General features: G+C 43.1%; 1 long non-coding RNA gene across 1 annotated transcript; it reads right to left on the minus strand.

Moving 5' to 3' along the window:
* Positions 1 to 15,975: 15,975 nt before the first annotated feature.
* Positions 15,976 to 46,985, minus strand: LOC121143739. Its single transcript, XR_005881057.1, has 3 exons — positions 46,701 to 46,985; positions 40,981 to 41,122; positions 15,976 to 17,335 (listed from the first exon to the last, which is right to left on the minus strand). It is a non-coding gene; the product is annotated as an uncharacterized LOC121143739 (long non-coding RNA).
* Between the last annotated feature and the right edge of the window lie 25,104 nt (positions 46,986 to 72,089).

The following is a 72,089-nucleotide window of genomic DNA, read 5'->3' on the forward strand; positions in this document are numbered from 1 at the left end:
CTTGCTTGACCTTGTCCTAGTCACTAGGAAGCCAGATACCCTTCATGTGGCAAGGAACCAATCTCAGAAGTTAGCTGGCAGGCTCTGGATGTGCTTTAAGATACCAATGTAATACTGAGCATAGCAACTGCCCTGGGAGGGCCTATAGGCCTTTGCAACCAACTAATCAACACAGGACACGTCGCCCAAGCCTGGAAGCGCACCAATCCTGAGACTGTTGCGGACCCCAGATTCTCCCCTTGCTCTACCCTAATAAATTCCCTGCCCTGCAATCATCTGAGTCCTTCTTGCTACACCCGCTGTGTCAGAGGGATGAAGGAACCAAGTTAATACAGTTAACACATTAATTAATTAAAGACTGTTTGCTTTTGCATCGGATCAGGTCTCTTGGTGATTTTGGGGTTCTAAATTTGGGCACAATACTCCAATGAAATATGATCACCCTGTCTTCACCTCCATCACATACACAATCATTCCTAGTCCTCACTATTTTATTTCTAAGTAATGTTTCCTTTCTTCCTTTCTCTTCCACCTATGGAAAGAGAGTGTTCTTGGGTGCCCTGCTGGAATAGTTGCAGGTCAGGGTCTGGGGAGTGCCTGCTGAAATATCCAGGTTACAGTATTTTCCAAATATGAAATGTACCTGGGATACATGGATATCAATAGAAACAGGGGAAGTTTGTTTGTAAAGGGGGGGAACCCCAAATGCCCTGCAGATAAAGGGAGACTAGTGAGCTGATAAGGACAGTCATTCAAAGTCCAGTGCCACATGAGTTCTGATGTTTGTAGGTTATTGCATAGCACCCACATCTCCTGTGTTCTACTTACCAGACTCTTTTACATGTAGGTCATGAGGGGTTTCCAGTCTCCCTCTGCCCGCTGGCTTCTTTCACACATTAATCCTGTTGCCGCGCTCCCCCCCCCCCCACCAGGCCAGTTCCATGCATTTCACTGTAGATGACACGGTCTCTTTACCTGCTACCTCTCCTTTGCTGTCTGTTGGTAGATGTCTACTCTGGTTCCACATCTTGGCTCTTCTTAACAGTGCATCAATAAACACAGACGTGTAGGACTGCAGGGCTGTCTGTGGCTTGACTTAGATTCTTTCTGGACTGCTACAGCTAGATCATATGGGGATTTTATTTTTAGTCTTAGAGGAATCTCCATAATGATTTCATAGTAACTATACTAATTTACATTCCTACTAGCAGAAAAGCTCATCAGCATTTGCTAGTTTGACAAACGTGTGTGTCTGTGTGTGTGTTAGTGCATGTGCACCAGTGTATGCACAGGTGTTATGACAGAACCAAGAGGCTGACATCAGGTGTCATTCCTCAATTCTTCACCTTGTTTGCTGAGGCAGAGTTTCTCCTGCCTCAATGAGTAGACTAAGCCTGCTGAACAGTGAGCCCCAGAGATGTGTCACCTGTCCTTACCTTCTCAGCCCTGTGATTACACACACATGCAACCATGCCTATACAGTTTTTTCTTTTTAAATAAATTCCGGTTCTCACATTGACAGCACAAGTACTTTCCAGCCTGAGTCATCTCCCCACCACGGTCTTTTTTTTTTTTTTTAATAGCAGAGGCTACTTGGTGGCATCTGCAGATACCTGCTAGAAATGCCTCTCAGACACCTCTTCCCAGTTTCTGTGACTCATGAGCAAGGGCTCACCACCAGCTTCCTCTGGAGCATTTACAGCCATTCAGCAGAGTCAGGGCAGGGGGGGTGGCTTATGTACAAAGCATGTGGTCATTTCTGTTACCTCACTTAAATATCTGCATACCAATTTTTACTTTATTAATTCATGCAATCTGTTGTGGCAAGAAAGAGTAAGCATGGGCACTAAAGCATTTCTTTTCCCATAACCTCATTAACACTGGGTTTAGGATTCACTCTCTCTATCATGAAGCAGGACAGATAAAATTCCTCCAGTGTGAGAAGTGATGATTAACAGGCCCTCCAGAGCTTGCTGCTGGGCATGGTCAGTCATGCTGGTATTCTTGTCTGGCCAGGGCAAAGAAGGGCACATTCAGACTTTGTGTTGTTCCTCTTCTCCCATTACCACTATCTCCTCTTTAGAGAAGAACGTAGCCAAAAGATCTCTTAAGGTGACAGGGGAAAAACAAATCAAAAGGAACCAAACAGCCACTCCTATTACCCTACATTAGACTTTTAAATATGCTATTGATATCAGAGGGATCTTATCACAATTTTCTCCTGGAATTTGGCAAGGAAGTCATTAATCATTTGATGTTAAATTTATACAGATTGTTGAATAAATGAGAAGTGCTAAGACCACACGCAGCGAACCAAAGGCAAAGAGAGCAGAGGGCTGGAAGCAGGAAGAAAAGGGGTCATTTCCTCAGCAGGCCACTGGAAGCATGAAGCCAGTAGTCATGTTTATTTCCAGCCTCACTCCCTGGATCCCTGCCTACCTAAATGGCAAGTAATTTTAAGAGTTTGGAAAATCTTGCCAGGCACAAAGATAGAAATGTACTGTAGCATCCAGCAGCTTCGAACAGTTGCAAGCTTGGGGTGGAAAGGAGCATTGCATAACTTCAGGAGTATACATCAGCTCTGCTGTCATTGGATGGGCAGTCAGTCAGCCTTGTTATCTCAGCACCCGTGAATATAAACCTGGCAGGGAACAGCACCAAGCGAGAGGGTGGCTCTCACCCATGAGTACAAACCTGGCGGGTAACAGCACCAAGCGAAAGGGTGGCTCTTCTTTCATGGAACCCATGGATGGGACTTCATTCATCTGTGTCCCTGTGGCGGCCTGGTGGCATGGGTTTCCTCCTGCTTTAACACAGTTTTACTCAGTTTTAAAGAGCCAGGCCTCTGCTTTTTTCTGCATAGGAGAGGGAACTAGAACGTGGCACCATTTCAGATAGAACAAAACAGATCAAGCAGGAAACAAAAGGAGAAGTCTATCAAAATATAAAAAAAGCATTCCTTCACATATACTATTCTTCAATCTTAGGATGTGTGCTAGCGGAGTGCTTGCCCAGTCTCCTGCCTTCCTTGTTACGTCGTTAGTATCACCCTCCCTGGATATATGCTTCACGCCTGTCATTCCAGCATTTTGCAGACCAGAAGCTCAAGATCATCGTCAGAAACATGAGGGGTTTGAGGCAAAAGTACCATTTTAACACATCTCCAATTTATTTTTATTTGTTTGTTTTTGGAGACAGTGTCATGCTACATAGTCCAGGCTGACCTCCTCTCTATCCTCCTACCTCTGTCTCCCAAGTACAGGGATAGCAGACATGTCCCATTCTACCAGCTATGAGTCTGTCTTTTAACATTCGGCCACTTTGTTTATCTAAAATGGTTCAATACCAATACCCTTGGCAGCCACCCTGGGCCTGCTTTCCCTTACGATTCTACTGCTCAAGTCCTCAATCAGTCAGTCATCCACCAGATTGTCTATTGAGTAACCATGTTCTAAGGTGAGAACACTCTAACAGTTCTGTAGGGAATATAGAAGTGAATCAGTTATGACAAGTTCTATGTTTCCTTCCAAGCAGGAACTCTTGATAAACTTCTTCTCTCAAACAGGAGCCACCAGGAGTATTTTCTTGAGCAACACCAGACTCTTATAGTAATCTTAGCCAGCATGAAAATTGAACTTGCCCAGAATCCATCTCCGTATTTATGGATCCTCCCCTACTAAACACCTTCCCAGACCCACAGGCATGCTCTTTGCTTTGATGGCAAAGCCTCCTTGCCTGTCATCTGGCCTGGGGACCCACCCACCAATCATTTCATACAGCTTCCACCATTATATTGCCTTTGTGAAGAATTCACAGAAGCCATCCACAACCCGGCAATTTCAAGTCCAGATTCCCCCAGGCACTCAGGTAGGATGGCCCTATGGAGGCACTGTGCTGAACGCACTAAGTGAAACAGCTAAAGCAATTCAGTGTGTGGAGTTCCCCGGCAGGTCTGATGGGTTAAGGAGAGTCACATCTGAGCTGGTCTTACTTACTATTTAGGGCAGCATTAATTTTTGTGAGTGGCAGCCCACCTTTGTGCATATAAATTGGGTAATTACACTAGTAAATTGGAATTCCTGCATTCAGAATCGGCACCTGTAAATAACAGGAGGACGGGGAAGGAGGCCAATTGAAACATTGCCCCCTGGTATCTGAAAGCAGCACGTTCCAGAGAGCTTGAAGGCAGAGCTCTGAAGAGACCATTGGCAATGGCCTGGGGAAAGAGGACCCAGCCATTGTGCTCAAGCATTGCCTTCTATTTAGAGACAACGAGGTGGTCCATGAAAGTTGACACATGAAGATTATGCATTTTGCCATTTCATCATAAGTCCCAGTCCAGAAACCATTGTCACAAAATTGCCATACTTGTGCTGGTCATAATTTGCTAGGCATTGCCAATCTGTAGCTCCTGTTTGTTTCCTTGGGGTCAAAGGAGAAATGCCATGCAGCAAACCATGCCCTCTGTCTTTCTGGACAGTATGGGGATGACTAATGTGCTTTACGGGGGATTAACTTTTCCCTGTTGGCTGTAATGTGGAAAATGTAGTCTGCTGCTATATGGCTGGAGTTAATCACCAAACATCCCAAGGCCTCAATTCTACACTAGGGAGCTAAAAGGAGCATGTGGTAATGTTCACATGATCCAGGCCACTTACCCACATATCCCATCACATCTTAGCAACTCAGTGTAGTATATATTTCCTACATGGTGAGTCTCCAATGTTCTACAGAGGCCAATGTGTCCTTGGAGAGGTGCTACTGGGAAGGGATGAGACCTTTAGAGGTCAGGTTCAGTGGGGAAAAGGTCAGTTGGTTGGAAGGAGATCCTTCAAGAGGACCCTAGCTCTTCCTCTCTTTGGCATCCTGGCCATGGCATGCCTTGTTTCTCACCATGAAAGGCTGCCTCACCACAGACCTAAAATCATTAGGGCCAAGCTGATCCACACACGTGAGCTGAAGCTGCTCCACTTTGAGTCAAAACCAATCCTTCCTGTTTTGTGTGGACATGGGTGAATGTGTTCATGTGGGTGTTAAAAACACGTATGTGTTCATGTACGTTCATGTAGAGGCCACAGGCTGACTTGGTTATCTTCCTGGATCTCTCTAACTTCTTTTTTTAAAACAGGGACTCTTGTGGAATAATCTAGAGCTGGCAGTTTCAGCTAGGCTGGATGGCCAGCAAAACACAGGGATCCTTCTGCCCCTGCCTCCTCTGTGCTGGTGCCTGGCTTTTTCTGTGGGTCCTGGGGCTCAAAACTCTTCATGCTTAAGCTGCCAGGTTATACACCTCAAGGCCCACCCCCAGTGACCCTCTTCCTCCAGTGAGACTCTACCTTCTAGAGGTTCCACAGCCTTTGTAAAGATCACCGACCATTGAGACCATGTGTTCAAGCTTGTGAGGCTGAAAAAGATATTTCATATCCAAACCACAGCAAGCAGATCGTAGAATCCAGAGGGTGCAGAGATTAGCTCGGGACCCCCTAGATCTGGCCCAAGATCTTCTCTCCCTGGTCCATTGGGGTGTTCAGAGCCACTGTCTCATGCTCCCAGCATCAGGATCTTCACTGTTCCTTTCCCAAAATTCAATGAGCTGGGAAACAAAATAAATCTCTCCTCTGGTCTGTTGCTTTTTGCAGCTAAGAAGGAAGAATCCTGGTTACCACAAGGCCTGGGAGAGAGAGGCTACCTCCTGACAATAAGATGCTCTCTTGGTGTCTTAGGATCCAGTTGTTCATGAGATTTTACTGGTCCTTGCAGCTCACCAAATAAGCTGGCCAGTGAACCACTAAGATCTGCCCGTCTCTGCCTCCGCAGTGGTAGTATTACAGGCATGGATCACCACACCCAGTCTTTCTACAAAGCTTCTGGGACTTCATCTCAAGCACTGTCGCAACAAAGCTGTCTCCTTGTCCACAAACGACTTGGGTTGTACAAGCTCCAACTTCCCTAGGTAGCCAAAATAAATAGCAAAAAAAGCACGGGAAGTAAAAGTCAAAGACTGATGGAATTTAAGACTGTCTTTGGAAAACAAATTTTAATCTTTGGTTGGGGGGATCTGTGTGCTCTCTGCATAGTTTTCTAATGAGAATAAGAAACACCAACCTTCTTGACCAAAGAGTTTCATTTTTATTAAGACTTTTCCTATAAAAGTGAGCTCATTATTGCCTTAAAGATTATTAGGATCAATATTGGTTAATGTTGATGCTAGGATTCTGAGTCAGATCAAACAGAGTGCCTCTTTATAGGAATCCTGGGAGATAAATGAAAGATATTCCAAAGAGACTGCTAAACAACATCTGAAAATAAGCCTAAAATGATGGAAATACCATCTTTCTTTGTGAGTATGGGTGTTGTTTTCCAGAAAGGTTTTGGGATACTGATCTTATCTCAGAATATATGTATATTAAAGTTTATGCTTAGAAATGATTGTGGCATTTACTTACTGCCTCCATGCTAAATTGAATCTTACTTGGACGATATCCCACTGGCATAGTGGCCTCTTATTAACCATTAACATGGCCCCAGGGTTCTCTGCCCTTACAGCATCCTTTGTTCTTCTGGGCACTGGCATGCTGCCACTTCTTTTCACTCCAAATCCTGTATCCCCGTGGCTGTCTGGTGATGATGGGCTTGTGCCCCTCCTCAGAGCTCCACACAATGTCCTATAGCAAGTTATTTATAATCTACTTTCAAATGACCTTAAAGGTGGCAGATGAGGTGGGATCCCGAGGGGCTACATGTGATTTCCACTAGTTCTCTATGAGCATTCAGACAACTTAGAAAGCTGTGTGTGCACCGAGTGTGGGTCTGTGTGACAACACACAGGAGCCCAGGTCCCTGCAGACCTCAGCATCACACAGAGGCCATGCGCTTTGAGTAGGGGGCAGTGGCCTCAGGGAACGCTTTGTGTTAGGGGTTTATTTTCCTTTCTGGTGGGATTCTGGATCTTGAAGGAGGCTCTATTCCCATGTGATGATTTTTAGTATGGCCATGAGATTGAGATTAAACAGGTAGTTAGTCTCTCAATCCATGTTTCTTTGTACACCATTCACATATGAAATAAGATCATTTTTAAGACAAAACTAATTCTCCTAGTACCTGAGAGGAAACAGGTTGTCCTTCATATTTGGCCTTGGGCAATTTACTTACCTTTGTTTCCCAGATAACAGATATCAGAAGGCAGGGCTCCTTCTCCTGCTTTAATTTCATTTCCTGTTTACTTGGCTCGCAGTTCCAGGTGACAGTTATCATTGAAGGAGGTCAAGGGCACAGGACCTTGAAGCAGCTAGCCATACAGCATCCACAGTCAAGGGCAGAGAGCAGTTCATTAGTTCATGCATGTTAGTGCTCAGTTCACTTTCTCCACAGTCCAGGGTTTCCTGCCCAGAGAATGGTGCCACCCATGGTGGATGGGTCTTTCAACCTCAATTATCATAATCAATGTAATCACCCATAGACATGACCACAGGCCAACCTGATCTAGACAATTTCTCACTGAAATTCTCTTGCAAGGTGTTTCTAGAGTATGCCAAATTGACAAAACTCACCATAACACATTCCCTGCTTTAGTAGACCTTTATGTAGATGACTAGATGGTATTTTTGGAGTTGGCCTATGAACTGGACTTAGAAATGGAAGAATTACTGGTATTATCATGATTTGATGTCTGCCAGTTCCCCAGTGAGATGGGCATTCTCAGGCCAGTGTGTAAATACCAAGGGACCCACTTCATTAAAGCTAATCCAGTGTGGAGTCTGCTATAAATAGATACCCAGATGTCACAAGCAGGCTGGACTCATGAAAGACACCATTCCCATCCTGATTTTCTTCTATTTTCTAATTTAAATTAGAAACAAGCTTGCTTCACATGTCAATCTCAGCTCCCTCTCCCTCCCCTCCTCTCCCGCCCCTCTCACCAGGCCCACCACTCCCCCACCCAATCCCAGGGAGGGTGAGGCCCTCCATGAGGGATTTCCAGTGTCTGTCATTTCATTCAGGGCAGGGCCTAGGCACTCTCCCAAGAGTCCAGGCTGAGAGAGTGTCTCTCATTGTGGGATGGGCACCCAAAGTTCATTTGTATGCCAGGGATAAATACTGATCTACTACCCAAGGCCTCATAAATTGCCTAGGCCTCTTCACTGACACCCACATTCAGGGAGTCTGGACCAGTCCCATGTTGGCCTCCTAGCCATCATTCTGCGGTCCAAGAGCTCCCCTGTGTTCAGGTCAGCTGTTTCCATGGGTTAAACCAACCCAGTCTTGACCCCTTTGCTCATCAGTCCTCCCTCGCTATCACTGGATTCTAGGAGTTCAGTTCAGTGTTTAGCTGTCCCACCCTGATTTTTACTTAATAGAACTTCCTTGAAATTTGTCATAAAATGCAAGCCTCTTACAAACTTTATTAATCATAATGGTTCTGTCTTGCTCATACTTGATAGTAGAACGAGGCATGAAGGCTACATCGAGTCATGTGATCTTCTATTAAAGAAGCTACGAAAGATAAAGCAGGTACTTGTGCAGCATCCAGCAGCCCCACAAACCTTATACAAGTCCTCAAGCCCTAACCCTAACCCCTTCAGGGCAATAATCTATCCAACTATCCCTGCTGCTCTCCCCAAGAAGCTCCTGCTACTCCAAGAAAAGACAGTGAAGGCAGATCACACCCTTCTCTCTCAACAGAGCACTCCACCTCCCCCACAGGCACACATTCTGTTGGAGGCAATTATTGGCGAGCTCACTTTCTCCAGCAAATTGTCTCAATTTGGCTGTTTCATCTTTGCTGCCGAAGTCAAGCCCTGACTATTGACTCTGATATGTCTTTCACAGAATCTCATTTTCATCCCTGTCACTGGAGCCCAAATGCCAACATACTGATTATTCTTGCTGTGACAAATACAGTATATCTTCGGCAATCTCAGGTCCAAGTCTCTTGAGAAAGCAGCTCCCTCCTACTCCAAGCCTTTCTATAATATCAAATTTCCAGACTGCCACCATCCCCTTCTAAGCCCTCATAACCTGGCTGGATATCTCTGCTGTCAGTTCTGAAAGGGCATCTTTCCCCAAGTCCAGCTTCACCTGTCTCCTGTCTGTCTGTCTGTATTTCTCTCTGCAGCTCCAGGTCAACAGGACAAATCCTTCAGCTGCTATAATCTGCCACCAAGCTTAATTTTAGCACTCTGAAATGGACACTAAGGCCTGCTAATCAGATCAAAGCATTCATCCCAACCCTCTGGCCAGACATAAGATGAATCTTTGGGGTGTAGCAAAACACAGCAAACATTTCTTATGAGTCAACCAAGGAGGATATGAGCATGTTGAATCACAAAACATGTTCACACACTCAGGCACAATGGCTCAGGACAGATCATTTCATGTGGAAGAGAGCCCATTCCCTGACTGCCACAGGTGGCTCTGGAAGGACAGACTTCTGCAGAGACACATTCTCAGGCCTGGGCATGGGTCACACAAAAAAGCTGTGTGTGGTGGCACACGTGTGAAATCCTAGTGCTGGGGAGGTCTTGACAGGTCTACCCCTGAGCAATAAGAAACCATGTGTCAAAACCCAAAGCAGTCTTTAGTTCTACACACACACACACACACACACACACACACACACACACACACACACACACATTCCTGAAGTGCATTCCAAGCCAGCTGTGGTCTTAAAGGGTTATGCATATGCAGAGCTGCCCAAATTCCTTACAGTGCCTCATGGGGCCATCCAAAGGCACACTGTCACAAAGATGGCCTTGATTGTGCTAACAGATTTGGGTTCAGTTTGCTGATAAGCTGAAAAAGTCCATCATCTCCAAAGCCAAGAATTCCTGCTCAGTCCATGTGTCTAGGACTTAAGAATTTCTTTCTCAGGCTGATAATTGCTGAACAATCAGATAAGTTTTCAACTCACTTCTTTCAGTTTTAAATATGCCCACTAAACTCCGTAGGGGGGAAATGGTTCCTCTTGTAATCCTCTTGCTAGCCTACTTTACCATGAAACATTGTTGAGGAGTGCCCTTGCCAGCAGTGCAAGGAGGGATGGATGTGTATACAGTCGGTCCTGTCTGTTCACTTGGCCAATCTCCGGCATCCCAGGAATTTAAATGTTAGGGATGTTGACAGGAGGGCTGACATTTCCCATGTGAAGTCTGGAAGGAACTCAGCCCTGCACAGCAGACAGGCTGATATTGAAATAAAGTTCACCGGGCGCTGATTAAGAGCCGTGGTCAATGGCCAGTGTATCAGGTGACAGAAGGTCTGCTGGGGACAGCTAGGGCATCAGAAGAGTTAGCCTTTGCCTATGGTGAAAACACAAAGAAAACGAGGCAGATCTTTCTAGCTCACTCTGTCCATACTACATTTTTTATTTAGTATCTCCCCAATATTAGTTTAGTTTGGAAATATTATATGGCTACATTAATTAAAATCTGATGAAAACAGTAATAATAATGAAATGCAGCAGATCTTAAAATTCAGAAAGACAAAGAATTTTGAGTTTCCAGCTCTTTCTGGTACCTGGCACATAGTAGGTAGTCATTACATATTTGTCTAATAGACAAAAGAACAAATTAGTTGAAGAAATCGACCCTCTAACCTTAGGTTAAGAATTAAGAGCAGGGTCTGTAGGTGCAGGTTTAAAGTCCCAGCTACCTGGGAAGCTGAGGCAAGAGGGTTAAAAATTCAAGGCCTATACGGATACAGCATGAGTTCAAGGGCAACTTCATGAGACTGTTTCAAAATAAAAATAGGGCCTGGGGAGATGGTTTAGTGGGTAACATGCCTTCTGCACCAGCATGAGGGCCTGAGGGCCTAAGTTCTTTGTCTAGCACTGACACTGAAAAAATAAGCAAGCAGGCCATAGTGTTATGGATTTGCAGTCCCAGTTCTGGAGAGGCACAGAGGATCCCCTGCCTCTGTCTCCCCAGTGCTGGGTTTGTAAGTACACGCAAGCACACTTGGCATTTTCTTGTAGGTTGTGGGTCAAACACAGACAGCACAGGCCTTCAGACTTGCTCTGCAGACTGAATCACTACCCTAGCCCCTCAGTATGGTTTTAAGTCTTCATGGGATAGCTGTGCCATCGTTCCCAAAAACGTAGCAATGAACTTCAACCCTCAACCTATTCTCTTGGAAACCCCCAAATCACCTTTTTAAAGCACTCTCTTAATTTTCCTAATGGGGGAAAGGACACATGTGTATGGAAGGATCTACTTCCTTCCTAAAATGGCAAGCTTTCCCGTTTTAGTAGGACACAACGTTTTACCTGTTATCTGCTCTTGCAGCCTAACAAAGAAACCTATGGTAGAGCAAATCTTTCCCCAGAATACCTCAGGGCACTTCTGTCAGTTGCTCTCCACTCACCATTTCTTTATAATGCAAACCCAGGTGAGTTTTAAGTAAATATTTGGTGTCATTAAAGTATTGATGTGGAAGGAGAGAATTTTTAACATGGTCTGGGATCCTTTAGCTAAAGGATTAGAAATGAAACTATTGATATGAACATCTGTCTTTTGGAGTTTTGCTGATGGGCTATATGCTTAATCCATATTTACATGTGTACATGTATGCTAATGAATCATTGTTTGTACATATATATGCACATTAGTTATAATTAAAACTTTCTCTTTGTCTCTCTTTCTCTCTGTGTCTCTTTCTCTGTCCTTCTCGATTTGTGGTGATGTAGGGATCAGCCAGGGCCTTATGCATACTAGACAAGTGCTCTGACGCTGAGCTATAACCCCAGCCCTGTAATTAAAGCTTTCGTAAGTTCAGATGTTATCACAAACTATGTGAAATATCCACGCAGAAGAGCCTGCTCTGATGCCAACTGCTATTCTGCAATTCAGTTCTGGGATTAGCTATGTCTAGTAAAATTCAGACTGACCCACTGAAGGTCACACTACTCAGGATGCCCTCATTTCAGACACCAGCATACCAGTCAATTTATCCAAGCTAGGGGTTCCCATGATCCCTCAGGCTTGATAACTCACTAGAACAAACCGCAGTGTAGGGAAGCAGCACAAGTGTGACTGACTGTAGCTTTACTCTAAAGGACACAGGGAAGAACAAGCCATGGGCAGGGAGGCACAAGATACATTCTAGAGGGTCTTGGGTGTGGGGCTTCTGGGTCTTCCCACTGTAGAACTGCTCACTTGTGCCAAGATTGGGATTCAAACTGCTCCCCTCAGGGAAGTGTGTTGAGAGCTTTGTCTTTAGCTTGTGGGACTCCGTGTGGAGGCAGAGCCTTCAAGAAGTTGGCACAGCTGAAGGATGTGGGTTATGGTGCTTTTGAAGGTTTAGCCCACCCCTGGACCTAGGTCTGACTCCCTGTTATAGATCTACCAGAGGGCTAATGAGCTGTGCCACTAGCTCCCACCTCACACTTTCCCATCCTTGATAGGCTGGCATCCCCAAGGCCAAGGTCAATAGTTCTTTCTCACTTAAGTTGTCCCTTTCACACGTCTTGCTCTGGTATATGAACACCCTTCCACCGGTCCATTGATGTGTTCACCAGTCAGGAAACCTTACCAAGTTTCTACAAGTAGAGTTTTTACTAGGGCTTCTTTACATGACCATGAAATCTCATTACTAAATACCAACACATAAAATTATAATACAATCAATACCCAGAATCCCAAGCCCTGCTTCTGTCTCTTAAAAGGTCCAGGCCCCAAGTCCCAGAGTTCACCTGGTAACTAGCCTGGATCCTGGGCCATCTTCTGAGGGCAAGCATAGGCAGGATGTAGAGGAATTAGAACAACCAAGACACTCCCTATCACTTGGAAAATCCCAGGATCTTAGAAACTCCTACCAAGAACCCTGAACAGAAACCAGACACATTCTTTATCACTGAACAGAGGCCATGACACAAGATTGAATACAATTTCAGAGGAATTCAGCCACAGCCATCCTGGCTTGGTCTAGATGCTTGGCTTCTCTTTTGTCTTAAGTTAGGGTTGATTTTAGAGTCAACTTTTAAATGAACTAAACGATCTACTTCTCTCACAAGCTTCCCTTCTGAACCATTGACTCCCTCAGTTGTGTCTATAAAACTTGTATTACCTTATGAAAAACTCTCAAGAAACTGTAGGAAGAAGAAATCTGTTTCTTAACACAGTGTTAATAATCCTAACTCAGCATCACCGATAATGGGACATACTCCACATACTGCCTTGTATGATGATGCCATGAACAGGCACAATATCTTCTGAGGTTTTGCTGAAAAAGTTGAGTGACCATCAGACAGAAACACAATGACATACTGTGTGGGATGTCATACAAAGCAACAAGTCTAGGATTTTTAAAAATAGTAAAATCACTGGAAAAAATAAAACCCAAACAAAACAGATAAAAAAAAGCAGAGACAAACTGAGGGTTCGTCTTAGTGGAAGGAAAGCAGAGACCTGACTTGTGAATAGGATTCATCACCCAGGTTGGACTTTTGTAACAGCTGGACCTTTCAGCAGATAGAAGGGAGGGAGGAATGCTTTATTTTGGGTCACGGACTCAGAAGCATCAGAGCATCATGGTGGGGGAGGCAAGTAGAGTAGAGGAGTAGAGCAACTCACGTGCTGAGGCCAGGGTGTAGGAGTGCTGGTGACTGTCACCATTTTCCTCATTCAGAACTCTAGTCTATGGGAAAGTCCTGCCCACATTCAGGGTGGATCTTCCTCTCTGTGTGTAAGCATCTTTACAGACACACCAAGGAGTGTAAGCAAGCTTGCAGACACACCAAGGAGTGTAAGCATGCTTACAGACACACCAAGGAGTATACTTTCCTAATCTCCTAGTGATTCTCAATTTAATCAAGATGAACCCTTGTAACTTATACACAAAGGAAAAAGCCTTTGAAAGGAAAAGATTATATTAATTTTATTTAATTATGAATTGATAGTGCCATTTATATGACTAAGAGCTCATGGGTTCTAGGATTACAGCCATGTGCTACAACACTCAGCTTAGAAAGCATACTCTTGTATATTTAGGATCAGCATGATATATATGTATTTCACTCCCAAAAGATCCCCTGGCAAGAGACAGAAGTAGTTGGGGAAATGGCCAACTCAATTGGGTAGAAGAAAGTTGGTAAGTGATAGTCTTGAAAAAAAGGCATGCAATTTTGGAACCTATTCCCCATTCAGGAATGCTTTGCCCAGGCTTGATGCAGGGGAGGACCTTGGTCCTGCAACAACATAATATGACATGCTTTGTCGACTCCCATGGGAGGCCCGCCCTTATGTGAGTAGAGGAGGAGTGATGGGGGGAGCAATAGACAGAGGGTGGGGGAGGGAATGTGAAGAGAGGAGTGAAGGAAAACTGTGGTTGGAATGTAAAATAAAAGAAAAAATTTAATAAAAAGAAAAATAGAAAAAAGACATACAAAATGGCTCAGTGAAGAAAGGTGCTTCCTGTTCAAGCCTGGTGTTTCAATGGAGTTGAACCCCCAGAACCCACACAGAGGGGATAGGAGGGAAGGGACTCCACAAAGTTGTCCTCTGACCTACCAGCATGCTGAACCTCCCTGCCCCTACATCACACACATGCACAATAGTAATAACAATGAATTAACTTTTAAGTTCTTCAAGTCATGCTTGCAATTTTTGACACATTTTGAATTATATCTGTAGAGAATAAAAGGCTAGCTAAGAAGTTATGTATGAAATATGTAACTGAGCACTTACCTAACATTCCCAAAGCAACATGCGTGTGTGCACACGCACACACACTCACACACACACACACAGTCACTCACAAATATGTATAATTTGCAAAAAACATAACCTATCTAAAATAAATACAAAAATTTATGATCAAGACTCTCTGCCCCGTGTGCTATTTTTGCATATCTTGATAAAAAGATACCATCATTTGTTGTCTGTGGATTTTTTGAAACCTTGTTTTCACCTTGAGTTTTATTTCTCCCATTTCCCATGAGTGGGAAATTTTTTTGTGTCTGTCTGTCTATCTCTTGAACAAGGTTTCAAATAGCCCCAACTGACTGACCTTGAATTGTCTGTGTAGGAGAGGACAAACCTGAAGTAGGATTACAGGCTTGTGCCACCCCACCTTGTTTATGCAGCTCTGGGAACTGAACCCTTGAAGTTTTGTGCATGCTAGGCTAGCACCATGCCAACCAAACCACGTATCCTCAGTCTTGTTTTGCTCTTGGCAGTAGAGATTCCCATGCCAATTTGTGCTGTATGAAACACAATATTCAGTGAAGCCTGTTTCCTATGTTGGGAGCTACTGGTTTCGTACCACAAAGGCCTTCTCAAATTTTATTGTTACACGTGATACAGATGAAGACTTCAAAGTGATCAGGAGTAGTAGACTGAGCTGAGCTGAGGTCCTGCTGAGTTAGGGATGAGAGGAAGCTGCAAAGGACGAAGTCATTCCAAGGCATCAGTTCTCCACCCACCGCAGGGGTACCCACCTGGGCTAGGACCACCTGAGCCCCAACCTCTGCCCCTCAGGAGGAAGCTGCAGCTGAGTGACTTGCTCAGCATTCTTACACAGCTGGGTGTCGACAACCTGAGAAGAGAGGTGTCATCATTCCCTCTGCTACTCCCAGCCCGCATAAACCAGCTTGTGGTACTCCAGTGAACTGAGTCTAGTCAGTATCCAGCTGCCAGAAGCAGGAATTTAGCTTTGAACTCTGCTAAGACTGGCAACAAACTCAGATTTCTGTTTAGCCATAAACAAAACTAAGGTGAGCAAATCCTGGGATACATTAGAATCAAATTTGTTTCTTGACTTCTTAATGGAATTGACAGTACATGGGGTGGAGAGATGGCTCAGTGGTTAAGACAGGTTCCCAGTTACATTGTATGGCTCACAAATACTTGTCCCTCCAGGTCCAGGTCTGATATCCTCTTCTGGCCTCTACCAGAGTATCTGACCTCTTGACACACATGTGCACACATATACACTAACAAATCCATAAAACATATTTAATAAAAAGAATCGACAAAATGGAATTCCTAGCCTTTATTTATAAATGGTCTCATGTATCCCAGACTGGTCTAAAACTCATGTAGCCAAGAACAAACATGGATTTTTGATTCCCTACCTCTGCCTTCTAAGTACTACTATTACTGGTGTGAACTATGACCAGTTTATTCACTGTTGAAACTTTATCCAGAGCTTTTGTGCATGCAACCCCAGTTTCCTCACAACAGAAAAGGTCACACACCAAAAGTGAACATCATGCCACCTGTCATCTTACCCGTGTGCCGAAACAGAGACACTGGGAGATAAACCAGTAAGTCATAGATGGGCAGAGTCACTCTATTGGGTAATTGGGTAATTTTAATGCAATAAATGTCTGGTCCATAGGCAGATGTTTCTCACACATCCTATTAAAGTGTAGGTAGAAGACTCCAAACAACTCCCTATGAGTCCACCCTAATCTTGTTCGTACTTCTTCCAGAAACTGCAGAGATGCAACAGATGTCCATGATTTGTCAAGGGAATCCTATTCTCCCAGCTCTAGGAGCCCCCAGGGGAACCTATTTTTTCAACCCTTGTCATGCCCATTTGAAATCATAGCACTCCATGTATGATTTCTTGCCACTATTAAGATAACTCTAGGGGACTGCAATAGACCCCTACAAAAATATAAAAAGAGTAGCACATTCATTTTTTCAAGATGGAAGAATTGAGCTTTCTCTTGCTTCTGGTACTATAACTACATGAAAGGAACCATTTTGGCTGCTCGGTGCTGTAGAAAAATTTGTTTCTAGAGAATCAGTCTCCCTCCCTTAGGCATGAACATTTGAAATTGTTATCAACGTTCTGCAAGTGACTACTTCTTGGTGATGATTCTTTACAAGAAGATTAGCTGGTCCCAAGGGTAAGAAACAAGAAAAGTGATGGGTTTAATGTGATTCTATAGGGATACTTATATATGCATTTATAAATGTCTATATGCACACACATAGAGAAAGAGAAGTTTTGTATTTGACTCACAAACACTGGGCTTTGTGTGAGCATTATTGTCATTTGCTTTAAGTAAACAAAAATATTGTCATGCACTTTAAGTAAGCAAAGCTAACAGTTTTGAGGCCCATTCTTAGTTGAGAACCTTTGGAAATCCTGCACTAACAGCTACTAAAGAAATCTCTGGAGTTAATATGAACTTTCTGTTTATGTGAAGGTGACCAGACACATCACAGTCAGATGTTAATCACATTGCTTTCAAGGCAAGGCAAATCTAGTGACGGCAAGCCTAAAACTGTCCTATTTCACGGGCGACTTCAAAGGGGAATATTCCTTGTGCTCTTCACTGGCTTGTGAATGCTTGAGTTTCTCTTCCAGCTTTGCTCCTCTCCACCTGAAACCAAAGTGAAAGGGGAGATGAAGGAGATTAAACACACAAACCCAGTTTGAAGATCCTGTTAAGAGAACAAGAAAACAAGATGTAAGAAAAAAACTGTCCATGGCTAAAGAAGGGAGCCACCTGAAGATTCAAGCTGCAGAGGCAGAGAGCTTGTGCCTTGGGCTTTCTGGTTTGCTCTTATGATCAGTTAGTCCTCACCCAAGGGAAGGCATACAAAGTCAGTTCCAGCTATATCCAGTCTTCAGCCTCAGAATCAGCTGTCCTATCATTACACCCAGTGTGGAGGCTCCTCCCCCATCATACTCCCAGCTGGAGGAATCTTTCTTCTCGTTCTAGGTTCTCCTGTTGATTTATTTTGGCCATCTTCCATTTCTGAATTAAGTGTTCTATCTCACCTTTTGCTTTTCTTGTGTCTTGGGTTCATCTTTCAAGACCTTGTATAGCAAGACTCACCACCTATAAAATTTATCTTTCCTTACCCACTCCCCTACCACCTCATATTTCTCTTATTGCCTTTGGTGACTTAGCTTCATCTATCATTATTTACATGTCCATGTAATTATATGATATCTATTTTCATTTTCCTCTTTCTTTTCTGCCATGACCTTTAATTCTGTAACTACACCGAATTACGTGTAACTACATTAAAAATCATGACGCACTTGGGATACAAGTTGGATAAAACGTCAGGCAGAAAAAAAAACCTGCTGCCTTAGGAGGCGTCTTGTGTCTGCCATTCTGCCCAACTTAATTAGCTCAGAGTCAGCCCAGCACCACGATGAAGGCTAGATGCATGGCACAGAGGCAAGCCCATGCTATTAAATCTTTTAAGAACCATATTTTATGGTTTTCAATGAAAAATATGAACATGACCGTGACACCTTAACAAGATACTGATAGCAGCAGCTAACTTCTCAGGGATGGGGAGACTGCTCTTCACTAAAATGATTTCCACAAGGAACTTTAGTGCCATTCCCAGAGCCCACAGAGAGAAGCTGGGCATGGTAGTATGCTTTTGAAACCTGGAGAGGTAGAGACAGGAGGGCCCCCGAGCCTAACATCCATCTCTAAAGCCAGGGTGAATAACTACTGAGGAACAACATTCACAACTGTTCATACACACACACACACACACACACATGCCCACACGCATGCACATGCATGCACACACATAACACACACACACATACAGGACACCTCCAGTTAGACTGGCAATGGCTATACCTGCTCAAGACCTCTTCAAATTCCTGTTTTAACGGCATTAAACAGGAAAGCGAAATGAAGAACATTGTTTCTCTCACTCAAGCTGATGGTGTCAAGAAGAATTTTCTGTTACTGGAACTTGTCATAAGTCACCGCCAAAGGGAGAGACGTTTTAGAAGTTTGTCATGGTAAATCAGTGTGTTTGTCATGGGCTAAACAATGACAGAAGATACATGAAAACCTGGTGCTGGTTGCTGGCTACAAATGACTCCCAGATGTTAAGATACATTTCCCAATTTAAAAAAAAAAAGAAAAAGAAAGAAAGAAAGAAAAGAAAACCCCAGGCTGTTTGGCAAGAAGGGACAATCACCAACCTACAAACACTGGAGAGCTACATAAGCAGCACCAGGCCTAAGACTTCCTGGATGCTGATGCAGCTTCTCCATTCTCCTGGTCTGGGAACATGGAGAGCATGCACTTGTCATTTCTGTCTCGGTGCAGAGGAGATGCACTTGGTTTTGCAACTTTGGTGACACTGTGATTTATAAAGGTCTGGCTCTGATCCTCCCGTCTCTTCACTGATTGCAGAACACCCTTCAGAGCAGCTTCTCAGGCCTCAGCACGGCTCTAAATGAGTAGCAGCTGTGGGCTTGCTCTTCAAGTTCATCCTGGAGACAGGCAAACTATCATAATGTTACAAATGATGCTGAAGGGACCCACCGGTGCTCCTGCCCCTTTGAGGTAGAGAACATCCCTTAAACTGAGTTGGTTCTCAACAATGTGCCACGAGAGCTCAGGAAGCCTCCCTCCATCATAGAGGTTGCAAAGGTCACACACTGACCAAACCAAATCCTTTTTCAGGAGGAGAAGCAAACGCCAACTGGTTTCATATTTAGTCAGTCTAATGTATGGATTAGTCAAGGGATCCACAAACTCTGGGAGTACATGCAGGTGAGGACATGGATTATGTAAGCCTATGGGCATTAATCCAGCATTCTGAATTTCTTTCCTGATTTTGAAGTTGCAAAAAACATCATTGTGACATGGTCTAAGGTCCCTACTGTGTGACTATGTAATTTTGACTCAAAGACCAAAGGAAGGGAGCCTCTATGAAAATTAACTTTCATTGGAAACTTGATTTTTTTATGCCTTTGAGGGGTTTTTCAGAGATGGTTTGATGAAGGCACAAAGACTCACTGCAGTGTGGGCAGCACTAGCCCATGGGCTGTGGCCCTGCACTGAGGAGATAAGAAGGGGCAAGCTCAGCACCAGCATTTGCTTTTCTCTACTTACTGCCTGTGGGTGCCATGTGACCGCGTCATATTCCTGCAGCCACGCCTTCCCCACCATGTTGGACTGTACTCCCTCAAACTGTGAGCCAAAATAAAACCTTTAAGTTACTTGTGTTAGGCATTTTGTCATAGCAAAAAAGAAAAAAAAAGTAAGTAATATCCCATTTTAAATCCTTCTAAAATAAACTTGGGAAAATGTCAAAGTTATCACACTAGTTTGAGACAGAAATTATACTTAGGTATTGCTCTTGCTATTATGCTACTTTCCCCTCTGACTATTGACCATGTGTTTCTTTATTAGCATCCATATATTTCTTTGTGTTCGGGGAAGATGTAACTCACAGCAGCAATTGGCAAGAGGACTTACAGAGTTGGGTTTGTGTTTATTTGTGATTTTTTTATGGTAAAATGTGAGCTAGCTACATTTAAACTCATTTAAAATATATAATTACAATAGTTAGACTGTTGAAGTCAAACATTTTTTAGTCTATTGCTTTGGCAGCTTAATTTTACATTAAAAAAATGAAAAGCCACCCACAATGAAGTCATCTTAAATAAACACCTGCTGAAAAACTAGCCTTACAAAAAAAAGATCATATCTGAAATCAAACAAAATGTGAGTTCAAAACCATACAATAAAAGGATTGCCATTGTTCTTGGTCTGCCTATAATGAAATAATGAATATTTATACAACATAACCCGAAGACAGAATATAGAGAACCACGTGGTCACTTTCAACTTCCAGTCTCAATTAATCACAGTGATTTTTTTATTAACAAGTTGAGGGGGAAATAATGAAGAGATATAAAAACCATTAAAATGGAGCTACTCATATACATTCACAAAGATACAAAGAAATTTATTCATATTTTTTCACGACATACAATACATAATAAGAGTCTGAATGCATAAATTAAACTAGCAGGGAAAGTGTTTGCTTCTTTCAAGTAGACTTCACTTATAACATCTCTCAAGTGCAATTAAAAGATAAGCTATCTATTTTTATATATCATGCCCATGGAATGCCTTAAATGTCATTTATAAATTCAAAAATTCAGGAAAGATATGGGTTCTCTCAGATGTTGATTAGACACAGCTCTTCAAATCCCATTCCCTCATAGACTTCAAAACATTTTTGCTTTAAGATCACCTTGTGTGTGTGCATCTGAGGAGATAGCTAAGACAGGAAAGAACTTGCTGTAGGAGCAGGAGCGCCTTGCTTTATATACACCCACATATAAAAGCCAGGTATGGTGGTGTGTGCATGCAACCCCAGCACTTGTGGGTCAGTCAGTCCAGATTACATCCAGGTTCATTGGAAGGCATTGTTTTGAAAAATAAATTGGAGACTGATTGACCTTGACCTCTGGCCTCCATTTGCACGTGCACTTGCATACACAAGTGTGCACACAGATTACTCTGTTCTGTTCTTTTGCATAGCAGGAGGCTATGAGTCCATTTAAAATATAAAATAAGATATCATCTCCTTAAGTTTAATGAGTAGGAAGTACTCAACGGTTTCTCAAAAGAGCAACAGAACCCTTTGGGCAGGGCTCCTTGCATGAGCATTGGCACTTATTTAACAGCAGAAATTCCCTTCTGATGTAAACTATTTAAGACAAATCACTGTTTTACTGTACTTGACTCATCCATCTGTCCTTAATTATTAGAGGAAGACTCCTGGGTTGATACTGACAGGTAGATAATCCATCCATGTCTTCTAAAAATATAGATGCACTGGCAAACATCTTCAGATGTCCCATCAGCTTGATATGTTTCTGATGATTGTCCTCCAGGCCTTCCACAGCCTTAAATAGCTGATTTGACCCTCAGGCAGCTTGCAGAGTTCACATTTCAATCTTACAGAAGAGAAAGATATCACAGGATCTCTAAACTCAAGAATCGAAGAGCAGAGCACAGTTCTGTGGTTAGTATGACAGACATACGGCTTGTGTGTGTGCACGCGCACATGTGTATGCATGTGTGCATGTTAATATGGGTGTACCCATGTATGTATGTGTTTGCATGCATATATGTGAATTTACATTCAGAGTCAGAGGTTGATGTCAGGTGTCGGTGCCCTCAATGGCTCCTGACCTGAATCAGGGTCTCTTGTTTGTCTGGAGCCCATCAATCAAACTAAGCAGGCTGACACCAAGCCCCAGGGATTTTCCTCACTCTTCTCCCCAGCACTGGAGCTGTATGCATGCCCCACCATGCCCAAACTTTAATGTGGGCTCTGAAGGTCAAACATCGGTCCTCATGCTTGCACAGAAAGCACTTCACTGATTGAGTTGCCCTACCTAGCCTGCTAACTTTAGTTCTATTTACCCATTGTATTAACAGTGACTCTGTGTAATTTAATTCATCTAGGAAAACATGGAGTTAGGAAGAGTTTCAGTTAGGTTTAGGAAATATGGAAACTGATGTGAGGCATTTGGCCAAGGAGACCAGGCAGAGGATTCTCAGCAACTAGGGTGTCAGCCTCAGAGGCCGAAGTCAAAGCAGAAGCCACACTCTCACGGGAATGTACATCTAGGGAGCCTTCAAGTGTAGCTTCTTACCTGATTCATGGAATTCCTGATACCTGGAAATAAGCAAGGTCACCTAGACAGTGGTTAGCTCCTTCAAAGAGGGAGGAATCAAAATGGGGAACCCCAAATCAGAAATGTCTTGTCTGAGCTGACTAGACAGCTTAGTTGATAAACTAATTGCCACAGAAGCAAGGGGACCTGAGTTTGTTAGCCAGTGTGCAGGGACAAAACCATGGGTGTCACCATATGTCTATAATCCCAGGCCTGGAAGCAGAGAAAGTTAGGTCTTCAAAGCCTGCCAGTGAGGAACTAGTATACCTGGTGAGGTCCAGACCAGTGAGGAACTATGTCTTAAAAAATAAGGTACAGAGTGATCAAGAAAAGTATTTCCAGTCTCCACTAGCACCAGCACACACAAATGCACATATATGTGAATGTGTATGCTTCTGAGTGTGTGTGTGTGTGTGTGTGTGTGTGTACACACAAATATCTTGTCTGGCTCTGGATCATTCCCGGTCTGTAGTTGTATTCTCTTCCTGGCTGTTAGTGAGGACTCCTGGCTAAGGTGCCAACTCAGCATTGACCTCTCTTGAATGTTTGCATAGAGCCTAAGCCACCCAAGCTGTCATCTCAAGGAGTGAATTCATGACAATAGCAATAAGGCTTGAATAGCCATCATGGGCTAGGGACTTTACATACTAGTTCACCCACACTTCATAATACTAAATAGAAAATATTCTCTGCAAAAAGACAATATAACATATTCTCAAATATTATGAATTAAAGTGTGCAGAGGTAAAGGGTTTGTCTGAGTTTGAATAGCTTGCATATTTGCATTCCAGAATATTTGGCATCAGGGATTCTGATGGTTGTGTTAGTTTTGTTTTACATTGCTGAGACAGGATGCTTGACATAAACAGGAAGGGAGCAAAGATTCACCTCACACATGGTTTCAGTTCATCATGGTGGTGGGGGGTATGGAACAGCTCACATTACAATGGACAGAAAACAGAGCAGTACAGCAACAGGAAGTACCTGCCCTATGACACACCCCTAGTGACTTTGCACAGTAGCCTATGAATGTGCTTTAGTCCACCAGTGGATTCAAGCATTTAGACTCCAAGCTCCCACAGTAAAATGGTCTGGAAACACCTCTGCAGAAACCTTTATTAATTGCTTTCCGTGTTGCTGGGAGAAAATATCTGGCAAAGGTAACTTGGGCCTGGAAAGTCTTATTCTAGTTCACAGTTTGGGGGGAAATCCATCACATCGAGGAAGGCATGGTGGCAGGAACGAGAGGTTCCTAATTACGATCTGCCCACAGGCAGGAAGCAGAGAAATGATCGATGCTGGTGCAAACTTTCTCCATTTTACTCAGTCTGGACACCATCTTATGGGATGGTGCCACCCACATTTAGGGTGGATCTTCCCAACTTAATTTACCTAAAGTCTAACCTGGTCTAGAAAATTCTGTTCAGAGGCGTGTCTCCTAAGTGAATCTAGATCATGTCAATATCCACATCACAAGTTCACCTTTGTCAACTTCATATCCAAATACATTACTTTTAAACCATAACTTTTCATCTTTGCCCCCATCTTAGTAAGTTTTCTATTGCTACAGAAAGATACCATGACCATGTCAATTCTTATAAAAGTAAGCATTTAGTTGGGGCTTGCTTACAGTTTCAGAGATTTAGACTATTATCATCAAGGAGGGGAGCATGGCAGCACAAAGTAGACATGGTCCTGGAGAAGGAGCTGAGAGTCCTATACGTGGATCCTTGAGCATCAGAAGAGAAATTGTGGCTGGTTTGGGTTTTTAGAACTTCAAAACCCACCCCAGTGACACACTTTTCCAACAAGGCCACAGCCACTAACTGTTCTCAAGAATTGCCACTCCCTGAAGACTAAGCATTCAAATCCATGAGCAAGTCAGTAAGCATCTTTTCTCCTTGGCTCCTGCCTCTGCTCCTGCTTGACTTTCTGCCCTGATTTCTCTCAGTGATCAATTATAATATGGATGTGTAAGCCAAACACACGTTTCCTCCCAAAGTTACTTTTGGTCTCTGATTTATCGTAGCAATAGCAAGCAAACTGGGACAATGGCTACTCTGCAGGTTGATGAGACAAAATGCCTGACGACAACTTAAAGAAGGAAAGGTTATTTGAAGCTCACCGTTCTGTGGGAGGAGTCCATGCTGGTGGGGGAACATGGCAGCAGGAGCTGGACACGGCCCAGGAGCTGAGGCAGATGAAAGCAGGCGCTCAGCTCACTTTCACCTTTTTATTCAGCCCAGGGCCCAGCCCAGGAATGGTTCCTCACACAATTAAGAGGAGTTTTCCCACACTAATTAACCTCGTGTAGATAATCTTTCACAGAAATGCCCAAATCTAGAAAGTCTTTCACAGGCCTGTTTCCTAAGTGACTTTGTATACTGTTAAGTTGATAATATTAACTGTCACATATACCCAGAACTATACTTCAGAAACCCCCAAACATTGCTCAATGCAGTGAAATTAGCAGTAAAAATTAACTACCCCAGTATCAAAGGCAATGCTCACCCCATCTCATCACTGTGCAAGGTGAAGTGATGGAATATGGAGGGTATATTTTTGTAAAGTAGCCCTTTCAGGACACCTCTAATTCCATCACACAAGGAGAACCTCTGCCTGTGGCAGAACTTAGGGCCAATTGTCAGCTTGTTACCATATTATTTTACTATAGCTGAGTACATTCCATCAAGACCTAAGTCAGACAGATCATGTTCTTACATATAATCTAATTTGTTGACCACCACTAGCTAGCAGTGGGTGGGATGGACAGGCTGTATTGCTCATGTGACTCCAACCTTGGCATCTGCTTCATGGTAGGAATTCACTTATATTGGTCATGATCAAGAAAACCATTTTTTCCCTAAACATACAATGTATGAGAGGCTTCTCAAGGGATGTGGGTCTTGTCTTACAACTCTGTTCCTTACTTGTTATGTGACCTATGAGACTTTTTTACTGTGACCGTTGGTTCTACCCAATTACTCCCCCATGACCTTTGTCATCTGCAAAGTTCTAGCAAGGTCTATAATGCTTCCTAGAGTTGCATTTATGCACTTAATATATTCAATGAATGTTTATGAAGTTTCTGCTAAAGTACTAGGACCATTTTAGGCACAAAAATCAGAAGTCAGTGATGTGAAATGAACGGGTCTTTCTTGGCGATTTCTCACCCATTTCTCTGTGCTCTATTGAATGACCCAGGTCAACTGTGAAGTGGGTTACTCAGGGCCCAGCACAGGTGGTCTCTGCTTGTCATGTACCTGCTTGTGGCTGAGATGTTGTATACATTAATAAACAGCTGACATGACTTCCAAACTGTAAGATATTAGGAGGCAACGGTTCCACTTCCCCTGAAGGGAATGACTTCTTTCAACATCTGTGCCTACTCAGTGAAAGATCACCTTCAGTCTTGATTCATTGCCTCCATGGTCTTGAACTTCCTTTACATGGATATAAAAATAACTTTTTCACCAGAAAAAGGGAGTCTCTGACCTAAAGGACTTCCATTCACACAGTGGGTACTTTTCTCTGGGGAGGAAAAAAAATGGAAAATGTCCTACTTGGTTTCCATTCTTATTCTAAGCAAGATAAATGGGCATCTTGCATACAATGGCTCATGTGTGTGTGTGTGTGTGTGTGTGTTCCTATCTAGTAAGTAGTTTCTTTCTTCAAAGTCTTCCCTAGATAATGTTTTATCTTACAGCTCCATCTCCGATTTGAAGCCCTCTGCTAATGAAGCGTACACCCAGGCCTCTTCAACGATAGGATCCTCTTGGCATCTTCAACATTGAAATTAATTCTTGGACTAGGGCTCTAATGCGACACTCTGAATTAATTTTAGTCATACCCCAAAGTCCTTATATTGACCATACACTAATCTAATTACACTGTCTTTTGGCTCAGCTCAGTACAGAGGGAATGATGTAGTGAGTACAGGATTTGGAGAACGATTTAGATCCGGTATGCGTATTAGTTGCTTTCTTTTCTTCATTCTGCGACACCTGACAAGAAGCATTTACATAAGGAAGGGAAGCAGAGCATGGATAAGAAGGAGGGGGGTTGGAATCTAAGACCTCAAGACCCACCTCAATGATTCCTCCAATGAGGCTCTGCCTCCTAAAGGTTCTGCCACCTTCCAAGAGCCCCACCAGCTGGGACCAAGTGTTCCAACACATGAGCCTGTGAGACACACTTCACAGACAAACCGCCACCACAGTGATTGATTTGGAAATGCCATCCTCTTTTCTCTCAGCAGAAATCTTTCTTCTAATAACCCCAAAAATCAGGATAGAAAAAAAGGAAACAGATGGATGTTTTTCTGGGATGGAGGAAAGAAACTTGTTTTAACCTTCTTTCATTTATCCTCTCTCCCTCTCTCTCTCCTCCCTCCCTCCCTTCCTCCCTCCCCCCCTCTGTCCCACCCTCTCTCTCTCTCTGTTCCTCCCTGTCTCTCTCTCATCCCATTCTTCCCCATGTGTGGTAAGTCTAGCCATCCACCTGTAGACACCCAGAATTAGCCACTGACTGTCACAAAATTGAACTAGCTACCCTTCCTGTCAGTTCTAGCTCTAAAGCTAACATCATGTTTCCTGGGTTAGCCTCAGCCTTTGGGCAGTTATACCTTTCTAATTAACAGATCATGGGGTGTTTAGACACTTGGTTCTCATTTCTAATTCCTTTTCCCTTCACAACATTAGCTGTTCCTTCACCACATCACAGAAGGTCTCCTGACTCCTGACCTTCTATAATAAGACTGTGACTTTCACACAACTAAGCCTAGACTTAGGGTGCATCCACATTCTTCAACTGATAGGTCTCTGGACCTCTGTTTTGGAAATGCTTGTAAGGTCTGTCTGGCCTTTGTAGTCCCAATGGTATTCAATAGATGCTGAGCAAATGTCATTGAATTCATAATATTAATTTGTACCATTTAAGGGTATTAACATTATCTGGTTGTTTTTTTTTTTCTAATTTGTGTTACTCTGTGCTTCAATATTTTCATCTGAAAAATGGCACCTCCCTTGCTGGAGCCATGTAGGACTCATCGTTAGGAACACCAGAGGTTTGGCACACCAGACCCTTAGGAAATAGGTGTCAATAAGTTAATTTACTGAATTGATTATTTAGTTTATTGTCCTAATGAGTTGGGGTTTCTCTCTCTTTATTTTTTCTAACCATGAAATCAAAATAACCAGAATAGAGTAATAAATCAGTATTTTACATATCTTTAAGTATGATAAGTTTCTGTTGCAGTAACTTTTATTCACTGAGTTTTGCAGAGATTATAAAATGAAGTATTTTACAATGGAAATAGCTGTTTTGATTTAATTCACCAGTAACTCACAGGCAGCTGTAGGCAATCTTCTTCTTGTGTTCCAAAGAAGAATAATATATGTGTTTGGCTTCAAAGGAAGAAATAAAAATTTAACCCCAAAGGATAATGTTTTAGAAAGCTCCAATAGTGTGAAACATGGATCTAAAACAGAGTTTTCTTACTAGCCCAAGGAAGGCTTGCACTAGGACCAGTAGCATAATGTACACCATGGCTCTCAACTTAATTTCCTCTGTAATTGTACTAGGCAGAAAACAGGCTAGAAACAAAGAGAACATTGCTGCCTTTTAAAATGAAGTGCTGCCGCGGGCATACTGACAAAGGGCAGTCGTCAGCAGAAACTGGAAGTTGGTCCTGCGCATCTAGTTCCATCTTCCCTGTACAAGGTATTCATTTAAAGGGAGTTCACTGTTCTTCGTGTCATGTACTTGTCAGATGCTGCAATTACAGTGATTTTGCAGAGTCAATTTCCAGTTACATAATCACATGGACTTGTTTCTAATGCAACAGAAAATTGCCTGGGTGGGCTGACTTTCAGGCGTTGCTTTGCTCCAGCGATGTGGGGGTTTTCCTTCAATTCACAAAGCTTGATTTTTGTTCCAATCTTTCCCAGAAGTCTTAGTCCCAACACCCTTAAAGAGAAGCCCCATGAGTCTGAGAAACAGAACTGTGGTGGAGCCCAGCTTCAATATTACCTGTTACTTGTGGGTGTGTCTTGTGCTATCTGTCCACATGAGGGTTGCTTTCCCCAGACAGGGATTCATGTATTCTACTAGCTGGTCTGTAACATACCATGTATCTGGGGATGGTCTGGGACCTCTCATCCTCTTGCCTCTACCTCCCAGGTGCCAGGATTACAGACCTACACCCCAAGGCCTGGTTTATGAGATGCTAGAGATAAAACTCAGAGCTTTGTGAATGTTAGGTGAGCACTCAAATGAACTACACCCCCCAGTCTCTGAATGGGACTTTTTGATGAGACCAAGTCATGTTTGAAGCTTAACATGAGGAACCCCTGGGGATAAGGGAAGACTGTAATTACTGAGAGTAACTTCCAAACTGCCACTTGGCGAGGCTGGGTAGGAATCATAACCCAACAACCCAATGATACAAATAATTTTAGAATGCACTCTTTTGATAATTTTCATAGATGAGTTGATGAATCTGTTGGAAATTCCAGTAATGAGCCATTCAGTCATGACCTACCAAGAGACTGCCTGGCAAAGTGTGGCATATTAAGGAGGGTATGAGAGAGCCAGAGGTGTTAATGGAGGCCTGAGGTCCTGGTTCAGACTGTCCAGTCAGAAGCTGAGTGTGGGGAAAAGGCCATACTGAGCAGGTTTCTTTGCTTGCCACATATTCTTATAAAAACTACACACCAAGGCTAGCATAAAACAGATGCCTAACAAGTGGTAATTATCACTATTATTATCATTATTATTGCCTTAATAGTGTGTTGCCAAATGAAATGGAGATAAATTAAGGGAAAATGATGATAAATTTATTTATTTACTTATTTATTTATAGATTTAAGAAGACTATGCATGTCTACTTGTCTGTCTGAGGGTATGTGTATGTGAGTGCAGGGGCACAGGCATGCGAGTGCCCTTGGAAGCCAGAAAAGAACAGAAGATTCCCTGCATCTGGAGTTACAGGCAGCTGTAAGCCACCCGACATCAGTGTTGGGAACCAAACTTGAGTACCCTGAAAGAACAGTACTACTCTTAACGACTGAGTCATTTCTCCAGTCTCTTGATAGATTTAAAATAGTGTCTTTTAGTTGTTGCTTAGTTTAAACCAAGACTATAATGTGCAACTGCAGTCTGCTGGTCTAAAAATAACACTTTGTTGTTATGAGCTTGCGATCCCCTTGAAATGGAGGTGGAGGGCCATAGATAGACATGGGAAGAAAAGGCAATCTCCCTGAGATGGTTGCCTCTTGTTTCCAGAAGACTCTGCAGGGAGAAACAGCAGGAAGGCTCAGGGGTGTGTTTTTAAACAGGACCAATATGGGAAAGGGGAGGAGCCAGGGGCCTGTAAAATATCCAAACCAGCATCTGTTTAGCACACTCCCAGCTTTAGGCTTCTCCTGTCATGAATGTATAAAGCTGTTACTTTCTCTTTCTCCGTGGTTTGTTCTTCTGTCTTTTCCAGTCATTTAGTTGTTTGTACCAGGGAATGAACTCAGCCAGTACTCTAGAAAACCACTGTCACTCCTGCTATACGCTGAGCAAAATATGAAAGGAGATATGTGACCCGGGATGGGGTATGACAGTAATCTAAGCTTGCCTCTAAGACCCCTGAGTCATTCATCTTCTTCATCTAGCCAACAAGAGCTTCTACCCCTTCCTCTTCATCCAGTCTCTCCCTCAACTGATAGAGAGAGACTACTAGAGATTATCTCTATCCTTTTTAACTGTCAGTTCTCTGTAAAAGCTCTTTCCGCAAACCCCTGGTGCTGTGGTTGGATTCCAAGAGCATCTGTTTGATGTTATGAGGGGGCTAGCCAGAAATCAGGCATTAGGTCATCAAGAATGGGCCCTTTCCTCATAATCAGCCTCATATACCCTCAGTAACACACTAGTTTTAAAGAAGGGAAAGTATTGCGATTACTTTCAGAATTTGAAATACCATATGGAAGAATAGTTGGAGATTAGACAAAGGTTAGGAAGTTGGTTGTAGCAGAACTTTATTGAGCCCCATTAAGTGAAAGCTACTGGGCTGTGGATGTAGCTTAGCTAGCAGAATGTTGAACTGGTGTGCGATAAGGTTCCATCCTGTCTTAGTCCATTGTTTTATTGCTGTGAAGAGACACTATGACCACATCAACTCATATAAAGGAAAACATTTAACTGGGGCTTGCTTACAGTTTCAGAGTTTTATTCCATTATCAGTATAGTGGGAAGCATGGCAGCACACAGGCAGACATGGTACTGGAGAAGCAGCTGAGAGAGACTGGGCCTGATTTGAGCAAACCAAAGAGCATGCCCAGTGACACACTTCCTCTAACAAACTCACACCTACTCCAACAAGGCCACACCTCTTAATAGTGTTACTCCTGGTGGCCAAGCATTCAAATCATGAACCTATCCAGGGTATTCTTACTCAAACCACCACACATACCTTGAACTATATAAACCAGGCATGGTGGCACACTTCCCAGTACTTGGGAGATATAAGTAGGAGAATTACAAGTTTGAAGTCATCCCTGTCTACATAAGGAATCTGAAGTCATCTTGAGCTCATGAGACTATCTCAAAACAAAAATGGAAAGATGGAGAGGCTATTTCCACCTGATGTAGCAGCGTTATTTGTATAGATTTTAAAGCATTGTTTTATTTCTTTAATTCTTTCAGTCTATCCTGTTACATGATTTTTGGTCAAAAGAATGGGATATGAGGAGCTAAAGAGATGGCTCAGAGGTAAAGAGCATTTGTTGTTCTTTCAAAGGAATGAAGTTTGGTTCCCAGAACCCATAGTGGGTGGCTCATAACCACCTGTGATGGTGATTTTTATGTCAACTTGACATAATGTGGAGTCATTTTAGAAGAGAGAACCTCAACTGAGAGAATTGCTCCACCAAATTTTCTTATGGGAATATGTTTAGGGCATTTTCTTAATCATTGATTGATGTGAGAGGACCAAGTTCACCATAGGCAATAGCACCCAGGCTTGTGGTCTTGAGTGCTATAAGAATTCAGGATAAGCAAGCCATGAGGAGCCAGTCAGCAAGGAGCACTGCACTTTGACCTTTGCTTTGGTTCTTTCCTCAGATTCCTGTCTTGAGTTCTTGCCTTGACACCCCTGGATGATAGACTATAAGCTACAAGGTTAAAAACAAACAAACAAACAAAAAACCTTTCATCCCCAAGTTCATTTTGGCCAGCAATAGAAACTCTGATTAAGAAATAAACTGGTACCAAGGATGGAGTTTGCTGTCGCAGACCTGATCATGTGGCTATGGGGAGGACTGCAGTAGCATTTGACGGCCTGGAGAAGGCATTGCTGCTCACAGCTTGGAAGGTAAGAATACTGAGAGCAATGCAGATGATGGGGGCCTGGCTAGTGAAATTATGAAGGGAAGCAAAGACTCTATCAGGGCCGTTTGTGTTAAGAATTTGTGGTGTCTGGTTACCTGGGAATGGAAAGTTAGCTGTGATTAATAAGAAACCAGAACCACTGACGTGAAACCCTTGCTGTAGTAGGACAATTGATTCTGGTTAGCTGGAACCACAAAACTAATGGTGATTATGAAGAGACCAACAAAACTGAAAGGAAATATTCTTGGAATATTTCTTCAGGGTCAGCACACAGAAGCTGTGGTCCAGAGGGAGGGGGGCGCTAGGCTGCATCTCATGCTGGCAGTCAAACTTGGTGATGTGTAAGAGCCATACAAGTGGTACTGATTTCTGAAGGCATGAAGGCACCAGAAAGAACAGCTGTGGTTTTGCATAGTGAGAGGATGGAGAGGCCAATGGTGATGGTGAAGTCTCAGTTGCAATACAAGCCCCAGGCATGAAGGGGTTACAGAGAGAAGTTGAGTATTGATACTATGTGGAAGGGCTATAATCCCTAAAGAGAGTATGGGGAGGCTATTTGTGAAGGTGAAATGAGTTACAGCTGAGACCTGGATATGTTGGTAATAGCAGTACCATAGGCTAGCCACAAAGGACAGTATCGAGAGTGGAGTGGAGCCAGCCTGAGTCTAGAAGACCAGCTACATGTATTGGGGTGGCATAAAAAAAAAGGTGCCTCTGCCAAGGGTCTTTGGAGCCCAGAGGATCAAGAGTGGGTCCCACATGTCAAGAGCTAAACTTTTTATACTGTTGAACTTTAGTTTTCCTTTTATTGAATTGTAACTGTGCCCTAGTTATTATCTCTTGAAGTAAGAAAGCACTTAACTTATTTTTTTTATTTTACAGAAGCCCACAGTTAAGAGACTTTGAACTTTTAAAGAGACTTTCAGGTTTTATAGAAAGTATGTATATTTTAGAAAGGCTATGAATATTTTAGAAACTTTGGATATTTTAGAGAAACTTGAACTTTGAAAGAGACTTTGGGTGTTTTTAAAGAGACTGTACTTTTTAAATGTTTGAATTTTAAAAGACTGTGGGACTTTTTAAAAGTTGGAATGTTTTATATTGTGATTTTAGTATTAATATGAGTGGGAATGAACAAGAAAGAAAAGGTTATTCTTTAACAATGATGCTTTTTTTGTATCAAGTTAACAAGGAATTAATGATGCTGGCTATTTTTATGTCAACTTGATACAAAATAGACTCATTTTGGATGAGGGAACTTCAGTCGGGAGAACTCTTCCATCCAGCTGGACTGTAGGCAAGCTGTAGGGGCATTTATCTTGGTTGATTGATGTAAAAGTGTCCAGCTCATTGTAAGAAGTGCCACCCCTGAGTGGTTGGTCTAGGCTGTATAAGAAAGCAAGTTGAGCAAGGCTTGAGGAACAAGCTAGAAAGCAGTACCCCTTCATGGTCTCTGCCTTCAGTTCTTGTAATTCCTGTCCTGGTTTCCTTCAGGAGTGATATGGAACTGTAAGCCAAAGTTGATTTTGGTCATGATGTGGCATGACAGCAATGTAAACCCTAAGTAATATATATACACATGCACATAAATAAAAATAAAGCCTTTAAAAACAAACAAACAAACAGATGAAAACCCCCAGTAGAATCTGTGCTGTCTTTATGGGCATGAATGAAAACATAACTATCTATTTAACAGGAAGTTTTCTGCTAAATATCAAAGGCATTGGTGTTCTCTCACTTAAGATAAATTCAGATGGGCATGACAGTTACCAGAACAGGAAACCTCACCTCAAGAAAACTGTTCTAGAGGCTTTCAAAAGTAGTGCAAATCCCACCTCAGCATATAGGTGAGCAACAATATGTCCCTGGCCATTGTGCACTCTAGGTGACATGGAGCATCAACTTAGCAGCGTTTCCCCTGCAATGTCCTCTTCCATCACTGCCAACCATCATGCTTGAACATGTCTCATGGTATTCTATAATAAATTGTGTCTGCTTACTCACTATACTTTGGAGCCAGGAAATTATGGTACACATCTTTAATCTTAGCACTCAGGAGGCTGAGGCAGGTGAATCTCTGAGAGTTTGAGGCCAGCCTGGTTTACAGAGCTGGTTCCAGGATGGCCAGTGCTACACAGAGAAACCCTGTCTCAAAATTCAATAAACAAACAAACAAATCTATGGAGACTACAAAAACCAGGGAGCTGAGAGGAGGCTAGAGTGAGATATTATAACAGCATTATCTCGGTCTGTCTGTCTGCCTGTCTCTGTCTCTGTCTCTCTGTCTCTCTGTCTCTCTGTCTCTCTGTCTCTCTGTGTGTGTGTGTGTGTGTGTGTGTGTATGTGTGAGTGTACTCAGGTGCACATGTGTGCAAGCATGTGGAAGCCAACAGTTGAGATCAGGTGTCTTCTTTAGTTGCTCTCCACCTTAGTTTTTGAAGCCGTTTCCCTGAACTTGGAGCCCACCAGCTCACCTAGGTTGTCTGACTAGTAAGCTCCATCTGCCATCTTGTCTTTGTCTCCCTAGTGTTGAAATTACAGATGTTCACAACTATGCATGGTTTTTTACATGGGTTCTGGGGATTTGAACTCAGGTCTTTACACTTATGAGGCAAGGATTTTGTGAACAGAGTCATCTCCCCAGCCCTCAATATCATTACAATTTATCTCAGGAGACTCTACACTCCAACAACTTGACTGTTCATTAGAATTTACCAAAGCCTCTATCTACAGCTTAGCTGGCCGCTCTATCAAGTGTGTGTGTGGGGATTTCAGCAGATGGAGGCTCCTAAGATGAACTATGAGGCAGAGCCATGCCCTTTAAGGGGATTCTGTTAGGTAATTCTCTCCAACTGTTAGATAATTTTGAGAGAAGGGGATTGAAATTTTGAAAAGAATGTGATGGGGAATTATCTTTTTCAGAAAAGAAGTCTTTAATAACATTGACTACATATAAAAGGAGTGTGAGGTAGCCTCTTAGGCCTGACAGACCAAGGACATCTTTACTCTTAAGGTTTCCATGGGATGGGGTAGCCCTTGTACCTCAAGAAAGCAGACTTAATTAAAAAGTGACCTGTATTGCAAGGCAAATGTCACTTATACCATATGATAACAGTCACAATGGTACTGGATGGAGAGTTGGGATGCTTAAGTATGATTGCAGCCAACGCTGCCTTGAATCCCGGTGGCTGGGTGGCTAAGTATTTTCCTATCCTGTCTGCAGCAGGCAGAAAAAAGAAATCACTTGCTTCTTGTAAGAGCAGTGGGTGGCTCTTCCTAACAGGCTCCAGAGGGGAGAGGTCACCCAGGGGTATATGGCCCTGTGAGACAGCAGCACTGGAGTGCTTGAGGTCTAGCACTGGCTCTTCTATGTCTCTGCTTCCTGGTTGCTGTGCAGCAAGCAGCTGTCCTCTGCCATCTTCTTCTAACGTGATTTTCTGCTTCGTTGTAGATCAAAAGTAGCAGGCCAAGCAGCCAGGTGCCGAAAACTCTGAAACCATGAGCCACAACAAAACCCTCCCCTGTAGGCAGAGTTTCTCTGTGTCCCACTAGCTTATCCCAAGTCTCACACAGAGACTTAATATTGATTACAAATGCTCAGCCAATAGCTTGGGCTTGTCTCCAGCCAACTCTTACAACTTAAATTACCCCGTTTCTATTCATCTACATGCTGCCATGTAGCTCATGGCTTGTTAGCTCTTCTCCTGCGTGTCCTGCTTCCTCTTTGTCACATGGTGTGTCTCCTTTCACTCAGCCCTTCTTCTTCCCAGTATCCTTAGTCTACTTTTCCCACCCAACTTCATCTTGTCCAGCTTCTGGCCAATCAGTTTCTTTATTAAACCAATATCCCAGTGTAATTTACACATTGTACAGAAGGATTATTCCACAGCATTCCCCTTTAGAACTCCATTGTCTCATGTACATTGTCACAGTGACAGAAACACCAGAAGCATGCACGACAAACAAAAACCTGAGCTTTGTCTTTTCAACAGGCTGTTTTGGAGACTTGATGGGGAAGACCCTACAGAATTATAGTCTATGTTCCTGTCATTTCAAAATCTAATATGTGATATTTGGAAAGTCAGAGATATCATATGAGATTCAACCTGTTGTCCCAAAGAATGCAATCACACATGACCACTCCTAGCCTCAGCCATGTGCCTTTGCCACCCTGCCATATTCAAGTTTAAGACTGGTTTCCTTGTGAAGATTTTCCTGAGTTTTGTTTCCTGACTTCTGTGTTATTTTTTTCATGGACTTTCCTGATCCTTATTGGGATATTTTCCATTATTCATTTATTATGATGGCTAATGTTGACTGTCAACTTTGTGGGATCTACAATTACCTAAGAGACAAAGTGCTGGGCATGTCTGTGAGGGAATTTCTAGATTAAGCTAGTTGATATGAGAAAACCCACCCTAAATGCATTATCCCATTGACTGTGGTCCTGCACTAAAGAAATAGGAGAAAGTAAGCTGGGCATCAGCATTCCTCTCTCAGCTTTCTGATTGTGGATGCCAACTATCTCATGTACCTGCCGCCTCCTCTACCACGAGAGACTGTAGCCTCAAATGGAGAGCCACAAGAAATCCTCCTTCCTTACCTTGCTTTTGTCGAGTGTTGCCATAGCAATGAAGGAAGTAATTAATACTGCCATCAAAAGTTTTAAAGCTCAGTCCAGGGGTGGGATAATTTATAGGCAAACAAGGCAGAGTTCTTTGCCACCAAAAGTAACATTTAATTGAAGGAGAACCAATGCTTCTACCAGGTGATAACCCTGAGAGCAGGCATCAAGCATGCAGGACAGTCTGCCACAGGATCAGGTACACAGTGTGAATTCCCCCAATGCCTCGGTCACACTCATTTTCATATGTAAAGCTCAGTTTAAAGACATTGGGTTTCTAAGGATGCAGTAGGACTGAATGCGTTTGCCATTTAAACAATTAAGACAAATTCAATGGAAAATCAAATGGGTCTGGTTGTATTTCGCTGGAACACGATGCCACTGCACCTCACAGTGTGTCTCAGGGAAGCATGGCTGCATGGCTTGATTTCATTTCTGGAGTCTTGTGATATGGAGGTGGGAAGCAATCCCGAAGGCTGGAAGTGCAACAGCCTTGGCTTGTCCTGCTCACACAAAGACCTAACTCCAGCTCCTAGGATTCCTGTGGGAGAGGAACTGGTTGTTCTTTAGCTTCACTTGCCAACAATTTGCTGTCACGCCCATCATTCTCCTTGGAACTGTTTCTGACTTGCTAGGATGCAAGAGAATGATGTTGCTCTACTCATCAAACTCCCAAGTGTCCTAAGACAAGGAAAGCATCACTGTGTCTGGCTTACCTTGCCACTATCTGGTCTGAGTTCCTTTCTGTCTCCCTTTTCCTTTCTTCTTTTAATCCACTGGGTATTATCCCAGCCCTTAACCACCTCCCTTGTGATGTTTTCCCAAACAAAGCACTCTTTGTGTCACCATCAAATGCTCATGTTGGACTTTGCCATGTTATCTTTTATTTGCTTTGTGTTATGGAACAAATGTGAAGAGACTTTGAATTTTCCTCTTTTTTTGTCCTTTATTTTGGTCCTCTTTGTTATCTTAAAACAGCAATTAAGATAAGACACCAACCAGAACTCTTCTTGTGTTGTACTGGAAACAAACCCATCATACTCAGCCTTCCCTATAATTGAATTATTGGGGCTTGATGTCATTTTGGTTTCCATGCAGAACAGCCTCCTAATATCAATTTCAGCCCATCCTTGGCCGGATAGCCAGCCTGAGTGCCAACTCTCTAAGGTACCTGAGATCGAATCTGACAAGGCCGTAATCTCATTTTCTTTATCTGTATTATATCATTTCTTGCCACTTAACTGTTCTTAACATTGTTTGTATTGTCTTTATTATACTTGTGAATGAAGTTAACCATCATATGAAATACCTGGATATTTAAAAGTCATCTTGGTAAAACAATTTTAGTGGAGTTGATGTGACTCTGTCAAATACTATTCTAACCACACCCTTCTAAGGCATCCTATTTTTCTTTGGTTCATTTAGTTCTATGAACAGTTTTGCTACTGCTCTATATGGCCCTGCTAAGCAGTTCATGTAGTCTCTACTGAACTTCAAAATAACCCTCAGGTTGAAATGGGGGTCTCTGGTTTTCTTCTGGGTAATCAGTTTTCATTATACTATCCAGTAGATAACTGGTTTCTTTATATAATTTATTTCTACAATCTGATGGAGCACCAGTTCTTGGCTTGGGGACAAGGCTGCCCTTCTTGACTGTATGTAGAAATAATACCCTTCCTACAGGGAAAGACTATCATTCCATTTCAGTGCAATCCAAAATGCAACACAATGTCCAAGGCATGATTGTCACAACATTGAAGAAAGCTGAGAGGCTTTGTCACTTGTTTCCAGAAACCTAGATGTGAGTGCCTTGCTACAGTACACTCCAACCTTTAGTTCTCTCAAGCCTCTGAGGAGGAGACAAGGACAAATGCTCCCTCCTACACCCAAGTCACCTTCATTATTTGCCATCATGGAAGGGATGGTTGAGCATGACAAATACAAAATAAAGCTGCCACAGATACTCATTTCCAGAACTTACTTCAGCCAGTGTGTGATGAGTTTGTGAAGATGAGCTACATTCACTGTGCAGCAAATTGCTTAACAACACCGTTGAGATCTGGGAGAATGTTCAGACATTATACATCCCAGCACAAAACCCTGCTGTATCTGGGGTCAGTGGAGAAGTCTGCCCTTTCTACCAGTATGCTCAGCTTCCAGCAATTGTTACCTATCACAAATTAGTCTTCCTTATTTTGGGAAGAAATCTGCTTCAATGATTTTCAAGCATAATCTCCTGTGGACAAGGAGTCACTCTGTGACTTGCAGTAGAATAGGCTCCAAGCGGAGCCTTTTTGTTGTAGAGAGGTGATCTCTCACTACTTTCTCAAGTCCAGTGTTAAAAGCCCTGACTCTCCAGATGTCACCAGCATTCATTCTTCCACATGCCATTGATCCTATGCCAAAGGGGCAGCACTTACAGAGAGGAAGAATGAATTTGGATTTCATTGAAATTTTGAATTTTCTTCGTCAGGAAAGAAAAACTCCCTCTACTCTTGTATGTTTAATATCTAGAGAACTGTGAGCTAAATTGGTGAGAGACTGTTGGCAAGAAACAAGAAAGACAGGCTTGCAATCGGGCTAAGTGTAGAGAGTATTTAGCATGGTGCAAGCTCTGGGTTCTGATGATCTTACCACCACACACACAAAAGATGGGAAAGAAGCAGAGAAAACAAGAAGGGAGAGGAGAGGAGAGAAGAGGAGAGGAGAGGAGAGAGGAGAGGAGAGAGGAGAGGAGAGAGGAGAGGAGAGACAAAGAGGAGAGAAGAGAAGAGGGAAGGGAAAATGGGAGGGGAGGAAAGGGACAGGGGAGGGGAAACTAGGTCACTGAGATGGTTCAGCAGGTAGAAGTGGTTGTGTGTGTGTGTGTATGTGTGCGTGTGTGTGTGCGCGCACGCACACACACACACACACACACACACACACAAACCTGAGTTTCATTCTCAGATTCCATGTATAGGTAGAAGGAGAGAACAGATCCCATAAAGTTGTCTTCTGACCTCCATAAGTGTGTGATGGCACATGTACCCAGTAATAATAATAATAGTTTAAAGGCTTAAAATATCAAAAGATAAAGGAAAGACAGATTTTTTAAAAAAATTCAAGTATTATGCTGGAGTTCACAAAATTGTGACTCAAAACCTGACTAAAATTTGAAGCTATATACCATTTTAGTAGGGGAAAGAGAAGAAGTTGGGGAAAAGGCATTTGTGGGAGAAAATGACTTTTAGTAAAGATATGCTAGTTTCATGAGTGTTTGTTTGGATGGTTCTTGTCCAGTGTCAACTTCTGTCTTGTCTCTGATGATGGCATCATTTTTCCCAGACTGGGATGCTCCCCAGGGACTGAACTGTGGACAGTGAATTCTCTTAATCAGAGAAGGAAATTTCAGGAAAAACACATTGTATGTACATATGTGCTCATAGGTGAGCAACTAGGGATATGTACATGCATCCACACACATACACACTGAGAGGGAGAGGGAGGGAGGGAGAAGAAGAGAGAGCAGGAAAGAGAGCTGTGGTGATGAGTCTTGGTTTCCAACTTGATTGGATCTCTGAATCTAGAAGCAACTAAAAGGCTTGCTTGCCTTTAGTAGAACTGTGAGGGCATTTCCAGAAAGAGCCAACTGAAGTGAAGGAAGACCCTCCACCACAGTGGACAGCACCTGCCAGCAAGCGGCCCACTTATGAAGAAGTCTGAGGAAAGCAGTGCTGTTTACGCATGCCTGGCTTCCCTTCTTGCTGGTGATCCTGTCTATTCTACTGCTGCTCCTCGCACCCTTTGCTGACATCAAAACCCAGGTTCTTTACCAGGGAAGGAATTCTCTGAGAATTCTTTGGACTTTTAGCACCACACTGGGACGTCTGAGGCATCCAGCCTCGTGAACTAAGCAGCTGCCAGTTTCCAGTCTCTCTAGCATGCAGATGGCCATTGTGTTCTGGGTTCTTCAGGCTTCAGGTTCATCTTCCAAGGAAGGGCAGTGAGTGTACCACTTGGTTAGAACTAATGATCATCATGATATAAATGTTTCAATTTAGTGAGAACGAAGGAGAGAAATGCCAGGTGAGTATCAGGGAAGTGTTATACTCTCTGCTGAGTTGCTGTCGGGCCCTGTAAACTGTTCTAGTAGACTACAGTCTCACAGTTATGCTGTTGGATCTAGATGTAGGTGGTTCCAGTCTCACAGTCAGAGAGCCAGGCCTCTGCTATTTCTTTGATTTATATTATCAGTTAATATTCCCTTTTATCTTCCAGCTTGTAGCACATGCTTTCACTCATTATTAATGCTTCTGGTGATAATTTCACTTAGACTATGGGATGGTTGATCTTTTGTCCCTTCATTCTGATTCTGAAATGTCATGACATCTAGCTCTTATGTATGCTACTGTCTTTTTGCAGCATCCGTATTTTATCAACATACAAGATGAAAACACATCTTACCATGCAGTCACTTTGGTCATATATAGTCTAAAGCCAACAGCAAATGCCCCAGGTCACATGCAATGGGTGACAAGATAAAATAACCAAGATTAGGCACACACTTTCCCACAATGTACCTGTCCCGCCTGCAGGAGTCCATCTCAGGGAGTGCCATGTCTCACTATGGCCATGTGGCTTAGCTCTTTGCAGACATGGTTTCCAGGGAACAGCAGGCACTCCATGGAAGAATACTAAGCTGCCTTGGCATCTCTGTGAGAACTGCAAAGAAGATCAAGCTAAAGTCAGTCCTTCAGGCATTCTGATCTTAGTGATAACCAGAAATCACTTCCATGAGGCTTGCCTTCAACTGCCAAGGGCACTCAAATGTCCCTCCTAAATATTAGGACTGTGACATTTTTAGTCACATGTCAAGGACTTGTCACATAGTACTGTCCAAATAAGCTTTTAATAACTTTCTGTTTCCTACACTTCTAAATCCCAAGGTCTTTTCCTTCTCAGAGCATAGAAGCCCAGGCTCTCCACATCAGTATTCCATCAGAGAAATCTAATGGGACAGAGAGCTTTGCAGAGATTAGCCAAGAACTAGTGGGACAAGGCTGGCTCATGGAGCCCAGGCCAAGTTCCCAGAGAAGGAAGTTGGACTCTGCCCTTCCCATTCCTTTCACTCCTTTAGTTCCCAGGGATCTTGGGCTACCCATTGTTTATTCAAAAGTCTCTGACCTGGAGCCAGAATGAGGTCTGTCCCCTGCACAGCTGTCTTCAAAATCAAACTGCTCCCAACTTCCATAGCTCTGGACTTGCACTGGGGTAAGTTATCACTAGGTTTAATAGATCTCTTCTTCGAGGTTACTCGGTACTGGATAATTTCCATACCCCACTCAGTTGGATTAAGAAACACCGGGAGTGGGGGGTGTCAAGACAGCACAGCAGGTAAGGGCATTTGTTACCAAACCTGGAAATCTGCATTCCAGTCCCAGGGCCCATGTGATGGAAGGAAAGAATCGATTTACCCAAATTGTCCTTTTACCTGTATACATACACGTGTGCACGCACACACACACACACACACACACACACACACACACACACACACACATTAAAAGTTAGAAGGAAGAATAGAAGTTAGATGTAATTTCAAAAACTATGAAATAATTCTATACTATTCCTGGTGATATTCTCTAAAAAAAAAACAACAACAAAAAACAAAACAAAACAAAAAAACCTAAGTCCACCAGGACCTCTGATGGGCAGAGGTGATTGTCAGGGACATGGCCAACACTCTTTTGGTGGGAATGTGAGGCATCATCCCAGAGACAGGGAGAACCTCTTTTCCTTTATTTTACAAAAATGAAAGAAACTACCTGTAAGCTTTCACATGCAATGAGCCATTTCTCACTGCAAACCTGGGACAGGCCATAGACTTAGTTCACACAGGAGACTTACTGTCAGGCCATCTCTCACTGAGAGCCTGGGACAGGCCATAGACTTTAGTCCACACAGCAGGCTTGCTGTCAGGCAGACCTGCCTTCTGTGCTTGATGCTGGCAGTCTTCAGCTGTGTGGTCCTTGACAAATTATTTAGCCTTGCCAAGACCCAATTTCAACACTTCCAAAATACACTCAATTAGCAACCATTGTCTCATAGGAAGACGGCTGTGAGAAAATGTATAAAAGGAGTGAATCCCAGAATATTCGGAGTGGACTTCAGCTGTTGTGACAGTGATCATCAGGGACACTGCATGCCATCTTTGGGTTTCCTGAGTTCTCCAAAATTTCCTTTTCCTACTTTTTTCCCTGTAAACTGACTTTGAACTGCTAGGTAGCTAAGGATGACCTTCAGCTTCTGACTCTCCTGCCTACATCTCCAGAGTGCTGAAGTCATAGGTATGTGCCACCACATCTAATTTATGTGGGACTGGGCTTGAACTTAGACCTTAACAAATGTTGGACAAGCAAATGACCAAGAGAGTCCCAGTCTCAGCTGCACTCTGTTGCTACAGAAATGAGATGGAGATGCCCCTGATCCATGCGTGTGTGCTTGGTTAAGTGGTTTGGTTTGGAGGCAAGCATGTGCCTGCACTCATTGTGAGAGAGGAGTCTCCTGTGTATGCCTACTCCCCAGCTGCAGGAAAGAACAAGGGAGGTCTCTGGGGCCTCTGGGAAGCCCTCAAAAAGCCTTGGCAGGCAAAATAGCAGATTTCCTGAAGGAGGAGATGCTAGGAATTCCATATCAGAAGGTTCTCACCAGCACACCATAGTCACTGCCCCTGTTGCGCAACACCGCTCCCTCATTTTCCAAACCCAAAGAAAAGAACAGCCGTGAAACTACTGCAGGGTCTATGTGGAGAACCCATCTCCAAACACCCACCCACTTTCAAAGAAAGCCAAAAGGCTGCATGTTTGGCAGTGTGTAGATAAAACACCCATTTTTAAAGAGAATATTTTATGTCTTCACTAGGATGTTAGACAGCATGTATTTATTTACTTATATGTGTGCTGCCTGCTTCCCAAAGACCTGGATATAGCAATATCAGGAAGATCGCCTTGGGTTATAATCTGCCCTGGAAACCCAGTGCTGTGATTCATTACAAACACAGTGTTGGAAGCGAGAAGGAATGGGCTTATGTAAACATAACGCCATTAACTGAAGCAGCAGATTAAAATAACAAACAATATATTAGATAGAAAATAGAATCTGAAGTTGTGTATTAAAAGTATCGGTAGGAAAACATAATCATTTCAACTAGATGAGAGAGCATTATTATAACAAAGTTAATTTGCATTTATCTACATGTTTGACATCAACACAGTCTCAGACACAAGCTTCCTAAGATGAAGCTTATTACCACAGGATTTGGGTCAAACTTGCACAGAACAGAACATCAGTTTGTTTTTCAGCAGAAACATAGTTTATGTCACAGATATACTAAGGTTTAATTTTTTCACATCATTCGTGCCGCACGGCCATTAAAGGGTACAACCAAATTACAAACATCATAGCAACACTACAGTTACTAGTCGGGGAAATTTCTGTACAGCAGATACTTTACATACATGGGTGATCAGGGCATCATACAAGGGCCCTCACTTTTAATACACAACTTCAGAATCACAGCACTGGGTTTCCAGGGTAGATTATAACCCAAGGCGATCTTCCTGACACTAGACCTTCATCATCATCATCATCATCATCATCATGGTGCCTTAATAATAAGCTGGGATCAAGTGGGTGGATGCTTGCCTTCAAATTACACAAGCATTTGTTTCCAGTCTGCGGTATTTAAGAGTATGTTTTTTCAGGTTAAAAGATGCTAACCTATTTATTCAGGCTGAACTATATTTACATATAAATATTCTGGGTGTATATTGGTACACGATGTCAAATCACTACATTTCTTTCCTTCATTCCCTTTATGTTGAAATTTTATTTCTTTTGTTTTTAATGTGAGATAAAGTCTCATGTATCTCAGACTGGCCTTAAACATGCTATGTAGCCAGACCTTGAACTTTGGAATCTCTTGCTTCCTCTTTCCATACAATGCAATTATAGCCTTTCACTGCCTCATCTGATTCACACAGCTCTGGGAATGAGCCAGGACATAATGCATCCTGGACCAGCATCTACTAGCTGAGCCACACCCTAGCCCCAGACTGCAGTTCTATGTGGCCGGTTTATTTAAATTTATCTTCATAAAACCCTTCTCACTGTATGCCAGGCACAAGATGACCTCTCTTGATCCTCAACAGGCATCTGTGAGGGAGCTTTAGTGCTTTTGCCTGAAGATAGGATAACTGAGGCTGTCCCTGCTCACACCCAAAGACAGAGACCTAGAACTCTGCTGATTCAAAGATCACATTTGCTTTTCTTAGCAATTTATCTAATATCTATTCTGTATTAATCTTCAATTCCAAGAGTGTAAAACTCACGGTCAGATTTTTATCTTCATCATTTGTCTCATGAACAAAGTGAAAGCATTGAACATGAACTTTTGTTCAACTTTCCTGGGAGCATTCCTTACAGTAGTCTGACTTGAAGAAAGCTTATGTATCCAGCACCTGGACAAGACAGGAAAATACTGGGGTCTGCCACACAGGACCATGAGACCAGATCAGAAATCTCCCCTTAGTTCTCAGGACAGACCACATGTTTCTCCCCAAAGATAGTGCAAGCTTATCTAAGAACAAAAGTCATATCTTCATTGCAGCCCTCCCCACAGATAGATGCTCAAGCCTTTGGCAGCATCCTGTGTCCTGTACCTTGGCACGTGTTATTATATAATCAACCATTTTCTGCTATATAAAGCTGAGCCGACTCTTCTTTGGTCCCATCAAGTCAGTGATAGGATAGGGGTTGAAAAGATGCTCAGTTGAGAAAGCACTTGCCAAATAAGCATGAGGATTATATTCAGCTCCAAGAATCCTGGTAGAAAGCTGAGTTTGGTGGTAACAAGTGTTGAAGCAGAGGGATCACTGGGACTCCCAGACTAGTCAGCTTAGCTGAATCAAATACTCCTGACTCAAGAAGCAAGCTCCTGAAGAATAACACCTAAGTTTGACCTCTGGCCTCCACAGAAACCAACAAGAGAAACTATGACAGCTGTGTTTAGGCTGCCTCTCCAACACAAGCCTGGTCAATGTCTTAGAGAGTATATAGGAAGTCTAAGCTATCTCATGGTTACCCACCCAAATTTCACCTCATCTGTACTACTGCAATCAGTTTAATAATCACACAGATTAGATCAATGTTCAACTACCCCTTTCTCTTCCTGCTGTCTCTAAATCCTTCCATGTTAACAGTTAACTTCCAAACAGAGCTTTACAGATCTACCAACTCAGGGAGAAGATAAGACAACGTAGAGATGAGGCGTTGCGGTACTGCCTATGGATCACGCCCTTGGCAGGTCACCTAGAAGAAGAGCACCGATCTCGATGAGAGATCTCAGTACTGCCTATGGATCCCGCCTTCATCAGGGCATCTAGGAGAAGAGCACCGATCTCAATGAGAGATCTCAGTACTGCCTATGGATCACACCATTAGCAGGGCATCTAGAAGAAGAGCACCAATCTCATTGGAACGTCAGCATGGGGAAGTGAAAGGGACTGTATCTGCAAAGGCTAAGTATTGAACACCCAGATCCACAAGTAGTTAGACCATAAAGTGAGACTGAATTATCACAAGAGTATATTTATCATAAAAGGAGACATTTGCCACTCTTCACACACACACACACACACACACACACACACACACACACACACAGTCTGTCTTCTGCTATGGAGAAGCAAAGAAGAACCCCTCCCCATAGGCCAACCCTGCGATTTTGGACTCGACAAATTCCTGAGCCAGTGTTCATAAGTTTCTGCTGTATATGAATCCACCAGTATGAGGTACTCTGACTCAGCCACACGAGAACCCAGAGTCCAAGCTTCTGGCTGGAATTCATGAAATGAGAAATCAGGGTCATGAAGGAAAGGGGAGCTCTCCCAAACACACAGATATTAGCAACTCTGGGACAATCAAGAGGCCAGTAAGAATTTAAACTTGAAACAGACACAAGTGGAAACACACGTATTATTTCCAGTTCCTATAACAAACAAACAAAACAAAGCAAAAAGGGCAAAGGCAACCTAAGGAGGGGTTTAATTTGGTTCAGTGTGAGGATAAAGTCCATCCTTGTGGGAAAGTCACAGAGGCCAAAGCTTGAGGCAGCTGCTCACGTTGCTTCTCCAGTCAGAAAGCAGAGAGAAATGAACATCCAGCTTTCTTTCTTTTTTATTCAGTCTGGGACCCCATTACGTAGGATGACACTGTTCACTTTTAGGATGGGTCTTCCTACCTCATTTATTTCAGTGAAGAAGTTTCCTCACAGACGTGGCCAGATGTTTGTTTCTGTGGTGATTTGTACATCACATCAAGGGACAATCAAGAGTAACCATCACATGACTTCCATGGGAGCCAGCAAGAACAGCTCTGAGCGTAGGGAGGGTTCATAACAGAGCAAGCCCAGCAAACTCGAGGAGCTGGAACTCAGCCCAAAGTTAGGAAGGAAATAACAAAGACCAGGGCAGAAACAGATATAAGAAAAGATCAGCAAAACTAAAACAAACAACCAAAAATAACATTAAAAATTAAAACCCTGAAAAAAAAGAGATCAACAAAACTAAAATACAGATCAACTCAGCTAAGAATGTTTCTTAAGATAAACAAAATCAACAAATCCTTAGGCTAAAAAAAGGAGTTGGTAAGATAAATAAACAGCAAGCCAAAGAAATGACCACAGCAATTAGACTTGACAGTCAGGCTGCCTAAAAGGCATGGAAGTGTGGTTGACACACACAAGTCTACAAAGACAGACTCTTAGAGAAATAGAGATCTCTGAATGAATCTAGAATAAGAAAGGACACTGGATTAGTAAAACACATAAAAGACTCCCATCAAAGAAAAGTCCTAGAGCTGATTGACTCCTAACTGAATTCTGCCAGTTATTTAAAATTAATTTCACCGGGGCTGTATCTCAGTTGGTAGAGTACTTGTCTGGCAAGCACAAGCCACTAAACAGGGCATGGTGGCACATACCTATAATCCCAGCACTTGGGAGATGGAGGCAGTAAGATCAGAAGGTCAAGATCATCTTTAGCACAGAGTAAGTTCAAGGCAAGCCTGGGATACTTGAGTATCTGTCACAAGAAAAAGGAAATATCCTCCTTTTAAACACCTGTCAAAACTGAGAGACTGGGGGGGGGGGGGATCAGAGTTAGAAGTGTGGTATAGGGAAAAAAAAGTGCCTGCAATAGCATATATAGTTACAGTAGGACAGAATGAATAACTTCTGGGCATAAATTGTATCATATGGAAACTGTAGTTAATAATGATATCTGGTGTGATGGTTCATCTTCACCAACAAACTGACATGACTTAATGTCAGGAGACAAACCTCTGGACCTATCTGTGTTTCCAGAGAGGTTTATCCGAGTTGGGAAAACCTACCTTGAGTGTGGGCTGGGATCCAAGACTAAATAAATGGGAGAAAGGGAGATGAGCACCGTCACTCATTTACCTCTCTGCTTCCTGTGTATGGGTGCTGTGAGGCCACCAGCCCTGCATTCTGTTGCAGCGCCTTCCATCATGGTGGAGCTAACATAAGCACTTCTGTCTTAGTTAGGGTTTTTATTGCTGTGCAAAGACACCATGACCACAGCAACTCTTACAAAGTAAAATTATTAATTGGGGTGGCTCATTACAGTTTCAGAGGTTCAGTCCATTATCACCACGGCAGATGTGGTGCTGGAGAAGAGAGTGCTACATCTTGCAGGCAACAGGGGTCAACTAACAGTCACATGAAAGCTTCAGCAAAAGAGACCTCAAAGCCCACCTCCACAGAGACACACTTCCTCCAACAAGGCCACACCTCCTAATAGTGCCATTCCCATTGGGGGCCATTTTCTTTCACTACTTCCTTCCTTAAGTTTCATTTGTTGAGTATTTTGTCAAAATAATGAGAAAAGAAATGTGTGTGTATATGCATGGAAATTACAAAGTATTTCAACATACACACAAGTAGGCAAGGTGATGGATGTATTAATTATGTTTATTTAATCATTCCATAATGTGTATCTAAATTAAAAGATCAGTGTATACCATAAATACATTTTATTTTTATTTGTTAATTATACCTGAATAAAGCTGAAAATAACCACTCCTACACATATAGATCTTCTCTCCTAAGTAAACCCAACCTTCCCTTAGGCGCCACACTCCTGGAACTTCACCCTTAAGCTCTGGCTCACCAAGGCTAGCTTCCCTGTTTCCCAAACACATACTTTGCTTCCTAACCCCGTCTTCATGGTGGTTTCATGGCTCATTTAGAATGCTCCAGAGAAGCAGTGGGGATCTTTCCTATCTAAACCCCAGTGCCTTGTGTTGTGTCTGAAACACAGCCCGGCACTGTTAATAAACTATAGTGTGCTTAGCTTTTGTTTGCCCTTATGAAGTATGAAAGAACTCCATTTACCAGGCATTCCCTCCCCTGTTTTCCCTAGGTTTTGATAGCATCTCCTGTGGGTTACACACTGACCATTGCAGTGCCACTAAATGCAAAGATCTGACCTGGGGATGGAGACAAAACAAAGGTGACTAGGAAACCTTTTGCCTGAGTCCATGGGTTCAATTTCACATCATCCTTAGCAACATAAAAAGCTCAGTACCAGCCATGGTGACATGAGACATTGATTCCCCCAAAAAACAAAGATAAAGTACCGTGGCAGCATGATGTGGATGCTTTCTCTGCTGGAGAAGGTGGAGCTATACTGTGTGGCCATTATTCTCCATGAGGAGAAATCACTCCTGTTTGTAGGAGGCATTCCTGTAAACAGAAAGCAAAAGTTTCTGATAGTTCACTTTACGCAGACCGCATTCATATCATATCTATCCATCTTTTCTCAAGATATTCTGGGATTTGTTTCAGACATTTCCTGCCTGGAAGACTCTTAAGATGAGTGAGATTGTCCTCATTGCTTCTCTCTCCTTGTCTTGCCCAACACTGGCTGGTTTCCTTTGTCACCAATGTGTGACTGTGAGCCACGGGCTATGGAGCAATGAAGAGGAACTGGCCACACACCCAGGAGGGCTGCTTGTGTTGCTTCTCCCGGTAACACACACTTACTGTGCATTCTGGACAAACAGACTCTTGAGTTTGGATTTCGGATGGTTATTTTTTGTTTCTTTAAGGCATTTGCCTTTTCCATGATTGTTTTTCCTTTAAGAATTGAAAAGACAGTGCAAGCCTGCTGGGCTGTGGGAACATGACAGATTGTCCTGCACAAATGTGCATTTCCTTCCTTCCATTTTATTCCCTCCCTAAAGAACGACAATGCTTTCCAATTGTTAATTTTGAGTGTAGCATAAAGGGTTGTCCCGAAGTTGCAGCTGCAAACTTACAGTAACGCATGTTCTTAGAGGCCACATCCTGCCATTGATTTTCACAGAGAACTCCCCATCGATTTCAATAGGGACTTCTCCCCATAAATCGATGGCAGGATATGGCTGGTGACATTAAGAACAGATAAAAGACCTTTGTGTTAACTCTTAAAACCACCGAAATTTAGATGTAAACTCACTTAACAAAAACTTGTTTTCAGAAGTTCATCAAAAATAAAAATAATTTCAAAATGCCTCCACTGCAACGTCAATATAAATGTGATTTCTTATGCCCAAATCATTATTTCCTTAAGTTTTTCCATTTTTCATGTTTATCAAAATCGTATTCTCATTACTACTTCTAATAGATTTAAAAACTTTTTTAAAAAAAGGCTGTAGTCTTTGCCCAAAAACCACATAATACCTAGTAAGGAAGGAAATGGGTGCACAGATAAATCCAGTACAAACTGGGAGAAGGGTATGAGTGTTTCCCATGCTGGAGTATAGAGGAAGACATCTATAGGTTTTGTGCATAGAAGTTTACAAAATTGATTTTTTTTTTTTTTGGTTTTTTACGAGACAGGGTTTTCTGTATTGTTTTCGAGGCTGTCGGTCCAGCCCAGCCTCGAACTCACAGAGATCCGCCTGCCTCTGCCTCCCGAGTGCTGGGATTAAAGGCATGCACCACCACCGCCCCGCTATCAAAATTGATTTTTTTAAATTAAAATTTAAATATAAAACTTGTTTTGATCAGGATCTTGCAATGTTGCCCAGGTTGGCCTCATATTTCAGGGTTGAGATGATCCTGTTGTCTCAGCTTTTTGAGCAACTGGAGCAAAAAATATGCCTACATCTGGCTTCACTCTCTAATATCATGTAGCACCATGTATTTCTTACCCATTCATTCATTGGTGTTTTGTGTGTACTTCAAGAATAAAGTGAGAACTTGCCTGCTGGCATAATGAGCTGTTAGTAGCATGGCCTTACCCTCCAGTCTTTGCACCTTTTGCCTATCGTTTTTAGTGCAAGCTTTCCCCTACATGTCTGAAAGTGACCCACCACCTGTACAGGGGTGAAGTCTATACTTAAGATCTTCTCAGAGGTGGTCAGTAGGTGGGAAGTAGAACTGAGGGAAGGAGGACTCTGATATTCTGGTCTAGGGCTCAGATGGTAAAGGAATTTTTATCTAGGGCTAGCCTGAGGTGGGCAATTATCCCCAAAGTCACCTAAAGCCACAGAGATGGGCCTTCTGCTATGCTCTAAGACTGTGGGTTATTCTATTCTCTCTTACTTTTTTGGATTCGTTGAAATTCTGTGTCTGTTGCCCCTCTCTCTTCCGGGAGTCATCAGTTGCTGGGTGCTTTTGTCCTTCATCCGCTGTTAAGATGGTCTATCCAAGAGCATCTGGTTTCCTCCTCTTTCTTAGAAAGTCATCCTTTCCAAATCAGTCAACAGACATTATCCAGGCAGAATTCAGAATACTAGGAATATTATGAAGAAAAAGGAGCTTCGGTGATTCCTATATTCACATTTTAGGTGGGTTCCCCGTGTGAGATGAGAGGCAAATTGGCTGACAAATCTGGACATGTGTGACAACATCAAAGTCATCTCAGAGGCTTCATTTCTCTGAACAACTTAGGACATCAGCAGTAACTTGGAAACATTTTTCTAATTAGTCGGGGATCATTTAGGTTTGACTCATGTATATTTGAACTTGGCATTAATCACAGTCAGAGATGTTTAATGAGCAATCATTAAAATTTGATATAACTAGGCTTCAACTGGTATGGTTCACACAAAAGGAAACACAATGGATAAGCTTTGTTCTTGGAACATAAAAAGTCTGATCAACAGACTAAAGGAGATTCTATCAGTCTAATGTTTAGAAAGTGATCCGTCCAAAGCTTTGTCATTTTTTTATATTTTTTCCAACCTTCAAAAAAACAAGTAACAAATCTCAGACCTTGCACCTGATAAGGGCAGGCTTCTGGATGGGAAACCTTAAACCCAGTGAATGACTTTGAACACAGGCAAGCACACAGTTAATGTATGTCAGATTTTTGATTCCCCAGTGCTCACATTAAAAACAGAATGAGCTAGTTTAGTACAACCCTAGCACTGAGGAAGCAGTGACAGGAAAATCTCTGGGACTTACAGGCCAGCTAGTCTTGGGCAATTGGTGAGCTCCAGGTTCAGTGAGAGACTGCATCTCACAACATAAGGTAGAGAGTGATTGCGGAAATCAGCCTATGTTGATTTTCAGCCACTACAAAAAGGAGTACACACAAAAGATGTGCACCTGCACATGTGTGCACACACACACACACACTCACTCACACACACACATGCACACACACACACATGCATATGCACAGGCACGCACACATATGTGCACACACACACACACAAGAACATATTAACTCTTACCCGCATGAACATATATATATACACACCACACATGAACTTATTCACTTTCACTCTTGTGAACATGTACACACATGCATACGCATACTGTCTGTGTAAAAAGTGAAGATACTCAGATACCTCATTTTCCTCATCACACAAGAAAGAAGTTCAGAGTCCAGATGACCTTCCTACCAGGAAAATCTTTGTAGTTGTTTCAAGCCTCCTGGCTTCCTGCTGTTTTCCTGGGAGGTGGGAAGCCCCCTGCTGTGTCTTGTTTTTAAAATTATTTTTTTCTATATTTTTTGAGGTTAAATATAATTACACTGCCTTTCTCTTTCTCCCTCCAAACTCTCTCATATACCTTCCATTCTCCCTTTCAAATTCAGGGCCTCTTTTTTCATTAATAGTGTTGCACACGTATAAGAGTATGTATTCCTCATATACAGCCTCCTCAGTCTGAATAATGCTACTTGTGTGTATGTGTGTTTTCAAGTCTAACCATTTTATATTGGATAACCAACGGGTGTACTTTTCCTTTGGAGAAGACCATTTCTTCCAGTCTCCGCATTCCTTGATTGTCTGTAGATCTTTGTGCAGGGCTGAAACCCCATGGCCTTTCCACTGTACACATTAGCATTCTATTGCTGTCCTTGTTCAATTGATATTTGCGTAGTCATGTTGGTGAGACTTTATGGATGTAGCCTCTGACGTTTCCAGGAGACAGTCCCACAGCAAACTTCCAGATCCTCTGGCTCTTACAGTCTTTAGCCTCATCTTCTGCAGCGCTGCCTGATCCTTAGGTGTGGAAGTCCTTTTGTAATGTATCCATTACACTGGGCTCCCTGATAAGAGGTTAGGACTACACTTATCCATAGGTACAAGGATAAACATAGACTGTAGTTAGGGCTTTGCTGGTTTAGAAAAGAGGTGAGTATAGATTGTTTTCTAAGATCCAGTAGTCATTAGTTCTGAGTAGTTGGCTAGTTATCCAGTACCATAGTTTCCTTCTTGTTGGGGGCGTATCTTAAAAACAATTAGAAAGATGTTGTTTTCTGCCAAGGTATGTACTGTACCTTAGGGTAATCTTGCCAAGCTGATGGTAGTTGTGATTCATAGGTGTCATATTTGGGTAGGACTGTTGGTTGCTTCCCTCCTTTGGAAGTTGTCATGCTATCTTTTGTACCATGAAAACTAGTCCTCAGGGAGGAGGCTTTCAGATCAGTCCCAGTGTGGATCCTCTGGGCCCTGTGTCTGAAGTGCATGGTCTCAACAATAGGGACTTACCTTCTACTTATAGGGGTGCAACCAAGTCTGCTTCTTGAGCAAGACAGTTCTATTTCTCCCTCCATCTCTCTGGGTCTGAAAAGTACCATATCTCTCAATCCAGAACCACCCCCAACCCTTTCCAGCCCAGCATAGGGGTCCTGAACAAGCAAAGTGGATAGCCTACCTGCCAGCCTGCAAGGCTCGTTGGAAGAGTAGGGAATTGGAGTAGAGAATTGTTGAGCTTTGATTTTTTTCTTAGAGTCATTTGTATTCTATGGGTCTTCTACTTTGTGCACACATGTATGTACACAAATGCTTGTACACACACATACACATGTATAGCACAACGCAACACACCTTATACACAAGGAATTCTAAAACATCTAAAATGCTTATGCTGTCTCCCCTGGCAGTCCCTAGTCACTAGCATATTTTCTTTATACCTTTGGAAGCCATTAATGTCATCAGGAATATCATCATCTTGTTTCTCTCCTGGGCTCTGGGTAGAATTGTGACTCCTTGCTCTAGTCAAGTTGGATGTAGTCACAGAATAGACTCTGCCCAGTAAAGACAAAGGAGGCAACACACCCTTTACATAGATGCTGTCAGAGGCACTTGCTGTCTGCTCTCTTCTTTCTTTCTACCACAAAAGTCAGAAGTTGTGCTGTCAGATGAGTCCTGGAGACCAGATGATGTTGAGATAGAAACAGATAAATGTCTGTACATCTTGTTTCTTCTCCTCCTACTCTGCCTCCTTTCTTCTTCTTCCTCTTCCTCTCCCCTCCTCCTCCTCCTCTTCTTCCTCGTCTCCTCCCTCCTTTTTAAAACATTTCTGAAACCTAAACTGGGCACAGTGATTGATGCCTATCACTGCAGCTGTTACTTGTGAAGCTGAGACAGGAGAATTGTTGAGGATTAGTTGTTCAAATCCAGCCAGGTGACATAATGCTACTATCTTAAAAATGGCAAGTCCTACTGAGATTTCAAAGTTTTTTCTTTAATATTGTTACCGAATTCAGGTCACAGTCCTTACTCAGAGAAACTGACTTCAGCTACTCATTATTGAGAAGCTAATTTGAAAACACCAAATTAATAATAAAAAATAGACTTATCAATATGTCCACAATGGGAAGAGGGGCAAAGAGATTCACTGACCTCAAGTTCATCTTCAGAGTCTTGAAATGACTGGAAATTTTTAAATAGAGGAGCAGGAATACACACATCTAAGCAGGCCAATGTCAACGTGTGGTCCTCCCTACCATGTTGCAGCATTGTGTGGACTTTTAGTCTCATCATATAAGGTGGTCTGGCAAGTTGTTAAAACTCCTTGAAATCATTTTCTGGAAAACAAGTTCTCCCTCTGGCTAGGGCCTTTTCCTTTTCCCAGCATGAGATTTCTTAGGAAATTCCCACTTTCTGGGGTACATTGTTTCAATGGTCTGGTCCTGATCATCAGATGGAAACATAGTATCTTCATTTCTGTCAACCTCGTTACAGTTTGCCCGAGACTCTGGCTGATATGAAAATACAGAACATCTCAAGGACTTTGGGGGATTCTTTGTTTACACAGCCTATTTTCCAAGAGCTCACAGACCCACACATTAATGATCTCTTGTTCTTTGAATGATATTTAGGGAGCTATGGAACAGTCAGAGTCAACTAGGGTCCACACTGTTGTCCCCATCTGCCACATGCTTTGTCACAGTCTCCTAGGCCCCAGCCTCACATAGGCACTGCACAGTTTTGCACCAGAGCGAAGGACTCTGCAGAAGTCTCTTGCTCTTCATGCCTTTCGTCATGCAATGGGACAAATCACCTTCCAATCCACTGTCAATAGAGCCCTACAGCCATCAGTTCACTTGGAGAGATGCATGCTTAGTCACCCATTTCTTCAGCTAAATACTTTCTACCTCCTCTTCCCTGAGTATTCCTGTTCAGAAAAGCAGTCTTCACGTTCCTTCTTCCAGCCTTCCTGGACTAAGCCAACTCTCAATGCCTAGTAGGCAATTTGAAACAGCAGTGCCCTCGGGGGCTGTCTAAGCAGAGCATGACCAATCTGAGCTGAGTGTGGCTCCTTTTAGAAGGCATAGCTGCTTGGATTTCTTCCCTGATCCCTCTGCTGGGGTACTGGGACTTACCTTCATCCTCTTATTGCACACATGCAATAAGAACTGGATCTCAGCATCTCTCCCTGAATCCTTCAATTTATAACTTAACACTGAAAAAAAATTCCAAAGGCTCCAGTTTCATCCCATTGTACCAGAAACCACTTTGCCACAGACCTGAAAAGAAAGCATCTAACTTAGGGGGAACACTGTTGCTGAGATATTCCAATACCAGATTTACCAGATAATGGAGGACTACACGGGTTCCCCGTTCTATCTGACAAGAGTATAGGCCAGTAGAATGCTTTCCCAGGAAGTACATATCAAAATTCAAACGCTGGGAGATCCTCTGTCCATTTTCAAATCAAAGGTATCTGAAAGACTCGGAGATCAGCTTCAGGATGGATTTCCCTTTCCTACCCAAGTTATCTTTCAGCTTTTCTTCTCAGCATATCCTCTCTGGAGGTGATGGGAGGTGGGTTGGAGCATGTCATCTGGATGCTGTCCAGAAGCAGGATTGCTCTGCTCCAGGCACCACTTTTTCTGGGCTTCTCACTCACTGGGTGCAACACATGGCTGCTCACGCCATGTTGAGACTGTGAGCTCCTCAGGGCAGAGCTGCTACTGATTTCATTGTGATCTTGGCAGTGGGAATCTTATCGCATCATGTTTTTGCTCATACCAGACACTCCTGTAGGCTGGGGCAGGTGGAGGGCAGGCCCAGAGTCTTTCCCTACAAGTAGTAAGTCTAAGGGAAGGGGCCCTGCTGCTCAGGAATCTCCAGTTATAGCACACTGAGGGACCACAGCCTGCTAATTATCTTCAAAATATGCAATTATGTTTGGGATCCTCACCTTTATCTCAAAGCTATGAGCCTATGTGGAAAATATGCCCACAACCGATTTTGCCCTTGGCAGGTAGACTCAAATTCACACATGTACAAAGGCTGCTTGTTAAAGGCTTCCCATTAGAATTTTTAAATGTCAAGTTCATTATAACTGGCAAGGCTTCCACGATCTGAGATTTGGGGCCCAACTCTCTGAACCCACCCTTCCATTCCAGTGCCCAGCTTCTTTCTGTTCTTCCCTCACAGAAGTGCTTCCCACCCAAGGCTTCTCCATGGTGTCCCTTTGCCTGGCAGACCCCTCCCTGGGGCTTTGCACGGCCCACCTCTTCCTCATCTGACTGTAGCTCCCTTCTGGGTGCCTTTCCAAGTCATCTGACCTTTTCTTAGCCGTTTGTTCTCAGTCCCCATCCTCGCTCAGTTTCTCCCTGACACAGCTCTGTGTGCACTGGCATCACTTAGTCCTTCTTTGTTCATGCATCCATCCAGTTCCCTTATTGCTGTGCCCTGTACTTGATCTAAATCTCAGTAAGAACCAGAGCTGAGCAGTACTCCTCAGACACTGCTTGCACATATGTGTTAAGTGTGTATATGTGTATATTCTCCTCTTCTCATAACACCTGTCGCTGAACTTAAGGTCACCCTAAGCCTAAATGACATGATAATTCATAATATCAGTTCATGACATCATAATCATGACCTCATTGTAATCATGATCTTACTGTAATTTATAACCTCATTATAATTCATGACCTCATCATAATTCATGACCTCATCATAATTCATGACCTCATTGTAATCATAACCATATCATGAGTTTCAGACCACAATGTAATTCATGATCTCATTGTGACTTTGTGACCTCATTGTGATTTCATGCCATTGTAATAATGACTTCATCACAATTCATGACTCATTGTGACTTTATGACCTCATTGTAACTTTATGATGACTACATGGTCCTCATTTCCTAATGAGGTCACAGTGTAAGGCACAGGTCTGAGAATATCCTTTCCAGGAAGGCAGCCCAGCCCACAGCCAGAACTGATTAAGTAAACCACCAGGAACCACTTGAAGGAGAAACCAATCCCATTGATGTGGTCTTGGATTTAGGGCACAAGATATCCCCATGGACACAAGCAAAGAGATTTTCCCCTGTGTCCTTTTTTTTTTTATCAACACTTTCATTGTATTAGTTACTTTCTCATCACCATGACAAAACACCTTCTAACTTCAGATACTTCAGTCCCCATGGCGGAGAAAGCTTGGCCCAGAAACAACATGGTCACAGGAAGATGGAGTAAGAGCTCCCAGACAGGACAGAGGGAGAAGACAGATAGACCTGGGCCCGAGCAGAGCTGCCCCCAGTGGCCTATGTCCTCCAGCCAAAGCCCCACATCCCAAAGCTCTCATCACCTTCCAAAACAGCTCCACCAGTCGGAGACTGAGTTTTAAAACATGAGAGCCCACGGGAGACATTTAGGATCCAGTAAGACAACACCAGCCTCAGCCCCTGGGATTTGGGAAGGATGTACAGTGAAGAGGCCTCTAGAGTAGCCAGTGAAGATGCTGAACAAAGCAAGTGCTCACACACGGAAAACTGATGGGGGTATTTAAAAATATAAGTAGTGTTTGCTTTGATTAGATAATTTTTTATTTTATTTATTTTTGTTTTATGTGTAGAAGTGTTTTGCCTGCACATAAGTCTCTGCACCACATGCTTGCCTGGTACCCACGGAGGGCAGAAGAAGGCATTAGATTCCATGGAACTAGAGTTACACATGGTTGTGAACTGTGTGTAAGTGTTGTGTATTAAACCCAGGTCCTCTGGAAGAACAGCAAATGCTCATAACTGCTGAGCCATCTCTCCAGCCCCGAGACTTGACGTGATTATTTTATTTACTTTTCAGATCAGGTCTTCAGTAGGCTAGGCTGACTTCAAACTCACTTTGTAGTGAAAGATGACCTTGAATTCCTCATTCTCCTGCCTCTACCTCCCAAGTACTGGAATTAACCGGTGCACACCACAAAGCCTGCTTTACAAGGTGTTGGGGATTAAACTCAGAGCTTCATGAGTCCTAGGCAAGCTCTACCCCAACTGAGCTACAGCCCCAGCCAGAGAAAGCTAGGCATTTAGATGACCGCAAGGGTTTTTGGTTTTGCTCTGTTTTTTTTTTTGTTTTGTTTTGTTTTGTTTTGTTTCAGAAAAAAAAAAAAAAACAAGATAGTTAAACTTAGCAGTGCATTATAATTACTGGGTGAAGTAGAAAGGTAAGAAATGTCTTGAAGATTCAAGCAGCAAACAGCTACTCCTTACTGTTACCATGACTAGGCTTAGAATTGCCACGGAAGCCCACCTCTGGGCGTGTCTTTGAAGTTGTTTCTGGGAGGCATTAACTAAGGAGGGAGGACCTACTCTGAATGTGGATTGAAGTCCTGAACTAAATAAAGGAGAAATTGAGCTGAATATCAGTATCATAGCTTTTTGTTTCCTGAAAGTTGATGCCATGTGACCTGCTACCTCATACAGGCTATGCCCTCAAATGGTGATCCAAAATCACTCATTCCTTCCTTAAGTTGCTTTTGTTAAGTATGTTCTCACTGCAATGAGGAAAGGAATACACACACAAACACCACACACACACACACACACACACACAAACACAAACATGCAGACACACACATATACACAAAACACAAATATATACACAAAGACACACCACACAAAAACACAAATATATACACAAAGATTCACCCCACACACACAAATATATACACAAAGACACACCACACACAAACACAAATATATATACAAAGACACACACCACACACACACACACATAAACACACAATACACACAACTGCATCCCAGTGGCCTCAAACTACCATGGTACATGTGCTGTGTGATACCAAATGTCCAATCACCTTTTCTACTACAGGAGTGAGGGTTTGACCAGTGTCATACTGAGTGTAGTAAGGAAGATTGGGGGTACAGTTGTGATCTCTGGGTGACCAGGCCTCTGTCGTTTGGCACAGACAGCCTTCAAGTCTCCACCTTGACTCAGTATGGATAGCAGAAGCCTTATAGCTCCCTTGCCCGCCTTGACTGTCATGGGACCAACAACACAAAAAGGTCTGCCAGTCACCTGAACCATGTGTCTGCACATCAAAAGGGGCCATTGTTCTGTGATTATGAAATGCAAGTTCATCCCATTCCTGAGCTAACACGCTCCCTACCGGAAGACATAGAGTTTGTCTCCGATACTCACAGAGCTTAAAGTTTTTGCTGGGAGAAACACTTTTTATGTGACTCAATAGTGAGACTCCAAGTCAGTGATGGGAGCCTCGTTTTTGAAAACATATAGGCAGCAATTAACTATAACATTATAAAGTGAATTATTGTAAAATTGTGGAAGATCATCTTTCATAATTAATCTCTAAAAAAATTGTATCACTTTAAACAGATATACAAATCTATCCAGATGGTTGAAAGAAAGATCAGCAAAGAATACATCATAAAGAAGGAAGAAATTGAAGCATGGATGGGGCACACAAAATGCGTTAGTGATTAAAGGAAGTGTCTTGGGCAATAAAGAAAAGCTGTTTCCCTGAGAACCATGAAGCAGCCTCACAGAGTGTACCAGCCTAAACAGCTATGAAAGTGTTCTTCTTAAAAGAGTTTACATTTGAGGCTAGGAGCATAGTTCAGTCTATAAAGTACTTGCCACATGGACTTGAGGACCTGAGTTCAATCCCCAGAACCCACTTACAGTATTGTGTACTTGTAAATTTCACCTGGGGAGGCAGATATGCAAACCCCCATAGCTCACTCCCCAGCCAGTGTAGCCTAACAAGTTACAGGTCCTAGTGAGAGACTGATAAGCTCATAAAACAAAGTGGACACTACATGAGAAATGACCTGTGGTCTCTATATCTATAAGCATACATGTACATCTACACACACACACACACACACACACACTTTTATAGTTCATGACACTGGTTCTAAAAATGGAAAGAGTGTGCCTTGATAGGATGAACTCTGGTGTAAGAAGCCTGCTCCATCCTCCAGGCTTGGGTTCTTGGGAAAGGGGAGCTGTCAGAGGTAAAGATGGAGAGGAGCGGGCCAGACATTGGAAAAGACTCCTCACACGATTCCAATCATCTTCACTTTACACAAAACTGAATGAAAAGAATTGTGTTCTCTCCCATCTCCTATTGTTAGTGATGTCTTCCTCCCAGTTGGCAGTCCCCTTCCAAAGCCCTGGCATTTCTTATGCATGGCAGACTGTTACTGAAAACACAATGAGTGGCAATTTGCTAAGTGAGACTATCTGGGCCAAGTGAAAAAGTTCCTTTTCCTCAATTTCAAAAACTCTATTAATCTGTGGTGTTAACAACCTCCCCATCATGAGAGTCTGGAAAAAAATTCAAAACAGTGTCATTGCCAAGCCATGTGGTAAATTCTCTTTTGGGTTGCTACACAAGTATGAAGTGATTGCAACCGACCTCCCATGCTTAGGGACTTTCCTCAACTCCCCTGATGCTGTGGGTGCAACACCCTAAAGCCTCCACACTCCTCTCCAAGGAGCACAGCAGGAGCGGCTCCTCCGTCTGCAAAGCAGATTTAAAAGTTGCACGCTCTGTTTCCTAAATGCTACCTGCTTGCCTTTCCTCCTCTCCCTCCCTCCCTCCGTCCTTCCCTCACAGCCTCCCTCTTCTCTTTCCTTCCTTCCTTCTTTCCTTTATTCCTCCTTCCTCTCCTTTCCTCTTTCCTTCACATTTTCCTTAGCTTTTTAAACCATTGGGGCACAAACAAAGCAAACAAACAACAATCAAAAAACCATCTTAAATGTCTGACAGACAACAGCATCTGTGCCTGCAGTGAGCGGTGTTAAATTGTGGGGAAAGACAGGAGGACTAGGGATCAAATGATGAGAATGGGATCTTAAAGACTTGAAGACCTCATGAAGACCTCAAGAAAAGTAACATTCGCAGGCAGCCTAGCTAAATCTCTCTCTGTCTTTCTCTCTCCCTCTGTGTGTGTGTGTGTGTGTGTTTAAACCAACACATACACAGAGAGGAGCTATGTTAGGGAGACAAGGAAAAATGCAAAATGCACACTGTGAGGAGAAAAGAGCTTCAGGAAGCGGAATGGAGCAAAGTCCTGTGTTCAAGGAGATAAACAGATTAAGAAATGGAATAAAGAGAGGGGTAAACACAGGACAAGGTCCTACCCTGCTATGTTTCCAGCTTGTGAAAAGTAATTAAAGAAAAGCTTAGAGTCAGTTGTGGCTGTGCACACTTTTAAACCCAGCACCCCAGAGGCAGAGGCTGGTAGATCTCTGAGTTTGAGTCCAACCTGGTCTATAGATTCAGGTTCAGGACAATTAGGCTTAGGTAGTAAAGGTAACAATCAAAAACAGAAGGTTGGTAAAGATGTAATTTAATGAGCAGGCCATGTTCCAGCCCCAGCAAGCAGCAGAGTTTGGTAGCTTCGTCCACATGGTTCTGGCTTTAGAGTTAAGGATAGAAGGGGCTATGGAATTTGCCTCCATGCCTAAGGAAAGCCTCTGAGGCCAGGCCTGTGTCCGGGGTGCCCCTGAATGGAGGCCTAGAGAAGTCATTGTGTGAAGCTATGAAGTTGAACCCTGGATTGCCTTGGAGAACCCAAGATATTAGGAATGGCAGAGTCATGGAATACCTGGACAGCTGCTAACAGGGAGTGGAATCAGACCAAGAGAAATAAGTATGTTGCAATAAACAAAGGTGAATGGAATTGGAGATCTGAAGAGTGTTCTGACATTGGACATGGAGATGCAGAGTTTGGAGTTTTCCCAGCTGGTTTTCAGTCTTGTCTTGGTCCACTATTTCCTCACTATGCTTTCTTCCCTACATTTTGGAATGGCTGGAGGTATGTGATCTGTTTTTTAATTTTGATTTTACAGAGGATTACAGTTAAGAAATTGCATGGATCTCAGAAGAGACTTTGAACTTTGGAATTTTAAACATTGTTGAAACTGTGAAACTATGGGGACTTTTGAAGTTGAATGAAATGCATTTTCACTATGTTATGGTTACAAGCCTATGGGGGCCAGGGAATGGAGTGTAGTTGTTTGAGTAAGTATGGCCCCATAGACTCATGTGCTTGAATGATTAGCCGATACTGAGTGGCACAATTAGGAGGTATGGCCTTGTTGGAGTGGGTATAGCTTTATTGGAGGAATTGTGTCACTGTGGAGGTGGGTTTTGAGATCTCACATATGTTTAGGTCACATCCAGTGTGACAGTCCACTTCCTGTTACCTGCAGATCAAAATATAGAACTCTTCTCCAGCACCACGTTGCCAGCATGCCACCATGTTCCTGCCGTGATGATACTGGAGTAAACCTCTGGACTGTAAGTCAGCCTCAATTGAATGTTTTCCTTTATAAAAGCTGCTGTGGTCTAGGCATCTCTTCACAGCAATATAAATCCAAACTAAGACACATTGTTTATTATTATTATTTAAACCTGTTTGTTGACAATTTCATACATGTTTATTATCTCACTCCATCCTCTCTGATCTCCCTCTCACCTGTGTCAACCCACCTTCCTACAAATCCCTTTGCCATATGTCCTTTGTTTTGTGATCAAATGACTTGTACCAAGGTCATCCGGGCTTGGAACCACCCACTGGAGCCCAAAAAAATCACCAGTGGGCATAGAACTAAAGACAATATCTTCCCTCTCACAGATACTGTCAGTAGACAATAATTATCAGGACACGATAGGGCTCTGTGAGTCCTGATACCACCCATGACTGACTGTTGACAGGGCCAGTTTCATATGGCATTTTATAGCTCTTCTCCTCATTTTATAGCTCTTACATTCTTTCCACCGCCTTTTCTACAATGTTCACCGAACTCTAAAGGGAATAGCATAAATATATTATTTGGGGCTGAACACTCAGCCATTACTTAGTTTCAGCACCTTGAACAGCCATTTATACTACAAAGAAAGGCTTTTCAGATTAAAACTGAGATTAGCATTTGTCTTTGGGCATAAACACAGGCGTTCAAAAAGAGTTTCACTCTATGTAAATTTAGTTAACCAGTAGCAGCAAGTTCCCATCTATGGCCTATGACTTTCCCAGCCATGTGGGCCTACATACAATCATAGAGTGGTTGTAATTCCTGTGCAGTCCTGCCACTGTCCAACAAGTAGGCACATCTTACATGACAAGTTGGTATGAGGTCAATAGGATTCATAGCTGGGTGTGACTGTTGATACCTTCTCTTTCTTGGAAGGCTACATTGTACTTTCTGGCTGAGTTTCCAGCTCAGTTGCAACTTGATTTCTCTGCAATCAACTATAGTGTGTAGTGTCTTCAGCAATAGGACCTTATCGTCTAATTGTGATGGGCAACCAAGAGAAATGTTAAGGTCCTGTACTGTGTTTTTTTGGGGGCCTGGAGCCTCTCTGACCAATAGTGCATAAGGAAGTAATATGTCCACATTTGGCACTGGCATTTCTGTTTGGCTGACCCACAGCTCCAGAAGTAGCATCATCCAGTCACGCAGTGTATGTTCCTTTTTTAAAAAACAAATTATTTCACACTTTAATTGCGTTAGAAGATAGTAGGTTTCCATATGCTTTTCTCAATACCCACTTTGTTTTGGTTAGCCCTCCCCCACCTCACCCTGCCATAGCCCTCCTCCATCTCCCCTGCCTGCTTAAACCTTTCCACCCCTGAATTCACACTCTCTACTTTCATTTCTGTGTGTTCTCAAGAGAGACATAATGTCTTCCACATCTCAATATAAAAGGCTGGTGAAATGAGAAGCAGAGACTTCATGGCCATAACTCTCTTAAAAAAAAAAAAACACACACACCAAGTTTAAGCAAGCCACTATTCACATTTAAACAACAACCAGAGACAATATTACCAGTCTCTTCGATTTTCTTTTCTACTTTGGTTATTTTCATTGCATTTCATTTGTTTTAAACCCTGCTTCTCTAAAATCAAACAAATAAAAACTAACTGAAAAGTGATCTGCTTGTGTTTCAGCAAGAGTGAGAAAGGAGAAAAAGACAGAAAACATCCTGTCACAGAGTTTGCTTCCATTCAGGGAGTATTTCTTGGTACATGTGAGTCAGACAGCATCATAGCCCTCAGTGAGTGCATTGTTTTTGGACATGGGGGCTTGTCATGCAATAGAAAATATTTACTGTCACAACTTATAGAGAAACTTGGTCTGGGACAGGTGGTCAAGCAAGAAAAACTTTCTGTGAAGTGATATTAACACATGGTATCCAAGAAAAAGCTTCTCTTGGTTGGAATTTCCAACAGATCTGTGGTTATTGCTCACTCTGGGACTCCTCTCTCTCTCTCTCTCTCTCTCTCTCTCTCTCTCTCTCTCTCTCTCTCTCTCTCGCTCTTGCTCTCTCTCGCTCTCTCTCTCTGTCTGTCTGCTCAACCAGAGAAGAAAAGTCAAGTCTTACGGGACCCTGGAGGTAAGAGAGAGTACACGGAAGAACTGCATACAGCTGGGTGTGTCTGGCTAGGAGTGATGTGGGGACAGGGTCCAGGATGGTGCATGGACAAGCTGGGAGTGGAAAGCAGCGACTCCAGCAGCACAATCTTGGCCAGAATGTTGAAGAGTTCCACCCTACCCACTGATGGGTCAGCACAGTGGAGGGGAGTAGGGGGCCCACCAGGGCTGTGGGAATTCAGAGCTTCCTGGGGGGTTAGCCACCAAGGACCACCTCCATTGCATGCTCATCCTTCCCAGTCCTCCATTTTCTCCTTAGACAGAGTGCCATACGACCCTCCAATATGCTGAGGAGATCACCTTGACCTTCTGACCCTGCTTCCTGCACCTCTTGAGTTCTGGAGTTACATGCATGACAACACAGTACATGGCCATGCTAGGCAAACTCTACCAATTGAGCTATGCTGGCCCAACTCTTCCCTTTCATGGATTTCATTTCCAACCTGAGAGGAGATGGGAGCAGTCGCACAGCTGCATATTATCAGTTGGTGCACCCTGATCCTCATTCTGTACCAACAGAAACCTCTAACAGCTTTGGCAAAACTGGGTACTCACTGGACCCTTCTACCATAAGACTCCAGCTTCCCAGATGTCCCCATGCTCTACCCAAGAGGCCATTGAGTGCTTCTCACTTGTTAAGGTTTGGAAGGCCTTCCCGAAGATGGATCTGGGTCCAGATCCTAGTAGCACATCTCCTCCTTCATATGCCCTTGTGTTCAGATGACAGAGCTCTTCCCCGGCCATCAGAGAGTCGCCACATCCCAGTGCAGGACTCTGAATACCCTGGATGCTGCCAGAAAGAAGGGTTGCATAGCAAAGGAATGGAGAGGGGAAGCTGGGAGCCAGTGGCACTGGAAAGATTTAATGTAAACACTTAGTGGCGATGGACCAAGAGATAGGCCTGTTACACCTGCACTACAGGGATGCTTTCTCTATAGGAAAGAAATAGGCAAGTGAGAGCTAAGATGGTTATCTTTACCACAACCACATATAGAATAAAGTGTGCTGCAGCACAAATGAGCAGACTTTCTCTTTGTCCGACAGGACTACTGGGGCAAGAATCTCACGGTCAGCTTAAATGGAGCCTTGGCTCCTGGGCAGTAGGTTAGCGGGTTCACTGTGGCACCTTCCCAGAGGTTGGGTTCTGCTCTGAAGATGAAGGGAGGAACCCAGGATCTGTGAGGCAAAGGTTGGGTTTCCACACTGAGCTTGTGTCAGCTTTCCATCATTGTGACAAAACACCTGAGCCGAACAACTGAGAGATTTACGTGAGCTCATAATTTCATAGGTCCATGGTTGACCAGAAGCTTTGGAGCCTGGAGTCAGGCAGAACACAAAGGCAGGGGAACAAGTGGCAGGGGAGACTGGTCCCCTTCCGCAGAGAAAGCAAAAGATTGGGAGATGAATAGAGGTGGGAAGAGGAGAAGGTAAAGTAGAAGACAAGGAGGGTGGGGGGATGAGAAGAGGAGAGCAACGCCAGGGGTAAATCTCCCCTTCAAAGACAAATTCCTCGTGGTCTGCTTCCTCCAAATAGGCCTCGCCGAGCTTCCACCACCTCCCTGAGAAGCTACAAACCATCAACAGACTGATCCCTCACTGACGTCAGAGCTGGGCAATCGGGCTGCCTTCCACTAGGTCCCACTTCTAAACACTGCTGCTGTGCTAGCCGCCCACATATGAATGTGCGGATGCTTCAGTCTAAACCTCAGCAGAGCCTTACCCAAACAAATGACTGGAATCTCAAATCCGAAGATTCAGACTCTGGGGGCTCCCCTTCTCTACTGTTGGAACGGGCACTGGCAGGTAGAACTATCCAGTGCAAGTCGTTAGTCTGTGTAGAAGTTACTGCCAGGGAAAGGATAGTTTAAGCAATGTAGGATACTGTGGAGTATTGAGAATTGTCTTTGGACTCCAAGCATGGGATTCTTTATTACAGGAAAAAAATCCATACATATGATTTAAGTTACCATCTTAATGATGTGGTTTGCAGGGTTTACATGACACCAAAATCTTTGCTATAGTTTGGATCTTAACATCTGCTTAGTTCCTCATGTAAGTCTCCCTGACTCCAGGGAGGTGCTAGTAGGGAGTTAGAGTGTCGAAAGCTGTCTTTAGGTTATTGTGTGTGTGTGCCTTGAAGAGGGTAATGGGACCCTTGCCCCCGTCTGTTTTCCTCCTCTGTCTCCTGGTCATCAGGTAAGCAATGCTGTTCTGTGACAAACTCTCACTATGATGAGATTTCTCACCACAAGCCCAAAAGCAGTATGGTCAATGGGTAATGTGCCAGTCCTGGAGAAAACCTTGAGCCCAAATAACCCTTTTCCTCTTTTTGAGTTCGTGGTCTCTGGTGCTTGTTACTGTGTTGAGAAACTAACACAGTGCTGACCAAAAGCGAAGCAACTTAAAATAACTGAAAGCTGAGCTCTTCGTAACTCAGACTGTACTAAGGAGAAAAGCAAACACAGTGAAAACATCTCAGCTTTGAGCTATTTTTCCCATAAGAGGGAAAGAAAAATGGAGCAATAAGCAGAAACAGAGACATGCAGAGAGATAAGAAAAAAGAATATTCTGTTATCCATGGGCAGACAGCGTGTCTACACCTCACACTTCAACTAAACCCAAATTCTGAATGTATGCACAGAGAGAACAATAACTCTCCTTGCACGTCTGATAAATGCTGAAGTGTATGGATGTGGTTCCAGAAACATCTGTCTTCCACATCATCTGCCCATGGCTCCCCTTCGACTGAAATCTTGGATGGAACTAATGGCTGCAGTCATGCAAGCTCCTGCCTTCAGGGGAAAGAGGTGAGAACACAGATATTAATACAGAGACCGAGAAGCTGCTGGAAGCCGGCAGCTGACACTGCTTAATCTCATTGACTTACAAGGACTGGGTAGTTTTAAGTGAATTACGAAAGTGGTTAAGGGCTGGCTGGAGGAAAATGTTGGCAGGTATGGAAACCAGACGACTTGTGGCCACTTCTAATAAGGTTTCAGTTGACATGAGCCTATGGTTGAGATGTCAGAAGGGCTCCCCCGGTACTAGATTTTAGCTTTTCCTTGCTGATGCCAAATCTGAGCCTGGTATAAGAACTGATTTTTATAGAGCAAAAGGCACCAACAGTATATAAAGTTTTATAATCTGATTTCTACAACATGATGCCAGCTGCTTAAGTTTCCATCTTACTGAGAACACAGAAGGGAGGACCCCAAATGCAGAAACCCAGAATAGGACCATTCCTCGCTTTGCCTTTTCGGGAGGGAATGCTTATACTGTGTTGACTTGCAGCCTGAAACAGTCGGCAGCAAAATAAGAACTGCTCTTAGGTAGAGAACTGGGTGTGGGGTGGGGGTGAGGGTGGGGAGCTTATTACTAATATTAAGGCAATGCTAGTCACGTTTTCATTCCTAAAATCAAATTACACAGATGTGGGCAAAATAAAAACAAAATCAACTTTATTAAAGATCACTTGCAAAAGATGCACTGTTCATTTATATAAACAGGTGAGCAACTGCACACTGAATCGGTGCTACAATGCACACCCATTTCATTGCCAACTACTCAGAATCATCCACAGAGGTGTTCAGTGATTCCTAAGGTGAATTCTCAGTCCTGAAAGAAGTTGCAGGGCTTTTCCACATTCTCTTAGCAGTTTAGATACTAGAATCCCAGGGCTGTCCACTGCTTGTACTCCGCCTGACTACCCATGCCTAGTCTCCAAGCTCATGGATGTACAATACTGCCTCATTTCAGTCAACAGGTGGCAAGGGGCCCACAGAACCTGGGCTAATTTGTTCTTTTGTTTTTCTATGCCTTTTCTCACATCAGTTAGACCTTAAGTTTCTTAAACAGTTGATTGTGTCTGCTAGGGCCTAGCCTTCATGAAACATTGATACACTAAAGCATACAGTTGCAAGCTACCTTAACTCCGACATAAATACAATGCAAAGTCGATAACTGGAGTCATTAACAGCAAAGCCTTTGGAATCAACTTTGTGGGTACATAGCCAACCTTGAGTGAGCTCCTTAACATCTGCCATCCATATTTTCCTAAGACTGCTGCCTCAGAGCTTTCAATGCAGAAAGCAAGGTGCTTTATGCAATAATTATGTGGGAATTAAGAGCAATAATTTAGGTAAAGTTATTAAAAAGTGCCTGGTGCATAGCACAGTGCTTCGTAGTCTTTTTTCCATCAAATCAATATTTGTGCATAATTTAAAAAGCAAAAATCATAATGGGTAAAAGGAAAGAGAGATGGGATCCCAGCTACTCCGCTAACAGTTCCAGTGTTCTAAGACTCTGCTTTCTAAATGCTGGTGTGACCCCATGTGGGACTGAGTGACTGAACATGGATGGGTAAGGGGAAATATTTGGCAAACTGATTGCAAATGTATTAAAAATCAAAAACATATCGAATCCATAAAGTTCTCTGAGCAGTGATCAGCCATGTCGCATTGAGTAACTTCCCTCCAGCCTTGGTTTGAAGACAGGACAGGTGTTCTTTGCACTGTGCATGCTGTCACACCATACAAACACACTGCTGGAGACATCTGGGCTCAGGTTCAAGACCATTGTATCTCACAAACCGAAGTGGCTTTTCTTTCTTAACTATGCACACCAACTTTTCTCTTTTTATAGAAACCTCATGGATTAACTACAGAGAAAAGACTTCTAAATATTCTCCCACCACCCCATTCCTCTGCATGTAAGAATCAAATTAATATCTCTTTGGTTTCTTTGTGTGTGTGTTTGACTTTTAAAATAGCTGTTTGGGGCCATGTGAAAAAAATAGTTTTTGTGGAACTGGCTTAGCCTAGGACCATGGATTTTCTGCACTCCCTTTTGCTTCTTTTTTAAAAATTAGTTATTAGCTGGGTGGTGGTGTACACACGCCTTTAATCCCAGCACACTAGAGACAGAGATAGGTAAATCTCTGTGAGTTCCAGGCTCACATGGTCTCAGGGTGAGTTACAGGCCTCTTTGTCATTTGTCCTTAAACTTTATAACTATTTATTATTGACTTTGAAGCATTTGGGAGGGACAGTGGAAGGAAAGAGAGGGTAGGAGAGAGGACACTCATGTTTTTAGTCTGCCAGTGTTTTAGAATGTTAAATATTGTCTTATTTGTTACTATATAGTAATAGGATTAGCTACTCCTATAGTCACTATGGCCTGTAGTCACTATGAATGCAAGGACACTCGGAACTTGGGGAGATGCCTTGGTCAGTAAACTGCTTGCTGTGAGAACCAGAGGATTTGAGTTTGATTCCCAGCACCTACATAAAGCCCCTGGCACAGTGGCTCCAAGCGTATAATCCCAACACTGGTGAAGCAGAGATACTTGGATATGTCCCAGCTAGCTTAGCCCACTGAGTAAGTCCCAAGTCCCAGTGAGGGTCCCTATCTCAAAACCATGATAAGTAGCTGCTAAGGAGCGACACCTGAGGTTGTCCTCTAGTCTCCACATGTGTCTCTGCACACACACACATGCATGCACATACACACACACACACATGCATGCACATAAACACAGACACACACACAAAGTTCAAGGAGTGCAGCATCTGTAAAATGCTCAGAACATGGGCATTATTTTGCCTGCCTCTGAGTAACTGAACAATGAAAACTATTTTCTTTCACCCAACTTGTACCCTCTCAGTGGCTTTCCCTAAACTTTCTGTTTGCCTCTCTTCTAGTAATTTTTTGCAGCCCCCACCCCAGCCCCTGACTGTGCCTTGACCTTCCAGTGCCCCTTACTTCCTTGTTGGGCCCTCTTTCACTAGCATGTCTGAGCGTTGCCCGTATCAGCTTTCTCCCTGTCAGGCTTCTTGTAGCTTGGCTCAGAGCAACTCCCCCAGTCAGCCACCACTGCAATTCAGATGAGGTCTCTTAAGTGTGGCCTGTGCCTCCACACTCCTCAGAGAAAAGGCTCTGAGAGGGTGAAACCAAAGGAGGTAAGAACAGACAATGGCTTCTCAGAACATTCCACAAAATGAGCAATGAAGGAAAGTTGGTGTGCACAAACTAGAAAGTTCTGTGACCTGAGGCTTTAAAAAAAAAGTGCCGCAAAGAGCTTGAATGGAGAGCAGCAGTGACCTAGCTGTGGAGGGTAGAGAGTAACAGAGACCTCTGTACTCTTCCTTTCTTGGAACTTCTTGGTGGGAGGTGCTATTCACCTGGCCCAGCCTTCACTGACAGTTCCCTTACACAAGAGATGGCTGGGACACAAGCTCAGGTCTTCATCCTGTCTCTTCCCACCTCCTTGTGGGCTGGCTGCATAATTACCATGCTGAGAGAACTGGCCTTGCAGCTGTGGGTGAGATTTCAGTTCCTAAATTTCCCTGATTTTGGAATTCTCCAGCTTACTAAGGGACCTCTATTTGATAGACACAATGACCTAAAAAACAAACAAGCAAAAACAACCTTCTGTGCCTTTGAAACCTCTGGGAGTGTAAGAGTGTGCCAGGCTGCACTGACAAATTCATTCCTAGAGTTGCAGGGGTCAGAACCTGGCAGCCCCAACAAGCCAGGCTCAGTTAAAAGTCCATCTCCAATACACCAATTAAAGAGACAAATAATGGCAAAAATCAGAGAAAGCAGATCCAATCAATGTGACCACACTGGGTTGCTGAACAAATAAAGAAGCCCTGTGACCTCCATGTCTGTCTTCCATCTACTAACAAGAGGTTTGGGTTTAAAAGAGGACATCACCAAGCAGGCCTGGTGGAGGCGTGCCCCTACCCATCACTGATACGTCCTTGTCTGGGTTCCCCCTCCCCTAGACAGCAGCCTAGTAAGTGGTCTGAACTGTGTTAAACATCTTCCTGGGCAATAAGCTCCCCTTCTAGCTGGCACCAGGGTTCCCCCAGCACGGGAATCCTGGAGAAATTTCAATTCTTTGGGATCCACTGTCTGGATAGTCTAACAGCACCAATTTCTCTGCTACAAGAGCACAGAGCATGTAAGGAAATCACAACAGTACAAGTCCTCAACCAGGAAAGGGACGATACTCAGGAGCCCAATGAGAAGGGCAATGACTGGGAGACTGAGCAGGGAGACAGGCCCAGAAAAAACGTGGGGTGTGAGCATGAGGCTCAACAATGGAATGACCTAGTGACTGTAGTTGGCTGAAAACCCCTGAATTATAATCA

This window comes from Mesocricetus auratus, unplaced genomic scaffold, assembly GCF_017639785.1.
Source record: "Mesocricetus auratus isolate SY011 unplaced genomic scaffold, BCM_Maur_2.0 Super-Scaffold_100013, whole genome shotgun sequence".
Classification (NCBI taxonomy): Eukaryota; Metazoa; Chordata; class Mammalia; order Rodentia; family Cricetidae; genus Mesocricetus; species Mesocricetus auratus.